Below are 72089 nucleotides of genomic sequence, written 5' to 3'. Positions count from 1 at the left end.
CATACCCGAAGAGCTTCACGACTTCTTTGCTGATTACCCCCTTGCCCCCTCTCGTGAAGTAGTGGACATCGGTGCAATGAGCAACGAGCAAGTCGACATGTTGGGAAAATTGGGAATCACCACACTGCCAAAAGTGCCAAAGCTTCTACAGACCTTGCATCCTAAAGAAGGTTATGTTTTGCACTACCTTACCCTAAAATTGTACCATGAGCTGGGAATGAAAATAACTCACCTCGGAAAAGTTCTTCAGTTCCGCCAAAGTCACTGGATGGCACCCTTTGTCGACTCCAACACCCGCCTACGAAAAGCCGCGATAAATAAATTCCAGGAGAACTTCTACAAGCTAATTGTTAATTCAGCTTTCGGTAAGACAATGGAGTCTAATTTAGGAAGAAAGAAGCTGGAGATTGTAAGGAATGAGAGAGAACTTTTACAAAAAACAGCTCTGAGCACAATGAAAAGCTTTCAAATCATTGACGATCAATTAGCCACAATTAGCTTTTCAGTAACATGATAGTTGGTGCGACCATCCTAGACCTCGCCAAGCGTTTCATTTTTCAGTTTCATTATCAAAAAATGAAACCAAATCTAAACTTGGAACTCCTTTACTCCGACACGGATAGTTTTATTTACGCTATAAAAACTGATGACGTTTACCGAGACTTGGAGAAAATAAAAGCTGATTCCGACTTTTCAAATTACGATAAGGACCATTTCTTGTACGAGGATACCAACAAGAAAGTTGTGCTGAAGTTCAAAGACGAGACTGGTGGGAAGCCGATCAGAGAATTCATCGCCCTAAAACCGAAACTATATTCAGTCGTCCTTAATGGTAAATAAAATTTAAGCCACCCTTCCACCCCCCATTCCTACCTTTTACAGAACAAAAATACCACCACCAACCTACCTACACCCCTTAATTTGTTGCATTAAACTATGGGCATTTAGCTGATTTAGGCAACATTATACAATGTTGCCTAAACGTTGATTTATCTGACAACATATTCTCTCTTTTTTCCTCTTTTTTAATGATAATTTAGAGTCTTCTGCTCTTTTTTGGTAAAATGAATCAAATTTTGTTCGGTATAAATTGAGTTGCTGAAGTGAAATGAAGCTATCCCCTACGTTGTAGAAAAGAATCATAATTTTGCTTCTGTTTAGAAGGCACTCAAAAATTGAGTGCCAAAGGAATTAAACGGAGTGCACAGAGAGAACTGGTCCACCAAACCTTCAGGGACACATTATTCACTGGAAAAACAATGAGAGTGTACAACTACAATATAGTTTCGAAAGGTCACACCAATATGACAGTGAAACAAAACAAACTTGCATTATCACCATTCGACTCAAAACGTTTTCTACTTTTCGACGGAATTTCGACAGTGCCCTTTGGCCATAAAGCCGCTGAAGAAAATGCTTTTCTAGAAGACATTTACATGGACACCGAGTGGGCCAACTCATACAATGAAACTGATAACAGTTCTCCCGATTTTACACTTCCAGATTGGGGATTTTTACAGCGGCCCTACTCAGAAGCAGAGCTGCAAGAAGAAGAAGAAACTTCTAGTAGCCGAGTCCGTGAACGTCCCCCTATAAAAAACCCATTTATTTTATCTGAAGCTTCAGAAGAACGACCATCTAAAAAACAACGCAAAGAAAACCAAAACAATAAACATTAAAGTCTGAAACATATATTTTCAGATGATTTTTACTGTTCGTCCTTTTTATACTTCGACTTGTATATGTTTTGGTTTTTACCAATTTACAACTAATAAAATACTCGTATTGAGCTCAATCACTGTTTTAACATAAATAGCTTCAGGCAAATAAACTAGTAGACGCAAACCAAGTGTTAATTCAAGCAAATGTGTGAAATCCTTAGGCTTGTTAACAAACTTTAATAGCAAGACAAATCTTTGACGAAAAGAAAGAAAACCAGGAAATGATATCCACATGAAACTAGGACGAAAAAGAAAAGTTCAGGAATTAGGACGATTAATTTTAATTATCGCGGGAAAAGGGACCGCTTTAAAAGGAATTAGAAGGAATTATTGTATCGCGTCCCGGTTGTTGAGCTCAGCTTAACAAGATCCTAAGGAGGGGGTCTTTTACTTTAGGAGTGGGAACTTGCGATCATTTACAAAATCCTAGGATAGGGGTCCTCCAAAAAATTAAGGACCCCTTTCCTAGGATTTTGCTTTACGTGAGGACCCCCCCCCCCTTAGGAAGGACCCCCCCCCCCCCTTAGGATCCGGGACACGATACAATACTACTAACCGCAAATCGAATTTCGTACGCAAACAAACCTTTTTCGAAATTTTTTTTTTGCATGCAAAAATTAATATTTTGTGTGCATAACGTAGTCCTGGATACGATAAAATTGGCTTTTATTTTTTTTTCACTTGAATTTTTTTTTCAAAAACGCTGAAAATTTTATTTCTTTTGTATGGGGTGTTAATGTAAGCCTTGATCAATGTCTGATAACTTGAAAATTCAAAAATTTAAAATAATCACCATTAAAAAATTTTGCCAAAAATTAAAAGTTCGTTACTTTTGCTATATCAATTGTGGAAAACATCCAAATTCAGGTCTTTTGCTATGCATTGTATATGCAAGACCGTCCAACCTTTGGTGTTTTGAGTAACCAAAGTCTGTGTCACTTGTGTTCGGTTGCGAACACAACCAAAAACTTTTCAGAAACTAAATTTTGAAAGAAAAAATTAAAACTTTTTGGTTTATGGAAAAACACCTATCATACAATATTCATTTATGGAAAAATCTTTATCATAGAGATTTCATACTATGTTCTGTACGTATGGCATTGTATGGAATTGTATGATAAGAAGTTTTTCATAAACGGAAATTGTATGATTAGAAGTTTTGGTCAACCCGGGTACACACTAATACCCTTATTAGCAAGCTGTTTGTGAGTTGATATCTTTTCAAACAATAGTTCAACTGAAAGCACCCTTTTTAGTCGTGGAAATGAAATAAAGATTGTTGACGAACATCAATTTGCATGCGAAGTGATGATAAGACTGTGCTCGTCTTTTGTTGCAAAAAATGGCTCTTTATTTCATGATGTTATTTCAGTTGCAATACAGATATGACTTTTTATTGCGTATTGCCAAACCAAATGTGCATTTTTTAGCCTCAAAAGGTTATCTAAATGCAGTAATTTCACAGGTGAAGACTTCGGTGCTGATGAGAATGTTAAAAAAATTGTGGCAATGAGCGTAAGGTAAGCGTAAAACTACGCCTATGATAACTAACTTACTTAATGGCGTCTGATATTGATTCCTGGAATTCAATTAATAACGCGTGCCATTTGATGAGTTCCTAAAGTTTGGCCAAGTACCAGTCAACATCAATTAGCACAATGACCTTGCATGTTAAGGACTTGAAAACGATGTAATTCTCTACTGCCTTATTCGCGTCTAAAGTGTAGATTGGGTACAATTTTGGTGAAAAAAACTTGATGTTGAACAATTCAATTCTATCCGATTTATCGGGAAAAAGGATCCAGAAAAACGATCGATTTTTTCCGGAACGAAATTGTTACATTGCAACGTTTACATCAATATCAAGACGACACTTTAATCATACGTATTTTAAACAGCATTGGTTGACGGCAAACACGAAAGTTAGCAGCCAAAAAAGGGTCTTTTCGAGGTCAGACAAGATCGAAAACGATTGGTTTTACGTTTTACGTTTATACAAGCTCGGTATACGAGCTTCCGTAGTTTTTACACGTAATTATTGCATAACTATTACATAACTATTAGGTAATAGTAGTAAAATAAGGTAACCGAACCCTTTCCCTGTTTAAAACTAAATAACCATATGCCCTTGGGGGCTCGAACCTATGCCATGGGGGCGCGAACTAGATTTGGACTTTAGCGTAGACCACTCGGCCATTTGTTCTTATTTAGTTTTGGCTATACTGCATTCTTAGTTCCAGTTTACATTGGCTTTTCATGTATACTTCTAGTTTACATTTCAAGTGGACACATGTCCTTATTCTTTCCCGTCCACCAAATTTTTTCTGCTAGGTCCGTCATTCCTTCTTGGCCCAGGTCAGTGAAATAGGAGATCTATCTTAACGCATAACGATAGCACCACCAGTTAGCCACTTGGTGAAAATAATTTTTATATAGTTTTCTTAAAAGCTCAAAAATCAAGTTTTCGTTGAAAGACAGTTTTTTGGGTTCCGCTGATATGTTCATATATGTGACACAACTTCTTTTACTTTCACTCAGGTATTCGCCATCCGTCAGTCCTTCCGCCCTCTTCTCAACCGTTTTGTCGTAGAACCGAACCGCATCACTCTATTTTGCTGGCCCACCGCAAATTGGGACACTCCTTGATTATTCTCGCCTTCCTCACTCATTTACACGAAAGCAACAACAATTCGGACAATTGCGACAACACACTTCTGGCATCTTATTTAGTTGGTGTTAAACTTTGATTTTGCCGACTTGGTACCCATCTTGATAATTTTCCTGGCATCTAATCTAATCTTAAATTCCGGAGTATGCAATATCAGGAACTCCCAGTTATTGGATTTGTGGGCTGGTTCCGTCTCTGACTGATGATCCTCGCTTCTCTTGTTCAAACTACTCTGGTGTTGGTGTATTTTGATCGTCTTGGGATCGGTCATAATTGCCGCAAAATTTTACAATGGGATACTCTTGAAAACTGGGAGACCTGCCCTCGCCAAATCCGTGTTTCGGGTCATTGTTTTCTTTTTTTTTCAACTCGTTCATCGTTGTTGTCGAAACTGATGTTCCCACTATCTTTGCTCATTTTGCACTTCCTCGAACAATCCTTCAAGCTTTTTTTCGATCGTACCTTACCACCCGTTTTCTTACAACATTTGCAATTGGCCTGCTAATCCTGTCCTCAGCTGTGTTCAACCTGAGTTTCTCCTACAAGAACTTCACTATCATTGGCCTTGTCGTCCGTGATTGCCTCTAGGTCCAGAGTTTGGATTCGTTGCTTTCAGATTGCCACAACGTGACGTTCGAGGTCCGTGTCCTTAAAATCCGCTTCGTCCATTTGAGGCGTGTCCAAAGTCATCTCATCTAAACTAGTAGCAATGAAGACATCATTTTAATCATTTCTAGATTCAGTTGTTAGATTTGATATTAGAGTGTTAGGGTATCCGCTTAAATGCGCCTGAACCCTTGACGTTTTTATTATTTAGTGAATTGAGGTTGATGTATTTGAAAAGTCCGTTTTCACGCAATATTTTAAAAAAAAATTTATACATCCTAATATCTCTTCCAGTATACGAATTAACCATTCTGTTGCTCTCGCCACGCAATTTTCATCCACCGGCGATACCAATCTTTCTATAACACTATCTTCAGAAAATGTTTTCACCACCGTTCCTGTGAGGCACGTCGCCTGATAAACTCTCATCGCCCTATTAATTCCATCTAGTCTACTGGAAAACTCGAGTAATCATTGCAGGTTTCCATCCTTTGCGTTTTTGAAGTTTTGCAGGTGGGAATTATGAAAAAAGAATCGCCTGCGCATAGAATATCAACTTCACGATCCTTTTCTTTAGGTATTGGTCACATGCAAATTAGAGCTCGTTTTTTGGCTTTCTCAATTTAAGTACTGGTTTAGCGGTGTTTTTTTTCTTTTGTAAAATTGTTTTAAAATTCTTATCAATTATGCGCACGGTTTTAACGTTGAAGACTTTAGAATGATGTCCTTCTTCTTTTCTGTCCGCCTGTTTTCTCTGCTACGTCCGTCTTTTCTGCTTGGCCCGGATGAATGCGCTCACTGCGGGCCTGTACAGCGGGTCTGTTTTTGTCAGCTTTTCTCACCATTTATGCTACCGTTGCTCCCCTGGTTGACCACATCCACCACTGACTTTTGATTGTTCTTCTCTAGTTTATGGGCTTTTCGTTCTCACCCAACCGCGATTTTTTTTCTGAAACACACTTTATCTGACTTGATTGTTCCTTCCACTCGTTTCACTGGAATGGCCATCTTTCCCCTCGAAAATCATGCCGCCTCCATCAGCTTTCCTGATTTCTATCGTATGATCTTTGCTGGCATACTTTCTCATACTCAGTGATGTTGATATAGTCAAAAAATTGCTCATGGCATTAAGGATCCGTTTCAATTTTTTACGTTTGCAGTTTTCACTCGCTTTTTTTGAAAAGGAGAATATTTTTACTCAATTGACCAATCACAATTGAGCAATTAGTGGCCTGAAGTATATCCCTACTAGTTTTCAAACCGCAAATGAGCCTGGAATTCAGAAGTTGGGCAGCCGAACTAACAAAAAGTGAGGCTAATGCCACACTTTTCCAAACTTCTGGAATTTTTTTGTTAATGGGTTATCCCAATACTTCTTAGACGCATCACATTTCACTCTAGTTTTCAATTTGACGTTAAAATGAGTTTTTTCCATTATTTCAGTGTTTTAAACTTTGAGCAACTGGAAGTTTTTCAAGTCTTTTTCACTATTGACAAAGTTTTCTAATTTTCCGAGTTTGTATGTACAAATCATACAAAATCAATGTATGTAATCTGCTAATTTTGTATTGCTGATTTCCAATAACGAATTTTGTTAATCGTGGTGATTCTTCATCTAGTGGCATTTGGTTATATGCACTATTCATGTGTGCGTTCGTGAGGCATTTACCGTTTATTTTTGTTAAAATAATTTGAATTGGTTCTATTGGCCAATTACATTTAGATTCATCAATAAGTGAATTGAGGTATCTAGCGTCTAGAACTACTTGTAGTGATTCTCCTTTAGCGAGAAATTATAACAGAGTTAATAAAGGTGTTTCCTTTTGGTTGTACTTTTTTATTTACTGGGATTATGATTTCGTATTGTTCCAGAGTGTCAAGTAATCTATTGACTTTGTCATGTAAGTGTATTGGTTCTTTATTTGCTCTTTGTTTTTTGAAAGCTGCGTCAGTTTTCAAGGGTAAATGTAGTGGTGAATTTTTTTTCCAACGTCAAATATAGATGTTGCATAGACTGGTGGGTATCTTAACAGTAAATCGGCTAGTTTTTCATATTCTTGTTGTGTTATTTAAGAGTGTTGAAACGTGAACATTGTCAAGAATTTTTGTTGTTGCTCTGTATAGTGTGATATTTTGAATGTTGGTTTAAAATAAGCTGTTTTTTTGAAATAGTCCATGTTCCTTTTTTCATTGCTTATTATGTTATTTATTGATAATTCTTCATCGAGAATAGTTGATTGACATATGTCTAGTAGTTGTAATATACTATTTACTCTGTTTGCTACTTCTTTTGTGGGGGAAGCTGTTGCATTGGTTTTACAATATCCTAGTAGTCCTAAAGGTCGGGTAATTTTGTATGGTGAATGAATTATAATATACATGTAGAGAGATAATATCGGAGTTTGAGTTTTTCATGTAATTTATGGTTGAAATTGTTTCTCTAAAAAATTGTGAACTGGTCTAAATTCAAAGTCAGACATATAGAGATTGTCTGTTTTGACTTTTGTCGTATTGGTGAACTTGTTTAATCGGGAAATCGTAAATGTATCCTTAGAGTGGTTTAAGATGTTTTCTTTCTTTAATATACGTTTTTAGGTAATTTTTTGAAAAGAATGGTGGTTGTTTGCTCATTCTTTAGAAGAATGTTAAAGCATTGTTTTGCATTCTTGTATATTTATCTTTGAAAATAATTTTATGTCTAGTATATTAATAGTTGGTATGTATTTTGTGATTAATGGGGTTCCAATAAAATTGTGCTTTATATCTGTGATATGGAATGTTTGTTTAAATGGGTTATTTAGGAGCTTGTTTTGTTCCATTGTTTTACTGGGGACGAGGCAAAGTTGGATTTTTCCATAATTTGTTAAGGTTGAGCCTTGTGCTGTTGCTAGTCTACTGGCTGTTTTCATAGGTGTTAATTTTGGGTGTAGAGTTTTGATTTCATTCCACGTTGGAATGTTAATGATATTCGATTCTTCTCCAGAATCTATTAAAAAATCGATTTCAAGGTCTGGTGATTGAAATTCTTTACTTTTTGGGCTTTCTAAAAGAAAGGGTATTGTCCAAACTTTTCCCTTTGGTGGTTCCTTTGGTATATTTTGGTGAATGTGATTTGTACTGGAACATGGTACTTGTTCTTTTTCAGGTTCGTGTGATGTCGTTACATCATTTGCTATTTGTTTGATTGGTATTTGACTACTTCTAGGTCTAGCGTGATAGACTAAAAATAATCTCAATTGAATTTCATAGATATGCGAATGAAAAGGTTGTTCGTAGGTAACGGTTCCATAATCATTTTCAATTTCTATCATGTTGACTAAAATTGTGTTTTTTGTGTCACTTTCACTGTCTGTGGATTCACAGTTATTGTGATTTAAATGTAATTCAGTAGTTTTTGTGTTGTCAAAACCAGAAGGGTCTGCATTTGTTTTTTCAGCTGTTTGTCCTTGATCTGATTGTCTCTGATGTTTTGGTGTATTACTTCTATACTTGTTTTGAGAATCTGGATAACGTGTGTTATTTTGATTAGTTGATTGAGAGTAGTTCCTTTTTCTATTGATATAGTTTGAATTCCTATTTTGTGAACTTTCTCGTGATCTATTTGAAAAAAAATTATTATAATTAGATCTTTGTTGATTTGATCTGTTGTTTGAATAATCTCGTGATCGATTATTATATCGCTGATTTCGATTATTCGAATAGCTTCTGTTTTATTTTAGAAAAATTTCTATTTCTATTGTACGATGAGTTTCGTGATCTGTCAGATGATTAGTGTCTATTTCTAGAGAGTGAATGGGAATTGGTATCAAAAGAATAGTTTGGTCTATTTGAGTTTGGTCGCCAATAAATATTTCGATATTGAGTGTTTCGAGTGTGTGATCAACTATATCTGTTCTGTGATGAATTTCTTGAATTTCTTTTGTCTGGTGATCTACCTCTGTTGTTAGAATTATAAAGTGATTGGTTTCTTGAATAATTTGACCTATTTGGGAGTGGTTTTCTAGAGCTGTTTTTACTGTGAAAATTTTCATTTGGTAGGTTTTGATCTTTTTTCATGTATTGATAAAATGATTTATTTGGTTCTTTATACTTTTGTGGTTTATTCTGATTATCTTGCTGTTTTGTCTGCATTCAGCAATGCTATGTTCGTATCTCGGACAATAATTACACCATTTTTTGAATGATGGTTTATCTTTAAAGTTTGGATTTTTCTCTATTCAGAATTTCAGTGATTTTTTCGGATAAATCTGTTTCTGAATTTTTTACATTATTAATTTGTGTTGTTGTTTGGATATTATTAACATATTGTAATATGAGATTTTCTAGTTCTTCTAGTTTAATAGTGATTTCTGCCTGTTCTAGTTTATATACTAGTTTTCTAACATCTAAATCTGGCTCTCGAATTGAGGAGGGATGTGATGCTCTCTTTTTGATTGCTATTTTTCTTAATTGCGGTGCTAGAGTCATCATTAAAATTTCTGTCATTTGTGTGTTTTTATAATCTTGAGTGTGTTGTGAATATGATTTTCGGACTAGTGTTTCGATCCTTACTGCTAGTTGTTTGATCGTTTTGTTTGGTAGTCCACGAATTTCATTGCATAAAACTCTCTGACGTTGTTTGTTTCTTTCTGAATCAAACATTTTTGAAAATTCTTGTGTGAATCTTTTCCAGTCTGATTTTATTTCTATAGGTAAAAATAAAAACAATTTTTAAGATGCGCCATCAAGTCTGGTTTGTTTTAATGCTGTGCGTCTATGTATCCAATTTTGGTGAAGTGGTGTATTTAAGGGTTCAGGTTCCATATTCAAAAATAAATTTGCTGTAACAACCTTCTACAGAATATTCAGGGTCTGTGCCGGTGATTACCATCAAAAGTTTATTTGATGTTATTGAAGATCCACCCATTAGGTATGGATTCATAGTCATTTGAAGTGATTCTGCGGCATTTGGCGTTTGTGAAAAGTTTGTAAATTGACTTTTGGTGATTTCATGTTGTTGTAAATAATCAGGTAGTGGGATTTCCTTTTGCATTTGTGTTGATAATAATCTGTGTTAACTTGGTTTTGTATTTGTATTGGGTGATAGGGTTGTGTACTATTTGGGTTCTGCGTTTGTGATGGTTGGTGAGTTTGTGTAGTAGCTACGTTTTGTGGGTAAAAATTTGTAATTTGGGATGCTAATTTGGTCCAAGTTTTTCTACACGGTATTCCTGTGTATATGGTGCAAAAATATCTAGTTGATAGTAGTCATCATCATTTGATGATAAATAGTTAGGTGTATGATAAGGTGTATTGTGTTTACCTTGGACTTGTTCATTATTTTTATTCTGTTGAAAAAATGGATAATCTTCTTTTTGTTCTTATACAATGCGGGGGTAGTCATGAGAATTTACTGAAGTTGTCGTTGATGTGGAAAACTTTGTCATCGTGAAAATAAATGATTTTGTGTATTTGGGCTGAAGGTTTAGAAGTTTGTGGTCTATTTATATAGTTATAATTGTGTTCTGCAAAGTTATTTCTATTGAATTTTCTTTGTTTTTATATCGGTTTCATCATATCTAAATGGTTGATAGCTCACATGTTGGTATCTTGGTTCAATGGTGGGTTTAATTGTAGATTGTAGTGTTAACTAAGGTAGGATTGGATTTTTTGGTCTTGGAGTTGTAAGGTTTGGGTGTATTGGTGAGAAATTTTGTTGTGCTGTTGTTACTACTGTTGTAACTACTTCTTCATTTGTGAAATGTGATGATGTTTGAATATCTTGTTGAGTGAGGTTCCTAGTTCCATCTAGATTTTCTTGTTGAATGACAGTCGAATTTAAACTATTATTTCCTGTTCTACTGAGTAGAAACGAATTATAGTTAAAAGGTGTTGCATCAGTTGTGAGTGGGTATAACTTAACATAATCTTTGTTTATGGAAAATGTGCCAATTGCTTGACTTGAAATATCTGTTGGTATGTTAATGAATAATGTATGAGACCAGTCGGAGTCCCAAACGTAATCTGATTCTTCTGCTAATACCGAATCATCTGTTGAATTTTGGAGTCTGAAATTCTTTCTTGCTTGTGAGATTAAATCAAGATTATGTGTGTAATAGTCTATGATAAACCATGCTAAGATTTTTTGTAAATCGTGTTTAACGTTTTGTGAAACGTCGTTACTAGTTAAATTTTCACGGATTGTCAGTAAATTTTCAGAAAATATTGTAATTTCGTGTCTTACAATTGTATGTTTTGATGTTTGAACTGGTGAAGTTCCTTGGGATTCTGGTTTTTTAAATATAAATAGATAGCTATAAATTATTCGAAAAACTTCATTAGTAAATATTGAATTTGCTCTTTGCGAATTTTGGTGTTGTATATTTTTTATGTTTTCTGTGAATACCTTTGAGAATTCTATATCTACGTCGTCTGTTTGAAGTAGATATCTAACATGAAATTTACTTGGGGTCTGTAATTCTATGGTAGAGATTCCGAATTGTTGTGTTAGGTTACATGTTTCTTTGAGGTAGTGGTCGACAGTTTGTCATTTGATTTTTACTTCAGGAAATTCTGCTGTGCATGGACTAACTCCTCTTTTAAGTAAATTTGCTATTAAATTTTGACAAAGATTTGTTTGTCCTCTGTCATCTGCGAGGAAAGTAATTATAAATGGGAGGATGGAGTTTTCAATTTCACTTTCTTCATTTTGACTCATTTTTGTGCTTTATAACTGTTAATTTGTAACTTTCAATGTGTTTTATTGGTTGATTCCAATTGTACAGACGTACCGGTTTTTTTATATGTGTTTTTTATTCTACGTTTTTTGTACTGCTGATTGAGATGGGGTTCCTGAGTTTTAGGATGATGGATGCAATATTTGGATTAGTGATTTTCATGCTTAAATTGTTAGTTCTTACGATTTTTTGGTTAGCCTAACTTGGGTCATATATTTCAGGGTTGGAGAGAAAAGTGTATATCGATTCCTGAGAATGATTTTTACTTTCTCGTGACTAGTCTAAATTAAGGTGTTAACTTACTTAATCTTACTTAGGGGTAGTGATTGTGTTCATGGGTTGGAGAATAGTAAAATCGATCCACAAGGTTCAGCTATAACTAGAACGCAAGAAGTTCATTAGATACTATTATATTTTTACTAAGTTTAAGTATTATCCTTGGTCAGGTAAGGGGGGAATCAAGTGAAGGATGAGTAACCGAAGTTCGTCACTGTTGATCTCAATTGGAATGGTTAATATGATTTAAAAAAACTTCTATTAGTCCTGGGTCTTGAGAAAAGGTTGGGTAGTGAATCGACGTTTTAGGTCGTTAGACACTTTGCTAAATGTGTGGGGGAGAACAAAATTGTTCTATTTGATCCAAGGATAAGCCTTGATAATTAAAATACAAAATTGAAGAATTTAATTTAGTTTAAAAAGAATGAAATGAAGATCCAAGGAAAGCCTCGATGATCTGTGAAATTTAAAAGGTTTAATTTAAATTGACAACAAAAAAATTGGAAAGTTTTTTATAAACTAAGTTAAGCTTTATTTAATTAAAAAATTTGTGTTTTAGTCTTTGATGATGTTAGTGGGTTTATGATTTGCTTTTATGTTTTAGGTGATGAAGCTGAGATGAAGAGATGATTTATATACTGCTAACAATTTGTGTATTTACTAACTAATTTTTGTTTTTTATATTCAATAAACATTTTTTCTATATATCTTGTCAGATTTACTGCAGATTTAAGCAACGATTAGAGGTGTTTTTATCAATCGTTATTGTACAATAATAGGTTTAGCGCCTGTAATTTTTGGTCAAGATTTTTCTTTAAGATGCTATGTTTGCAAATGAAAATCTAAATTCATTGCTAATTAAACTCTAATTATAAAAGTTTGCGTTGATTTTTGCCCTACGACCTTGAAACTTATGGGTAAGTTCCGTTGTAGTCGTATATCGTATCTTGTCCGAGGTCTTTTTCCAATACCGGGTAGTTCTCGTATTGTTCGGAATAATGGCTCTGATCTATTGAGTCGTAGAGACATTTCAATTAAACTGTTGTCGTGTAACATTTTTGGGAATGTTTTTGTCTAAGTTCTAATCCATTTTTGGTTAGTTCTAAGATATTCTGTTCCTTAAGGTCTTATTCGAGACTTATGGTCGCACCAGATGAGTTTAGACGTGGAGGTCAACTCATAGAGTAATTTTGGATAGGGTACACCGTCTGCTCGTCACGCTATCTTATTTTCGGCCGGATAGATTCGTGCAACTTCTTAATCTAATACCGTGGGTAATAAGTGGGTTGTTAGTTTGATGGAGTGTGATTGGTTAGTTTTTAATATTTTACTGGGATAAAATATCTAATTTATAACCAATAATAATATATAGTTTGGATCAGGTTACAGTTTGTGATCGGCAAATCTCAACCTGGCATTCAATTCACAATTGTATACTACTTCTGTGTTCTGTTTTTCGTCGTCAGAGCTCTGCTAGTGTTTTCTTAAGTTTGAGTTATATCAGTTGTTGTTATTTTTATCCATTTTTTGTATATCATTTTTGTTCACTTGTGTGTTTATGCCTGAGCAGAAGTAAAGAGAATAATTTTCATGTGCGTGTATATATGTGATAATTTATTCATGATCTGTTCCTGATGTCCTTGTTGGTTCAGAGTCAGAAATATTCGAGCGGAGAGAGCGTGAAATTATTCAGAAAGAGAAATGAGCAGAGCAAGCCAATCAGGTGCAGTGCACATAAAATATAGCAATAAAGTGAAAGGGACCCCCTCTCTCAATGATTCGACCCCCTGCTTACCCAAATGGTCCCCCCTTTGTACTATTTTGAAATATCCGTTTTCAAAAATGGACCCTTAAAACTTCCCAATGGAGCTTTTGGGGTCAATAGATACTAATTTTGAACGCTATTTTTTGGTCATCATTTTCCAGTAACTGCCTAAAAACGCCTTTTTTGGCCTGTTTTTTTCAGATTTAGCTCACATACTTATTGAGACTGGAAAGAGGAGAAACAGAGATTGGCTTGCACGGAGGATAAAATGCAAATCCAAAGAGAACAACAAAGGAGCACATAAAAGTGAATCAGTTTAGAGTTTAGATTTACTTTGGGGGGGGGGGGGGGTCGAATAACAAACCAACTACTTCCACTCCACTCTCCAATACACTCCAAGTAGGAGACCAATATTATATGATGTTGGATGTAGATATGAAATAATAAGACACATTCGAATATGATTAAGATAAGCACCTCAATCAATTCCCGTGGCCGTAATTTCTCCTCAATAGAATAAGTAGCGGAGCCGCCGCTGTCTCCAAAATATGTTTTCCCTTTCGCTCTTTTTCTCTGTCTTCAACTTTATCAGCCTAAATGTGACATTTAGTTAGCCGCAGCCAACTTACCACGCCACCAAAAAAAAACAAACCGTGATTCAATATTCCCCTACAAACTACCATAATTGGTACATTTAAAGGTCAATTCAGCCTAAAAACTACATCAGAACATAGCTGCTTGCTTTCTATTAGGTGAGTAACAGTTTCCCGGTTTGATGATTTTGCTTCAACAGATCTACCGAAATTTGATAGTACCATCTGTATATAACAATTGAAAATTTTGAGGTTATGTGTCTAATTATCATTAATTCATTAATACGGTTCTGTACGAAATATAATGTGAAACAAAAATTGTTTCCGGTTGAACTGCAAACACTAAATGGCCAAATTGGCAACCTTTACACCCCAATTAATCTTTGAAAAATTCTAGCAGAAGAAACATTTTTTGAAAATTGCACTCAGGACAACAATAACTGACCACAGTGACAAAAATGGATGTAAATAGATAATTTACAGGAAATATACAATCTGTTGTAAATTTATATACTACAATTTCGATGATATGGTTTAATTTATCTAATATGATGCATTTTGTTTTGCAAATCTTTTTTGCTGTATGTCTTCTTTAAAAAACAACGACAGCTGGTTGATGTGCAAGTAGCAAAAAGCGTTCCTATCATTTTCATAAAAACTCTAAGTAATTGTTTTTCAAAGTATTATGCTTTTCGGATAATTGATGTTTTTAGTACATGGTGTGATGATAAAAACTAAACCTTAGTGTATCACACATAATCGACAACGGGTGTCTTCAAAAAAAACTAACAAAATAAAAAAAATCTAAAAAAAAACTTATAAAACTCGAAATGTTTCCTTTTTGATCAATATTTTGAAATGTTTGTCGAACATTTGAGTGGCAGGGAAGTGCCAAATAAAGCTTTCAAAACCAGTCTCCGTAGGGAAATTAAAATTTTATAGCCTAAATGACCAACTTTTTAAGTTATCATCACTTTGCTTGTTCGATAATAGAAGAAAAACCAAAAAATTCAAACCAGTTTTTCTCGCCAATGGGAGTTTTATAAGAAAAGTTTTAAATGCCGTTCAAATCATGACTAAAAGTTTTCAATATGAAATAACACTCAACGCAGTCCGGTAATTTCTTTGGTAGCAGGACTTCTATACACCTAAATCTGGCCATAGTTCACTCTCATCCCTTCATCCCTTCCGATATTCAATCAAGCCCCATTAATTGAGTAAGTAATTTACAGCTTTAAAAAGATTAGAATTATCGATTAGAATTCTGAAAAATTGGTAAAATTTCAGTTTGTTTTGAATGTTTTAGAACAATTTTGTTTGAAGTTTCGAGCCGTGCCACTATTTTTTGTCTGTGATCAAAGTATAATTAAAAATTTGCGGTTTCTTACAATATATTAATTTCAATTTTCGAAAAATGTGTTTCCCATTTCATATTTCAATTTCAATTTTTGGCAATTATATTTGTTGGAAAACTTGGAAAAATTTGAGATTAAGATTAGCTCAACTCAAAACAAAACCTAATTTTATTTTTTTGTTCATTGAACAAAGTTTTTTCTGGATTGAGTTGTCGAAACTCAAACGCTGACAATTGTATGGATACTAATACCCGAAGTTTTGCAGAAATTTTATTATATTCAGATACTTCTCAAATGTTAGTCGAAGCATTCCACGGATCAAGCTACTGCCCGGGTCGAGATTCCGCCCAAAAACTGCTCAAGATATGAGCGGTTTGAGCGGTTTTTCAGCAAGATTTGAGCGGTTTGAGCGGTTTGGTCAGTTTGGGCGGTTTGGGCGGTTTTTTTTGGAAAACCTCTCAAACCGCTCAAATCTTGCTTAAAAAACTGTTCAAAAACCGCTCATTTCTTGCGGTGATTTTTGAACGGTTTTTCAAGCAAGATTTGAGCGGTTTTAGAGCGGTTTTTGAACGGTTTATCTAAAAAAACCGCTCAAAAACCGCGCAAGATTTGAGCGGTTTGAGCGGTTTTTTTAGACAATTACGCTCAAAATCTTGCTTCAAAATGAGTGGTTTGAGCGGTTTTTGAATGGTTTATCTAAAAAAACCGCTCAAAAACCGCGCAAAAATTGAACGGTTTTGAGCGGTTTATCTAAAAAAATCGCGATAAACCGCTCAAAACCGTTCAAATATTGCGCGGTTTTTGAGCGGTTTTTTTAGATAAAATTGTTCAAAAACCGCTCAAACCGCTCATTTTGAAGCAAGATTTTGAGCGTAATTGTCTAAAAAAAACCGCTCAAACCGCTCAAATCTTGCTTCAAATTAGGTGAAAAATCTCGACTCGGGTGGTCAGACTATCAGAAAATGAGAAGCTTGATGAAAAACAAGAACAAGCTTGGAACTCAGTTTGCATTGTTAGTTTTCGTGAAAAATTAAATTTTTTTCTGACTGGTAGATAAATAAATATTTATTAGTGTTTCTCAATTTCCTTAAAAAAACCATAACCCTGAAAAAGTTTCTGTGTTTCAACGAAAAGCGTTGAAAGAGATGAATGAAAACTGTATGCCGAGCCTGTTTTACCGGACATTCAATGTAACTAAAAACAAACAACAAAAGTAGGACTAAATCAAGTTCGTCACAGAGAAATGCAAACAATTCAAAATTTTGTTATTGTCTCAAAAATTGCTCGGAAAACGTACTAACAATGAAGTAATTTCAATTTGGAGCAGATGTTTTTGTCTAAATGCTTTTGGAAATTACCAATTCTTTGTGTAAACGTTTTACTAAATCAGCATATTATTCAAGATTGCACTTTAGCAGTGAAAAAAGTTATATAAAAAACCTGCTCATACATAATAATAACCAGATTTCATACAAGAGAACTAAAAAAACACATCATTTTCTGAGAGTAAAACGCGTAAAAAACGTATCTGATGTCTTAATAAAAAAGAATCTTCAAATTGGTTACTGTTTTTTACAAATATGAAAGTTTTGTAAAAAGAAGATCGTTTACGACATATTCCTGCAATAGAATTGCGTAATATAATATGGTATTTGGTCTCATGTTTTATCTGGCTTTCAAAAGTCGAAATACACAGTTTCTAACCTCATGTGGTTTTATCGTTTGTTCTACACTCCAGCGTGTTCCTGAAGTTACTAAAGGTCTATTTGAAAGTTTCAATGCTGCCATTTTGATTGAATCTGTGTTTTTGATGTAGACGTTAGAAATTTTTTAACTCAACTAAACCATTACTGTTCCAAATCAATCCACTTCGCAGAAACCAGGTGTTCTGCAATCAAACAGTTCTGATATCCAGCACCAAACACGATTTCAGTATACACATTATTCGGCAAACAGTTTTTTAAATCGCAAAATTTTCTAAGCACCTATTCACGAAAAAAATTGTTCGCTTCAGTGGTCTTTCTTTCATTGATAATTGAAACTGCAAAACACATTGAATTCAAAAACTCGTCTTGAGATGATGTTTACTTTGGACTCTTTTTCTTATTCAGTTCATTGAATAGTGAATTGTTGATATAAATCGTGTTGTCAAAATTTGTTTTTTTTAATCAATTTTATCAAATAGACAAGCTTTTCCAATGAAATTTGATGCCTCTGCAATAAAGGTTTTCCCCACATCAGAATCTCCAAGTCTTCGATTGCAGCTTACGAACTCAATAAAACTCTGAAATGATTTTGCACGGTTGTTGCTCACCAACACATGAACTACAATTTCACATAAACACATTCAATTTGAACAGTTGAGAGTAGAATTTTTTCACCAAAATAAATAGCTAAAAGACAGTGCGAGGCAGTAGGCATGATTGCTTTTTTTTCTGCAGAATGCTTCGCTTCGCTAATCGACAGTAATGACAACACACATCGCTAGTAAGTTTCCTATCTTATCTTGTGAATATGAAAGACTTGACGAAATATCACACAAAGGATTGTTCGTTTAATGTTGTTTAGAACCGAATTATACCTAATCTTTTCCGGCAATTTGCAGACATGTCTTTCTCTTTGAAATATGTTACTGGATCTCTTCTATAAGTTTTAAATAGTCCTGTAGTTATAATACCTCCAATTATATAAAAGTATAATGACTTCGCATCCTGAAAAAGTATAGATTTCACAAATGGAAGTATAATGCATTCGCATCCTGATCACCCGGGTTGACCAAAACTTCTAATCATACAATTTCCATTTATGAAAAACTTCTTGTCATACAATTCCATACAATGCCATACGTACAGAACATTGTATGAAATCTCTATGATAAAGATTTTTCCATAAATGAATATTGTATGATAGGTGTTTTTCCATAAACCAAAATTTTTGATTTTTTTTTTTCAAAATTTAGTTTCTGAAAAGTTTTTGGTTGTGTTCGCAACCGAACACAAGTGACAAAGACCTTGGTTACTCAAAACACCAAAGGTTGGACGGTCTTGCATTTACAATGCATAGCAAACGACCTGAATTTGGATGTTTTTCACAATTGATATAACAAAAGTAACGAACTTTTATTTTTTGGCAAAATTTTTTAATGATGATTATTTCAAATTTTTGAATTTTCAAGTTATCAGACATTGATCAAGGCTTGAATTAACACCCCATACAAAAGAAATAGGAATTTTCAGCGTTTTTGAAAAAAAAATTCAAGTGAAAAGAAAATAAAAGCCAATTTTATCGTATCCAGGACTACGTTATGCACACAAAATATTAAATTTTGCACGCAAAAAAAAATTTCGAAAAATGTTTGTTTGCGTACGAAATTCGATTTGCGGTGGAAAAAAAAATTTTTTGGGCCAAGTTTTCAAAATTACTTGAAAAATTTTTTGTGTCGCCATCAAAAAAATGCCAGTCATACAATTCCCATATATGGGAATTGTATGATAAGCATTTTTTTCAAAAAAACGAGAACCTCAGTTTTTATCACCAGACTGTTTTATAAGAATCAAACATCCACAGAAATAAGTTTATACCAGTTTTCAACCATTTTTAGAAATTGTATGAAAATTGTATGACAAGCATTTTTCCATACACTTGATGTACGGAATTGTATGATAACGATTTTCGGTGTATGGAGGTCAACCCGGGCAAGTATAGGTTTCACAAAATTGTTTTCATTTGCCAATGATTGTTTCCTTAACTTGCATCTAACGACTGAAGCACAAACTGGGGCCGCCAGCAGTTTGCATGCGAATAAGCTTTCAAAAATTTTTTGGTTTCCTTAAATAAAAAATAGCTTCACCGCGATGGAATCTATGATGAAAAGAGTTTTGAACAGAGCAGACTTTTTTGAATCTTTGTAAACTGGATCTTTTCTAGATCGCCTGGTGTTGAGGCTAAACGTGTACACTTATTTAATATTTCAGAATCGCTTTCAAAATTTTTCGCGTTTCTTACTCCGATTATAGTAAACTGACATCAGGGGATCCCGGGTGACCTTCAAATGACCGTTAGACCTTTAGGGTAAAAAATCAAAACTATAAGCATTTCATGGCAAGCTTTTACAAGGCAAGGTTGCAGTAGTTTACTCAGTTAAAGTAAAACAAGGCAAACATTGGGTTGAACCTACTTATGATATTTCGGATAAAGATATAAATTTGAAAATTTATTTCCAAGAAAGGTTCACAATGAATATTCCACTTTTGAATCCAACAACCGGTAAATGCTTGAAAAGGATGTTAGTTTTTAATTAAATCATTCAACTTTTTAAGGCTGGAGTTTTTTTGAGTTTTTGAAACAGTTTTTTTTTAGTTAACTCTAGCTAGCAAAGAACCACAAAAAAAACCAATGAACAAGTGAGGATTTTCATTTAACAAATAACTGAGTAGATTCGCTAGTTGAAAAAAGACCTTGTGGTAATTGGCAACGGACATTGGTATATAATGGTCCGAGAAGCGTAAGAGTTTATTAGGTATAAGCAAATCATCGGAAATATCTCATTAACCGCCGTTTGCCCTAACAACGTCTACAAGGATAGACTCAAAACATTTATTCCGATAAATCAAACATTGAAGGACTTGGGCTGTACATACCCTACTGATTTGCTTGCTTATAATATCGCATTTTTTGAAGTTTTTCTCGAGATTTGGATCAAAATTGTTTCAAATTGTTGTAATTGTTGTAACAATTGTTGTAATTAGAACAACGAAACTTTTTGAACAGAACGTTGGACTCCTCATCAGACAAACACTGCAACTGCAATCATTTTGATACGGTTTCTTGTTCAATAGTTGCAATAATTAAAACTTTTGCAAAGATTGCCTACCTCAGTACTCTCATGTGCAATTGCGTAGAGCAAATGGAGCAGTCAAAAATGTCCTCAATTTGTTCAAACTCATGACAAGCGATACCTTCAAGCTCACTTGCTTCCACTAAAATTATCAAATAAAACGCTGCAAAAAACTCGTAGTTTCACTCTGCATGATTTTTTCCTCGAGTTAACTGAAAAGCAACCAATGCTCTGAAAACTCAAGGACTTTTCCTGTACAAAATTGTTTCGTGATTATTCTCCAGTGTCCAGAACTCTAGATTATATCGGATAAAAAAATTTTTTTTTCTCCGATCGGCCAAAAATTTTGTTTTAAACGTGATCAGTATATCACCTTTCAGATGATTAAACTCGTTTTGATTTTCGATCAATTCAGACTTTGGTAGATTTGCGGTTTTCAACAGAATAATAATAGCCTTAGTCAATAGTTTGTGTATTTTGAAAAATATAACCGAAACACATAAACAATTTTGGCACTTGACTGATAGTTTAAAACTATCTATACATTAGCTTCTTTTTAATCATTTCCACTCTGTTTCAACACAGAACCGAAAAATAAGTGATGTGGTTTTTGAATAACATGATCTCCAACGAACAATATTTTGATCTAATATTTTTAAAATCGGCTCAAAATATGATAATGCTGAAAAGATATCAATCCTCGTCGAATAATCGTTTTAGGATGATCCTTTGGAAAAAATTTTTAACATAAAGTGATTTACACCGAAACAAAGCTTGAATTTGAAGATGACTGAAATGGAGCATATACCAATGGATGATTTAGTAATTTGAAATAGCAATTAAAAAAATAGTAATAGGGAAAAGAGAAAAGCAATTGTTGAACGTAATTGCTTTTCCTTTGAAACATAAATAATCCAACATTGAGCGAGACGTGACTTTTTTCTTTGTGTTGCTGATCTGTAAAACTAGAGCACCGAAGCTAAACGTATGAGGAGATTTGGGTTGGAAACGTTTGAAAACAGTCGCAGCATATTTGTCTTTATCAAGTTATCCCTACTGCTCAATGGGGCATGGCTTAATTCTCAGCAGATGAATTTGACCATGAGTGAACTGAGGGAGCTCTCTGAGAGATTCACTCAACACCATGTGCAGTGTCATCAAAACGAGCCACCACCAACTATATTATGGCACTTTGGTTGATCCGCTTGATTTGAATGCACCGCCAAGAAAAAAATCTATGAGATAGTAAAAAAAAATGAGATTATAACAATGAATTTGTGTGTGCATGAATAAAGGTTGATTCACTAACCAATTATTTTTTCCTCGATGAAATCTATTTAGCTCTGGGTACGGACGGAATGTAACAAAGCTGTCGGTCGGGCGGGCGCTTTAAAAAAAAAATCAGCCTCAAAATGTAGTATTACTCGAAATTTCATGGAAAACATATTAAAACAATTACTTGATACACACTCTTCAATATCGTGAGTTATTTTCTACAGCCCCCACTCTAAGTTGATCAATGCAAAAGACAAAACATGTGGTCAAATGAAAAATGGCACAAAATTAGGTGAACCGAAGAAGTTCTCTGTAGAATTGGTAATTTTTATACACACTTGGCACACTAAACATTTAACTGAGAGGACATCAACTTGGAAAAATCTGGTAATATAGTAAGGCCAATGATTAGTATAAAGCTTGATATTCTTTAACAAATAATTTAAACAGTAATCATAATAAGTAGTAAAGCAAACATATAATCGACCTCAAAATGTTTGAATCTTTAGATGATTAGTCCCATCTCTGATGGAAGTTATTAGGGTGACCGATTGGGCAACCCTGCCTCAAATAGAAAACAATTGAGCTTACTTTATGAAACCCAGTGGTTGGAATGGGACCAAAATTTAGTAGTATTTTGTAAACATTGTTCAAGTAGGCTTAGAGTTAGAACCCCACAAGCACTGGTTCCCCATTTCATTGTTATGCCCAAAGTAAATAGCCCGGAACCCGACTTTCGAAAGTCGTTTTTGGGCCAATTGAACACAATGAGCCAAAACTTTGGGATACGTTAAGTATTACAAGAGACATCCTGTGTATCAAAACAAAGCAAAACATTCGGTTGGACTGGAGTTTATTAGCACCAGCAAAAATCAACCCATAGACTGAAAATAGGCATATTGAGCAAAATAAAGAGCGAGGGTATAATGAATTCATGGCGGCAAAAAACCACTAAAAACCAACCCCGAAAAATGAGTCTAGAAGAAAGAAACCCCTCAAGCGACACCAATCTGCACTAACCACTATTTTACTTGGAAAACGAGCGCATAATGATTTGAGGTTGACAATAGTTACTAGACACTTACGAAAAAAACACTCCTGATGAAAGACACCTCCCTAGCTACTCCTCCCGGTCCCATCAATCCTTTCCCCAAAAAAGTGATGATTGACTTTAGAAAGAGGATAATTTGGAAAATACTAAAGGGATATGAATGAAATTTGATATAAATAACGTCAAAAAGTTATCCAATCCCAGCCCGAAACTTTTGGGTGAAATGTCGGCTACCTATGTGTATTAGCAGACAAAAGTGTTTATTGGGTTAAAAATCAGAAGTAAAAGGATTGCATGGCAAACTTTTACATAGCAAGGTTGTAGTAGTTTACTCAGTTAAAGTAAAACAGGGCAAAGATTGAGTTGAACTTAATTATGATAATTCTTAAAAAGGGATATAAATTTTGGTTAAATCATTTACTTATTTAAGGCTGGAGCCTTTTTGTCCACATGAGCTTCTTGATAATCCAACAGAGGTTTTAATTGATCTCAAAAAAACTTCAAGTGTTTCGATGATTGCAAAAAAAGCGACTTTTTTCAGTTAACTCGAGCAAGGAACCAAAAAAAAACCAACGAGCAAGTGAGGATCTTCATTTTACAAAAAACCGAGTAGATTCGCTAAATGAAAAGAGAACTTGAGGTAAATTCCAAGTAACACTGGTATATAATGGTCCAAAAAGCGTAATATTTTAGTAGGTATAAATAAATTATCGGAAAAACCTTATTAACTGCCGTTTGGCCGAACAATGGTTTCAATCATAGACTCAAAATAAAAAAAAAAGACTGATAAAGTTCCAGTTCAAGTGTTATGTTTACCCTGGTTAATCTAAGCTCGTCCAAATTGAAGGGCTTGAGCTGTGCTTGTCAAATGGGTAAAAATTTTGCGCTTGATTTTTTTTGGAAAATGATTTATCAAAACAGGAGCTATGGTTTTTTTACTAAACAAGAAATTTTTTATTACACTATCTTCCCAATTTTCCCAATTAGTTTGTTGCCTCCTAGTTTTTGTTATCATGTCATGTATTGAGTAATAATTTCTTCACCAAATTATTTTGTTTCTTTTGTTTGATCTTATGTGAAAACAGCTTATTGAATAAATTGGAAAATAAATGTTCAATTTCAAAGAAATAGACTGTGTTTACTATTACATTTAATTTAAGTTGCATCACGGCGGGAGATTCATAAATATCAAAAAAAAATTCAAATTTTTACGTCGAATCAGTCTAAAAAGATATATCCTCAGAGCGAGAAACTCTGCAGCAACATAAAAATAGACAGATTTTAAACGTACACGAAGACGTTCTGAGAGACGATTTGAAGCTGAGGAAACAAAAGAAGTAGAGAGAATCTACTAACGGAATGTTGAAATTGTATTGGTTGTCTGGCCCAACGATTGGGCTATCCGAAAGAGCAAGAGTATTGAAGCTAAAGATTACTATTATCCAGAAATCTCAAAAATTATCATCTCTGTTGAAACTCGCGATTTCGTCTTTGAATTGCACCTTTTTTGGAATTATGAATAATTTTGTTAACTCATGAGCTTTATCGGAATTTAAAATAATGGAGGCCATGGTTGCTCACTGTTTTCTCTTCTCCTCAATTGCTTCTTCACCTTTATTATAAATAACCAATCACTGTGCAGTTACGAATGCAAAGTTGTTAAAATATGGATCTTCAGAGTTCTCTATTTTCAAATTGATGCTTAACGGGAAAATCGATCAGTCGTTTTTAAGTTATGTGGTAAAAGAACTTTTCAACATAATGAACTATACCCAAACAACGCATGTCTTTTAGGGTGACTGAAAGGGAGCAAATACCATTTAATGAAATAATACAGGTCAGTTTGAACCAAATTGCTTTTTCCCATGAACTATAAAAAATCAAGCACTGACCCAGATATGAGTTTTTTTCTTCCTTATCTTTCGGGACTTTTGTATTTATCAAATGATCTCTAATGCACAACGGGCCTAACTCTCAGAAAATCAACTTGAGCATGAGTAAACCACAAAAAGTCTCTGAGGTTTTTTCTCAACTCTTGTTTTGTTTTTCAACGAAATTAACGCAACCCGAAAATTATGGTTATAAACAATGAGGTAAGTTTTCATTTAAAATTTATCAAAAAATCTGCAAAATGTACAGTATTTTCTATACAGAATTTTTTCCTTGAGCGCCCACTCTAATTTAATCAGTGCACAGTGCACAGTTCGGAGAAAAAGATAAAACATGTGGTGAACTAATGAAAGGCGCAAAATTAGATGGAAAGACGGTATTTTTCTGTGAAGATTGGTGATCGTAATAATTTTTTGATTCACTTAAAGTTTAAGCCTATAGTAAGAAACAAACCAAACAAACACCCGACTCTGAAACGGTTTGAGTCTTTGGATATTCAGTCTCAGTTCTGTAAAGTTCATGAGGGCTGACAGATAGAGCAACAGCCGCCCACAAATAAGAGAAAATGGAGCTAACTGTACCCAATCATAGGACGGATACTAAAGATGATTTGACCCGAGCACTAAAAAACTGAGACCTACACGACCCCTTGGCACCAGTTTCTCGGAAGTTAAAAAACCTTATTAGAACTCATTTCCTAACAGTTGAAAAAGAACCAAAGTTATATTTTAGAAATAGTTTTTAAAAGCTTAAGTTTAGAACCCTGGACGCATTGGGTTCCTAATTGGGTTTTTAGTTCCCAAGTAAATAGTCTCCAAGCCGACTTCCGGAAATCGTTTTTCGGCCCAATGACCGCAGGAAGCCAAAACTGCGGTCATATAACAAACTTGGGATATGTCAGGCAGTGACAAAGGAAGTCAAGAACTTAAATTAAAACAAATTCGGCAAATGGTCCGGAAACTACTAGCGGTTGGAAAAACATTATCCCATAGACTGGAAAAATAGCAATTTAAGCAACAAAAAAACGAGGGAATAATGATTTTGGGGCGAAAAAAAGACACTAGACACCAACCACAAAAAAGACCTCTGATTTAAGAAATCTCTCTGGCGACTTCTTCAGGCGCTAAAAATCCCTTCCTCGAAACACTGATGATGGACCATGAAATTGGTGTAACTTGGGAAGTAATGATGGGATAAAGATGAAACTTGATATGAAGGACCCTAATGGGTTTCTTACTCCGATTATAGTAAACTGACATCAGGGGATCCCGGGTGATCTTCAAATGACCTTTAGGCCTCTAGGTTAAAAAAAAGAAGTATAAAGATTTCATGGCAATATTTTACATGGCAAGGTTGCAGTAGTTTACTCAGTTAAAGTAAAACAAGGCAAACATTGGGTTGAACCTACATATGATATTTTGGATAAAGAAATAAATTTGAAAATTTATTTCCAAGAAAGGTTCACAATGAATATTCCACTTTTGAATCCAACAACCGGTAAATGCTTAAAAAGGATGTTAATTTTTAATTAAATCATTCAACTTTTTAAGGCTGCAGTTTTTTTGAGTTTTGAAACGGCTTTTATGAGTTAACTCTAGCTAGCAAGGATCCACAAAATAACCAATGAACAGGTGAGGATCTTCATTTAACAAAGAACCGAGTAGATTCGCTAGTTGGAAACAGACCTTGAGGTAATTGGCAACTGACACTGTTATATAATGGTTTGAGACGCCTAACAATTTAGTAGGTATAAAGAAATCATCGGAAATATTTTATTAACCGCCGTTTGTCCGAACAATGTCTTCCGAACATTTCAAAATCAAAAGTAAAGAGAGATTGATAAAATTCGAGTTCTAGTGTTAAATTTATTCTGGTTGAATTGAGCTCGTCAAAACTGAAGGGCTTGAGCTGTGTTTAATACACTATTAAAATGATGTGCTTGATTTTCGTATGATTCAAAAATGATTTTCAAATAAATCAACATTAAAAAAAGGAGCCATAGTTTTTTACTAAACAAGAACTTTTTTATTACACTACCTCATCATAAAACTTCTTAATTCGTTGATGCCCCCTTGTTTCTGTTTTCATGACAAGCATCGAATAACATGTTCTCAACCAAATAAAATTGTTTCTTTTGTTTGATTTTATTTGGAAATAGTCGACCAAAAGAACTTGAAAACACAAGTTCGATTTCGAAGAAATAGACTGTGTTTATTATTACAAATAACTTAAATTGCTTCACACTGTGAGATCGATAAAATATCAAGGTTTATACTTCAAAGCTTCACGTCAAGTTAATTTAAAAAGGTATATACTCAAAGCGAGACACTCTGGCGGCAACAAAAAAACAGGCAGATTGTAAAGTAACACGAAGACATTCTGAGAGACGATTTGAAGCCGAGGAAAAAAGACCTAAGGAGAAATTACAAATGGAATGATGAATTTGCAATGGAGTGTCTGGTCCAACGATTGAGCTATCCTAAAGAGCAAGAGTATTGAAGCTAAAGATTACTATTACCCATTTTTCGATAAATCACAAAAATTATCATCTATGGTCAAACTAGCGAACTTTTATTTGAAATGCACCTTTTTTTGGAGTTATGAACAATTTTTTTTAACTCATGCGCCTTATCGGAATATAAGAAAACGGAGGCCATCGTTGCTCACCGTTTTCTCCCCTCCTTAATTGCTTCTTTACCTATTTTAAGAATAAACAGTAACTAGTTACGAATCAAAATTTGTTAGAATGTAGATCTTTCAGTCTTCACCCATTTTCAAATTGATGCTTAACTGGAAAATTTATCAATCATATTCAAGTCATGTGGTAAACAAACTTTACAACAAAATGAATTTTAAGCGTGACTGAAATGGAGAAAATACCATTTAAGGATTTAGTACAGAACAAATTGAACAAAACTCTTTTTCCAATGAACTATAATATATCCAACAGTGAGCCAGACATGAGTTTTTTCTTTTTTATCTTTCTGATCTGCAAAATTACAGCACGGAGACAAAACTCTTAGTGAGTCTGGGGTTGAAAACGTCTGAAAACGGTGGCGGCACGTTTGTCTTTATCAAATGATATCTACTGCACAACGGGCCTCATTCTCAGCAAATCAACTTAAGCATGAGTAAACCACAAGAATTTTCTGAGATTTTCACTCAATTCTTGTTTCGTTTTTCAACGAAATTAACGCAACCCGACAATTGTGTTTATAAACGATGTGGTAAATTTTCATTTAAAAAATATCAAAAAATCTGCAAAATTTACACTATTTTCTATACAGAATTTTATCCTTGAGTCGCACACTAACTTCATCAGTGCACAGTGCACAGCTTGGAGAAAAAGATAAAACATGTGGTTTTTTGCAACAGCTTTTTAATCAAAGATAACTAAGTAGCGTTCGTGGAAGAAGTTGTGTCTTAGCTACGCAAACATACACAAATCCCAGTAGTTCGGTTTTGTTCCAGAATCATTTTGCATTAATCATGCTCCTAATTTCTGTCTTTTTTTTTGTCTGAATACAGTATTTTTGGGATGGTTATCTTCAAGATCTTGCAAAATAAACTCCTTTGATCGACATCCAAGACATCCAGGGCAGTCCAAATTGGTTGAAGCAGGCTAGTTGTCATAATTTCTAAGTAACTCGAAGCAAAATCTACCTAATTACGGCGTGTGGGGCGGTGGATGATTTTCAAAAAATCTGAAGTTCGTTTTTTGAAAAATTGATCAGTTTTTAGAAAACAAACTGCTCCATAGACCTTAAAAATCACTCTGAACATTCAGGGCTTTGCCCTGATACGAGCAGTCTTTTCAGTCGTTTCCGAGTTAAAATGAGCTTTTATATAAATTTGTTGCACTTTGATGTGGTTGCACTTTATAATGTCTCCTTTAGATCATGATGCGGTGATTTATTTCCACCTCTATCCACTTATTCCTCAGCCTGCTCTTCTTTTTTCATCTTATTTTTTATTTTTCCATATGTTTGTTGGTGCCATCCAAACAGTTTGAATTCGATTGCATATGCGTGCATGAATTCTATTGATATGTGTGCCAGCCTCTCACTATAAAGCGCAACCCTTAAAGTATATCAAAAAGAACAACAATTGTGGTCGGATGAATGCCCAAAATAAACCCTCTATTAGCATTATAGAAGCAGCAGTGAGCACAAGTCACACTCTAACGTCCAGAGTGTATTTCACCGTATTTGCTATTTGTGGAATAGTATAATCTACAAGTGCACAGCATCTCACAACACATTTACTTTAAGAATAATTGCCCAGATGCCCAAGTGCTCAAGGGGGAATAAAATGAAATGAAATGACGATGGGAAGGAGAGCAGGCGACTAAACACAGGGGGAGAGGATAAGGGCATTAGGAAAAGTGAGGAAAGAGAGAGGGAGTGAGGGGGATAGGGGTGAGGGGAAATGATAGAAAGGAAAAGGGGGCTGTTGCTAGCGGGGCGAAATAGAAGTGAGGCTGCTGGTCGTGTTGTGTTGGTGCTGGTGGCCAAGTCATTCGCTCCTCGCCCCACGCACATTGGATGGGGTTTGTGGATAAGGGTAGATGGGCTAGGTGGGATCGATCCAGAGAGGAAAAGACGAGGAAATAATTTCCCCGTTTGGGAATGAGAAGAAGGTGGGTGGGAAAGGAAGTGGCCACTGGCAGAGAGAGCCGAATTAAAACTTAGCCGAAGTTTGTGTTGCAACAAAAAGGCGGCGTGTGCTGCATAGAAATCAGCCAGAATATGTCGTTATCAATTTAATGAGAACGGATTATTCCGACTAATTTCTTTGCAGCACACACCGCCTTTTTGTTTAAATTGAAAAGCTCTCCTAATTCCTATAATGAGGAGCCTCATGAATCAAAAGTGAGTTCGACCAAACTCTGTGTTCCCCCAAAGTGAAAACTTTGTTGAGAAAGAAGCTGGGTTCAAGTGTCGCTTTGTCTTCAATCTGTGATTTCGGTGTTATTAGGGTCCACGCTAATCAAAGTGATGAAAGTGAACAGTTGAATTAGCCGCCATTGTTTGTACAAATAGATGGTAAGCGGGCTTATTACCAATCTGAAGAGAAAGAAAAGCGGCGAGAGGGGAAATGGCAACACGGGGTGGGGGTGAGAAATGGAAGGGAAAGATACACAAGTGCACGCTGGTAGGGGGGGTGACCATTTGAATTGTTCCTTTAGTCTTTTTCTCGCTCTCCGCGCTTTCTTCTTTCTTTTCATTTCTATTCCATCATTCATCATCTCAGCCGGATAATAATTTATTCATCCCAAACACACACAACACACGCCGCCACTCTAGCAGTGGAGTTGGATGAAAAAGTATTCTCTGGCTAAAAATACCAGCAGAGTGGGATATAAAAGTATCCATATCCAACCAACCAGCCAACCAGCTTGTGATAGGACAGAAGGAACACAACACAACACAACAGCAGACATTAAAAGAAACACAGGAGATAAACATTCAAATTACAATTAATTAGCATAAATTGCCCAATTGGCCGAACGCCCAGGTAGGACTCGCCTACTTTTCACTTGAGTTTACAGCCACACTCAGATCGACTAGTGTAGCCGCAATCAGTTGCTCTTTGTTTATTTGTTGTTCTTTCTTACTTCGGCAACTTCCTCTGGGTCACTGATGCGTGTGATAGTGTAAAGTTTTTCAAGACGAGGCGGGTTGGGGGGTAAGACAAGTTTTGTCTGGCTTTGTTCCGGTGCTGCAATTGGACCATGTTTTTGTGATGCACTCAGTGGCTGTAATGTTGCCCTTCTTTTGCCTTCTCAGTTTCAAATTCAACCCACTCCATACTTATAATCCGGCGATGCTCTTTTGCCTGCTGCTGGTGTTTTAATCTCAGCTATTAAAGAGAAACGCCACGGCCCAAATTACAATTTCGCCAACTTTTTTCCACTCTTCTAATCCATATTTTCCATATTTTTCACACATTTTCCATACTTTTCCTACTCGTTCATACCATTTAATTTTCTTTTCTCTGAAGAAATAACTGTTCACACGCTTTGTTGCACAAGTGGGATCCTAGCTGAACAGTTTTGCAGCCACTAACAAGCGAAAATCAGTTAAACGGCTTCCTGTTTGTAAATAAAATCACCCCTTTAGCCCTGCACTAGTTTCATTTATTTTATTTACTTTTATTTTTTGTGTCCTTCTATTTTTTCTTTCGCTCCTATAGTAGTGTAAGAAGAAGCACCTCTTGTTTTTTTGTTTCTTGCTGTGATTTGCAGTTGAGAATAAACTCGGATGATTCTTTCATTTGTTCTTTTTCAGCCCTCTTTTTGTACTTGTTTGTTTTTCGCCTGTGGCAAATAAGGAAGCAGACCAGTTTCAGGGTCAGGTAGTCACACTCAGTTATATCTTCTTCTTTTTCCACTAACTAGTGTCTATACAGAAAAGGTAAGTTAAACAATAATTTCAATCAATACCAAATTCTATTCCAGATTGCTGCTTATTTAAAAACAGAACTATGTTATATATTTTCTCAAGAGTTGACGATGAGTCGTCAATCCATTTTTGGAAAGAAATCAGTTCAATATATTTTTTAGAAGTTTCTGATTAAGGAAAAATTAAGACTATAGTTGCCTGATCTAAGTTTTTCCGTTTCATATAAGACCCAAAAATAATCTGATTTCGAAAATACTATCAAAATAAACTAACGAGATTACTCTACAGCACCGCACAAACATATATTTAATCGTTTAATTTCTTATATGGAGTTTATGAAAAAATGCTTATTAAACATTTGTATCATATATGAATCTTGTGAAACTTGCATTTTTACAAAAACCCTAAATGTATTTTATAGCAAAATTATACTAAGAATTTACAAAAATTTTCCAGAAATAGTTGTTTTCATTCTAAGTATTTATAACATGACTACAAAACATTTTTACAAAAACAAACTCAAAAGTGTGGATGAAAATATTAGGGCTGGGAGGAACTAAAACGAAAAGCAAAATGGACGGCTCAAATAAAACAGAATTTCGAAGTTAACTTCTTTTGCAAGACTAACAATTTGGGCAAAAAGCGAAAAGATAACAAAACTTCCCGGGTTAACGTCCATTCAATAAAAATGCCAATCATGCAATTTTATATAAGGAATTTATGGAAAAATTGTTTGACATTTAGTTTTCACAGAAGAAAATTGTATAACAAACATTTTATCAATCGTTTTTTTTTCGAAAATTGTTTTCAATTGGTTTAAAACTCAAACAAATAAGGCAGTTTTGGTTTTATATGAGCACTTTAGGCATCAAAAATAAATTTTGAACAAAAAAATGCTTGTCATACATTTTCATATATAAAAACTGTATGATATGCATTTTTCCATAGAAAATGTACAAATTGAGGTATAAAACTTTTTTTATCCCTAATTGTTTGCAAACTTGATTCTGTACTCGAACATATATATTACGAAAAAAGTTTTGCATGCAACTTTTGACTTTTTTGCTATAACGTAGTCAACGTTGATTTTTTTCACCCAAAAGTTCCAAAAATTACAAGCAATGTAGTTTTATAAACATACATTTGTTTCATATGCTGCGATAAACATAAATCGTTCAAAAAAATTTGGCCTCTTTTCTCAACCACCAAAACTTTCTAAGTTAAATTTTTCAAGCCATATACAAAAAATATAAAAATTTTTGGCATTTAATTATGTGTGAAAATGTTAAATTTAATTTATATGGTTGATATCACCAAATGCAGTTTATCTGCGTGGTAACTGCCAGTTACACTTCGGGCTTCATTTAACTGAAAATCTTTCGTTAGTGTGATTCGGATAAAATACAAAACTAAAAAATATATTTTCTATTATGGAAAAATTGCGTGTCACTCAATTTCATAACACGGAAAAAATAGTTAGCATACAGTTTCATGGTACCAACAATAGCTTTTGCTATTTTCATAACATCTCTGTAGTAAAAAGTATGGCAAAAATCTTGAATTTATTTCCAAAAGGCGGCAAAAAATGCTTATTTTAAAATTTCTTAGTATGAAACAAGCACTTATTATGGTATTTTAATACTATTTTTTTTTGGTATATGAAATTTCATGAAGTATCATGATAAGCATTTTATTCATAGTATCAAATTTTAAAATAAGCATTTATCGCCGCCTTTTGGAATTAAATTCAAGCTGTTTGTCGACCCAGGTTATTGCGTAAAACATAACTTCACAAATACAAAAAAAGTATATCATCCCTTTGCATATCAAAGTTTTTAATTGTTTAATAAAACATTAATCCATAGATTATAAAACATTTTTGAAAAGCATAAATCATACAATTGTTGATTTGCTTGTAAAAATTGGAACGAAAAAGTTGATTTGCTCGTAAAAAAAATGGAACGAAAAAATTGTAGTCAGTAAGCAACTTTCAGGCACACTAACATTTTTGTGCGTCTACACTTCCATAATTGTAGTTTTAAGTTCACTTTTTTCTGGTCACATCGAATTTTCTTGTCGTCCAATTTTTTGGGCCCTAAAAATTAGTTATTCTTTAGTTACTCAAAAAATCTTTTTTCCAAATAATAACAATTTCTTGCTTGTAAACAGTCCATCCACAAAAAAAATGGCTATTAGCATTTTTTCTGAAGCCAATACTTTTTAAAACTCTTGTATAGCTAGGTCGCTTAATCTAAATAGGTCAAGAACAGGCGCTGATTTTGAAAAACTAACTTTAACAAGCTTTAAATTCTTGGTTTTTTATTTCAAAAGTAAAACGTAATTTTTGACGAATTTTATTTGCCAGATAGAAATTTGTTTGGGTCGGCTCTCACTGTTCTTGCTCTATATTTCACTTACCGTAAAAATCATTTCAAATCATTTTTTAACTATTGAGTCGGGTGTAGCTTTTTACTTTTTTTTACAAAACCAGATTGTTCCAGTTTTAATGCAACATTCCGTATTATCTGTGTTTCCAGTTTCAGATGACGCCAGCTTATCAAGTTTTCTCACTCCTTGTGGGTTTTATTGGAATAGCAAAATAAAACAGCAAGTCTCTAAATGCAATATATCGTTGAGATCGTTGCCACTTAACAACTGGGTCAACTCAAAATACGATTTTCGTACGATAATCATACGATTTTCGCAGTTTAGTCCGTCCATACACGTCATATTTCATTAAAGTTTTATGAAGACATGTCAAAGCCCTGTTTTCAGGCGCGGATCTAGGATTTTCTCGAGATGGGGAGTGGATTTTCAAAAAAAAATAGAAACTTTTGTCGACCTTTTTTATAGGTCAACAAATTGATTTTTTGAGCTCTCCTATAGAACTACAAAGATCCTGTTTTGGCCATTATTTCTGCGCCGCATAAATTTTGGAAAAAACAGGCCGAAAAGGGCGTGCGTTCCCCTCTCAAAACTAAAACATATTTTGAAAAAAAAAGCAGAAAAAGCGCGCGCTCCCCCTCAAAATTAGTATGTATTGGCGCCCAAGGCGCCTTTAGAAAAATTTTAGGGTCCGTCACCAAAAATGAATATCTCAAAAAAGTAGAAAGGGGGACCCTTTGGGTCGGCAGGGGGTCGAATCCCTGAAGAAAGACGTCCACCGCCCCCCGCCGCCTTCTAAATCCGCGCCTGCTTTCTGGTACCTGGGTCGAGGTCAGCTGATCTATTTGGATATCTTCATACTTGTCGCGCCCATTATTATTCATAGTGCGATGCAGCTGAAGAAATTATAGTGTAGAAAACTTTTTGATGATATTCTGGCACACTCCTTGAAAATACGAGCTGTTCAAAAGTAGACTTTTATCAGATAAATTTGAGATTGATAGTTATCACTATATACATAGTATTTATTTTGTCCAAGGTCCATCAAAACAGTACAAAGATTTTTTTTCAATAAATTTTGCCAAAAATTGATGCCTAGGGTGGTTTAATCACTTTTGGTGAAACAGGGGATAATACTGTTAATTTCTTTCAATTAAATCATAAATTGTTTAGAAAATGTTTTGTTCCGAATTCCCCTTAAAAATGGGGAGAAAAAATCCGAAGGGGGAGTTTTTTTCTGACTTTCGTAACGAAAGTAACGGAATATTTGTGCTCAACAAATTTCGACTTTTTAACTAGCCGTTTTTAATGGAATTTAAAAAACTAATTCAAAAGGTATTGTTGTCTTGAGCTTAAATTTGAAAAGTCATTTCATCTGTGATCATTTTTCGCGCGTCCAGACAATTCGGCCAAAGACAATTGGGCTGATTTGAAATTCAGACAATTCAGCCAAAAGTATGCAGACAATACAGCCAGAGACAATTCAGCCAGTAGAGTGACCGCCGCAGTCGAGTCAACGTGTTGCGAGCTTGCCAATAGAGGGTAGGACTCTATACGAATTTTAGAGCCGGTTATCGGTGACCTTAAACCGAGAAATAACTCCTACTCCGGAGTTTTTGGCTGAATTGTCTGAATTTCAAATTGGCTGAATTGTCTTTGACCGAAATGTCTGTTCGTAAAGTTTGTTTCGAGCTATTAACTCTTAAGCGGAGATTCAATGATTCGTCTTGGAATTTGTTCCAAATTGGTTGAAGGCAGCTTATTTTTCTTGATTGATTTGTTAATAGGAGCTTTGTAATTTATATGGCGTGTGGTGGGATGATTTTCACAAAAAATCTCAAAAAAAAATCGTTCTATATTATTACATTTCTTTTTTTTCGTTAATACTGCTCAAAAGGCAGTTGGGACATTCAGTGTTTTGATTTCCGTATGATTTTAGAAACTTCAAAAAAAGTCAGACCAACGACTATGCAATCATTTTATAGCTAGTATTATGGCTTGTACTCTAATTTTAAAAAATTAGAAAAAATTGCTGTCGAGAAAAACGGATAGAACGTTTTGAGTTAGGACCGAAGTGTATAACTCATAGAGTAATTTCGGATAGGGTACACCGTCTGCTCGTCACGCTATCTTATTTTCGGCCGGATAGATTCGTGCAACTTCTTAGTCTAATACCGATCCTAATCTTACTCTTATACTATCTAGTCTCAGGTTGTTTAACTAGTCTCTGCTAGGCTCAATAGATCTAGGGTATACTGGTTTATTGCGGCTGCTGAAGTACTCGGGAGAGTTCAACTAATTTCTAAGTTAAATTCAAATCTCTCTGGTGCTGAAATTACAAGTAATTTCAGCACTTACAAATAAGTGGATTGTTAGTTAGATGGATCATGATTGGTTAATATTAAATACTTTACATTGGTAAAATATCTAATTTATCCAATCATAAAATGTAGTTTAGATCAGGTTCCACCCATCCGGGTTTTACAGAGTTTTTTAGAATAGTTTTTCTGCAATTCGAAAGATGGATGATGGGCGTTGGTATTTGGCGAACATCTTATTTCTTCTGGGTTTTCTTATTAGAGAAGTCCCAGATTCAATCATTGTGTCTTCTCAAGACAACGACTGGGTTTTCGCAACAAACTCAAATCTGATTTCAGAATGGTTGGCTATGTCAGGTTTTTCTGTTTCATTGGTGAGAACTTCTTTGTGTTTGACCTTGTCTGGGAATGGCGTGGAGATTGTGCGTGGTGGGGATGCCTGGTTACTCGGATCTGTACGTATACTTGAACATCGAGGTGGTCATTGGTCTAGTTCAATGAAGTCCTTTTCTGCGAAGTCAAGTCGTACTCTAAATCCTTTGAGTTGTGATTGTGGGCGGCATATTGATTGTAGTTGGCCATTCTTTCTCGAGTGTAGTAGGGTCGTTTTGTCTTTGGATGTTCGTCCTTGGTGTTGTATTCTGATCTATGTATTGCATAATGTAATTTACATTTTATAAAACTTTTATTAGTTTAATATTTTTTAATTATGATTTTAGTTAGTTGTTTTCACAAAAGCTTTTTGTTTTAGTTCAGTTATTTTGAAGAGTTACTCACCCTTGAGTAGCTCTTATTAAAAATAGGAGTGTGGTCACAAAGCGTGGATGTAGCACGGTGGGTTAGGCCGGCTATAGAGCATGCTCAGGACGTCCTTCCTGGTGGGTTAGGCCAGGAGTGGGAGTATGATTGCATGCGGTTTTTGTGAGAGGTCCTGTTATGTGACAACGTTTTATGTTGGGTTTGTTGTGGTTTTTCTTATGTTTTGTTGGTTGTGTCCTTTTTTCAAAAATCAAATTGTTTGTGGTATGGGTTTGTCTTTCGACTTTTTTGTGTTTTATTATTTCTTTCTTAGACTTTATAATAGTCTTCAAAAGAATAATTTATCCAGTTTTAAACTGGGTTAATCCGGTTTGGGTACCGTTGGTTTCCTTTTCTTAGTCATGCTGTTATGCTTTGTGTTGTGGTGTTTAGTAAGCTGCATTGGTTAGTTTTGTTTAGTATATAATTCCTTTCCAACCGGGTTAAAGGAAAGTTTGAAACGTGTTATCTTGTGTTAGAGTTATCGAGTGTGAAAGCTTGAAACTGAAATTCATTATTTTAAACAATTCTTCGTGGGCGAGCTGTGCGAGTGTGGATAGAATTCTTATGCGAGTGAATGAAAATATCAAAAGGTTAGTACTGCTTTTGCTTCTTATGAATTTACTACATAGAATTTTAATTTTACTGCTAGTTGTTGGGGGAAATTAAGTTACAAATTTTTATCATTATTAGATTTACTGCTGGTGGGGGGAAAATTTATAAATTTATTTACTGCATTGGTATTATATTTATTTAATTGTTGGTGCAAAAAGTTAATAGGGTTTTAAACAGTTTTGAAGAAGTTTGCTATTTTTTATTTTTCTTTTGTGAATTTTTCAGATGATCGTTGGATGAAGGCTAAAATTCTAAAGAAAACATGGATAAAGAATGGTGAGTTTCTAATGTTTGAATTAATTAGTAATATGTATAATTCATACTTACCTGTTAGTCGTCGGGGAAGAAACCGTGGGGGAAAATGTCGTGAATGAGATCTGAAGTTGTTAGTAGTTTGGCTAATATGCGGATGATATTTTTAGTTTGAAGCAGTGGCCAAAGCAATTGAAGTGCCTTAATTGTGGTTAGTTCTTCAGTGCCAACTGCAAATTCATAAGGTGTGTTTTGGATTAGATTATATAATTTGTGGTTGAATTTAGTGTTATGGATGAATTCTAAAATGGGGATTTCTAATGGTTGTACAAACTCGTGTGGGATGAGGAAGGGTCGGGATTCTTCTGCGTTGAAGGTCTTGGTGATGGGACAAAAGATATACATTTGGGTTATGGGATCATAATTTCGAAGAATACCATGAAGGTTAGTATCTTTAATGCAATATGTGAAGTTAAGAAAGAATGGTGAGGTGTATTTGGAATTGATGAATTGAAAACGATGGTGTGGTTGTCTGGAGGGAGTGTGTAGGTCAAATTGATTTTGGATGAAAGGATAATAAGTATATGTGTGTGTTTGTTTAGTGCGCAACATAATATCGTGTGAGCAGTGCAAATCTCTTTCATGTGGTGCAAGGAAATGAAAGGTTAGTGAAAATATTTGGAAGCGTTCTTTAAAACTTTCGTAGGCTTGCGTGTCTGTTAGTGCTTCTGAGATAATGTGGTCAAACTTGCGATCGAAGATATTTAGTGTAAATACATATGGTGTTTTAATGAAAAATTTCTCGGTAATTTGTGGGTTAGCGAAGCGATCGTCGTCTAAGAATTGATCTTGGTTAGTTCTGATGATGTTATGGTCGTAATATTCTAGTGTATATTCATTAGCTCGGGGTGCAGTGTGTGTTTTTAGTGATTTTTTGTATCCAATGTAAGTAAATTGTCTAGGTGTTAGTGGTGTAGTGAGTCGATATAGCATGTCCATATTTCGTTCTATATCGATATGAGTGTTAGATAAAGGTAAGCAAAGGGGATTTGTAAAATGATAATATGAGGTCCAAGGAAGGGTAGGCATTAAAACGTATTCGTCTACAAAGTTACGTGTCTCGTTAGTGTCATGAGGGGTGTTTAAGGTGTATTGTGGAAATGAGGGTAAGGTGATAGCTAAAAATTCTTTTGTGTTAGTGTGTTGTGGATGGTTGATGTATTCACGGGCTGTTCCTGGTTTCGCTGGGAAAGGATGGTTGGGGAACTTCCTTTTAAAAGTGCGGTAAGCTCTATTAGTGCTGAGTGAAGATACAGTAGTTGTGGATGATGGTGCTAATGAATCAGTATAAATTGAAGAGGGTGTAGGGGTAGGAGGGTTGGATGAATCTATTGTGGATGAGATTTGGTTTATGGTTGGGGTGTCAAGGTGATAGGATTGTTGTTGTAAGGTAATGAAATTATCTAGTTCTGGGGAGATTCGGGGGGTGTCTGAAGAATGAGATGATTGGTTTGAGTGAAGTGAGGAGTAGGTTGGAGTGACTTGGGAAGCATAAGAGGGTGTAGAATTGGTTGGGTCAGGGTTATTTGGTAGTATGGGTTGAAAAGGGGGTTGGGAAAAAATTAAGGGATTGGTGTGAAAATTATTTGATGGAGATGGTTCGGAGTCGGCAAATTCATCGGGGGTTTCAATATTCGGGTTATTGAGTTGTGAGATGGAGTATAAAACTGAGATGTGTGAGTTAGTATCGGAATTCATGCCGGATGTTACATTACTGGATGGGAAATCGGGTGGCGGAAAAGCAAAAAGTGGTATTATTGGGATTGGAGTGGTGAGGTTGGTTGGGTGGGAATTTGATCGGTGTAGGGATCCAAGTTGTCGGCTCATCGTGGGCTAAAAAAATTATTATTTTGAGACTGAAAAGCGGTGGTATGGGGTTGTTCTATAATTTGTTCATAAGTATTTTCATCTTGTGAGTGGTGTGGCATTATATGTTGGATGGGACTTTGTGATATGGTTGGTCTAAAATTATTATGTGTTATGGCTAAATTTCGAAAATTACGTGGGACTAGGGATAATGGATGGTTATGTGGTAGGGGTGGTAACTGTGGTGCTGTTGGTGTTGTGTCTGCATTGTTATGTTCTTCGTCGTATGTGTTCTGTCTTGTTGCTATTTTTGTGTTATATTCTTTTATTTGTGCGTCTAAAAGAATTTTGTTTATAGATGTAGAAAATATTCCAAAAAATCCTGCAAATAGTATGCGTGCTACACTTGCTTGTCGATTGACTTGTGTGTGTATAGCACATGTGTTATAGATTCCTTTTAAGAGTGAAAAAAGAAATCCAATAAAGTTAAACATTGCGTATAAAATAGTTAGTTTTTCTAAGATGTAGTAGGGCCATCCTAGAAAATCAAGAATTTCATTCTTGAGTGTAACAAAGCTAAAAATATTGATAGGTGATATATCTTGGGGACGGTATTTTTCACCGTTTAGATATATATAATCTTTAATGTCTTTAAAATATCCGCTATAGTCTTGCGTATAGATGTCTGCAAATCCTGCGGTTTCGGCAAGTTTGCGTAAGTTTTGGTCAATTGATTGTCTTTGTATTGTGTCCATTTGTGTTAATAATTCCTGGAATTGTTGTGTTCTAATGTGATGTTGAATATCTGATTTTGAGTATATTCCTATTGATTGTAAGTCTATATTTGGGTTTCGAGCGATAGCGCGAATGCTTTCTGGTGAAAATTTTTTGAGTGATTGCATTAATGTGGGATATGGGGTGAGAAGGTAATATTTATCTTCATCAGGGTTTAGTTGTACTACGTTGTGGCTATTTTCTGATCCACATGGAACTGCGGTATCCCAGAAATAGGTTCTTCGTGAAAGTGTGTCAACGAAATGTACTTTATTCTTATAAAAGATAGGGATTCTTTTATAACATCGTTTATCTTCAAAAACGTACAGTGGTGATACTTTTTTAGTACAAGTATAAAACCATAAGATGTTTCCTTCATAGTCTAAAAAATTTGATCTATTTCCTGATAGTAAATATCCTGCGTAGGGTATTTTTAATACTGCTAGTGCAAGTGATTGTAATATTTGTGTTCTTTCTAATTCGCATAGTTGGTGTAATGTTTCTAATTCGGAGAGTGACATTTCTTGAAAAATTCGGCTAATCGTGTAGTCTAGTTTCATATCTAAGTGAATATCATAGTGGATATTACCAAAATATGTATTATTCATTAGTGATAGTTCTTGTAAACGTGTGCTTTGATCGTTTTGGGGTTTTAAATGTCCACCAGGTTGACCTGTATTCTTTTGAAAATTAACTGGTATATATGATGTTCCTTCGTTTAGGGGATGACTTGTGGCGTATGGGTCGACTTTTATTTTTCCAGTGGTCATGTCGAATCCATTTTCGTATTCAACTAATATTTCAGAGTATTGTGTTTTGTGAAGTGGGCTTCTGTATTTACATGCAAGTTCTGTTTCTTGATATATTTGAAAACGTGTTAATTTATTTTCTATATTATGAATGTTTCGAAAATTTGAACTTATTTTGCGTAATGGATTTACATGTTCATATGGTATTGATTGTATAAAATATTTTTCGTGAAATTTTATCATACGAGCGTGTATTTTTGCTACTTGAAATGTTGTACATGTGTCTTCGGGGAACCAAACAATTGTTGCTTGTGTTCTGGTTGTAGGGTCGCAATAACCTTGGTCGTTTTTACAAGGTAATCTAATTCCTTGGTAAATCATTGTGTTGTCTGATAAATCTCGTGTGAGTTGTATTTTTTCGAGTTGTATTTTCCAATCGAAAAACATTATTTCTTGGTATCCTTTATTTTTTGTGTCTGCTTTGCAGTTTGATGGGTCATTTATACCAATGTGTGGTATCCAGTGTTTATCGTGTATGTCATAGGTTAATCGTCCGTGTGCGCCGTTGTATGGGTATTTTTCATCTAATTTTATATGTCCTTGATATCTTTCAAGTTCTGCTTGATGTACAGAATCTGAAAAAACTTGGAAATATACTAAATTTCTATCTGTGTTTTTATTTTTTGTGATGTTTAGTCGGAGTAACTCGTTTTTACAATCTTCGGGATTGAGATGTAAAAGTCGTTCGATATTACTTTGGTAGAATGATTCGTGGTCAAGTCGGTTTTTATTTCCATTTGAGACTTGTGAACAATGTACTTTCTTTTCAGAAAATGTTGCTGTGAATTTATATCCTATAACTGTAGTTGCTCGGGCTTTTGAATAAAGTGTTGCTATGACATTTGTAGTTTCTATGGCTTGGGGTTCTGTTTCGCACTGTGATACTTGATTTATTGCATACTTGTGTAGTGTTTTTTGTTCGTTTTCTTCACAATCGTAATGTGTTACTAATAAATCTTGGGGTCCTGTGCGGGGAGAAGGGTTTATGTTTTGATTTGAGATTACTAGAAAAAGGAGTTGGAGAAAAATTAATAATTTTAGAATATACATGTGTATGATAATCCTGAGTATGGGTTATAAAATGTGATGTAACCAATTGTGTTTTTGGTATATCTGTCGTATTTATATATTACTTCAGTGGTTATAAATGGTGGTGGTAGTGATTGAGCTGTTATGTTTGGTGGGTTTAATGGGTAGGGATGTTGAGTAATGTTGTTTAATTTAACTGTAATTTCAAACTTTAATTGTAAACTGTTTTGTTGAAGTATTTGGATATTGTGATCACGGATATCGTCGTGAATGTCTTGTCGGTATTGTAATCTATTAAGTGCCCAGTTGTGGAGGCGATTACTTTCTAGATGTTGTCCAAATAATGGTGGAGGGGCTGTAAATGTATTCCAATCTAGTCTTAAAGGGATATTTGTTGATGATTGTTCTCGATATCTGGCGTCGAGATTATTTGGAAAATTTAAGTTAAAAGGTGGTGGTGAAATCTGGCTTATTGATGGTGTTGATGGTAGTGATAATGTTTCTGGTAGTGATGAGGATGTTGTTGTATCCGTAGAAATATCTATTGGATCATTGACTAAATTTAATTCACCTTGTGTAAATGAATGTGTTGTCCAATATGGTAGTCGTGATGCCTGGTTTGGGGGGTTAAAGGGATTTTCACGTATTTGTTCAGATGTTGGTGTTGAACCTAAGTAATCTGATGGTAGTCTTGAGGTGCTACGTTGTGAAAGAAGCGTAGGTGTTTCTGGTAATATACCAATGGGGTTTTCTGGAGTGTTTTGTGATGGGGATTGAGGTATATCAAAATGAACTCGGGGAGTTAGAAAATTCTTGTTCCGTCGAGGATGTATAATTTGTCTATTTATTTCGACTGTATTTTGGTTTTGACTAGGATTTCTTATTCTACTTAATTCTTGTGGTAGTGTTGGGTATAAGTTATATGTTGGTTCGCTTAGAGGTGCTTGTCGTTGAGCTGGTTCTAGTGGTTCTGATAAACGAGCGTGTCGTTCTTCAAAAGTGTATGGGTTATCTTGAAAGGAAATTCGTGTAGATGTTTGAGGATTATTGGTAGTTGAAGGTGTTGTTGGGTTATCTTGGGATGATGTCGGTGAAGACTGACTTGGTGACTTTTGGGTAGCAATTTTTGATAGCTTTTTGGTCTATTCTTTTATTGAAAAAGTTAATGTTTATTAAAGTATTCTTCTAAGAAAAGAATTAGGAGGATTGTTGCTAGAGCGAATGTGATGATTGCTTTCTTTATACATTTGCATATAGTCAAAATGAGGGATGATAGAAATGTTATGAAAATTACAAATAGTAGAAAAATATCAGTTCTACTGAAAATAGTTCGTATCATTTAGACAATTTTATAAATCGTACCTGTGGATATAATCAAGGGTTTTTGAAAGTTGGAGAAATAGTTCGAATATAGTGTAGAAAATTAAAAAAATATTACAAAAAATGATTTAGAGTATTAGAAAAGATTCAAGGATATCAAAAAGAAATATTATGAAAGTTTCAAGTATCGTAAAAAATTGTTTGAGGTTTGTGATAATTTTAGTGACTGTTTGATAGAAGAGCATTTAAGAAAAGGCTTCGTGATCGAATATTTTTTGTTGTTTGGGGCAATTTTCAAGTGTGGTCGGATTATTTATTAGTTTTTTGACAAGTGGGTTGAGTTTCGTAAAAAATTGTTGGGGGCAATTTTTATGGTGATCGGGAGGTCTTCTTTGTCTTTATTTTCATTTGTCAAATGATCTGGGGTATTTTTGAGATTTTTATACTTTAGGCTAAATAAAATGGTCGTTCTTTTACTTTAGGCTAATTTAACATATTTGTTTGGGGGGTATTTGAGGGCTGAGTTGGGGAAATATTGTTGATCTTTGGTTTATTAGATAAGGGAGGGTTATGATATTATGGTGATATTTATTTTAGTTGTCAAGTTGGAGTGGTTTGCTTATTTTTGACCTGGAGGTCGTAGAGTTATAGTTATAGATATGCCTGGAGTTTAATATTTTTCGTCTAGTTGGTTTGTGTTAAAGTTATAGAAGGTGACGGATTGGATGAATCCTATTGGCTAATTTTGAACTAGAATCGCTGCGTGTTTATCAGCATGTTATCTTGAAAAATGAAAGTGTGAAATGTTTCAGAGGTGCAAAGATTTTTAAATGTAGAATTTAAGGTTGTTTTTGAAATTCAACTTTCTTTAATATTTTGGATTGTGGGATGAATACTTTATAATTTTTACGTGGTTGATTTCTAAGTCGTGAAGACTCTCTATGTTCTGATTTGTCGATTTGTTTTTGGGGTATTATTTGTTCTGTCATTTTTCTATTTTTTCTTTCTTTTTGAGATGTATTTTGATCGAGATTTTTTGTATTGTTTTTTGTGGTGTTTGATTTTGTATTTTGATTTCTGAGGTGAATATCATTTTGTTCCTTTGTTATGGTGTCCGTATGTGGGTTATTTTGAATAACTTTTAAACCTGTAAAAGAATATAATTGAGTTAGTTCGCGGAGTGCGTATTCTTTTGGATAATAAGGTAATAGGTTATTTCGGTGTTGAACGATTTCTTTTTTATCTGAGTCGGTGATTTTATATGTGACATCAGTGGGTTTTGCAATTATTTGGTATGGTCCTTTACGAAGGGGTTGTAACTTTTTTGAAATTCCTTTTTGAGTATTAAAATTGGGTATTAAAACAAATGTTCCAATTTTTAAATCGGAGGCTGGTGTAAAGCGTGAATTTATTTGTTCATTAATATTTTGCCTTTGTAACAACTTTTTTGTTACCTTTTGGTAAATTTCATTGTGTTTTTTATCTCTGTTTAAAATCCATTCGGTGTGTGTACCGGAGGCTAATTTAAGAATTTGTGGGTGATGAAAATGATCTTCATCGTGTGTATGTAATGGTAGGTTATAACAAATTGAGTCTTCATTTGGTTGACAATAACCTTGTGCGTTTTTATGAGAGTTTGCTGTAAACATTATTGGTTTGCGTGGCTTTTGGTTAAAAACCATTTCATATGGTGACATTCCTAAAGTTGTCGTGATTTGTGAATTATATGCTAAGGGAAATAGTTTTACATCTGCTGACCATTCGGTATATCTTGTATCATTTCCATTGATGATACATCTGAGATATTCTTGTAATGAACGGTTCATACCTTCGACTAAGCCGTTTGTCCAAGGTGCGTGAGATGTACGTGGTTTGTGTTTAATGTTATATAAATGACATAGTGTGATGATTTCATTATTTATGAATTCTGTACCGTTGTCTGTAACTAAAATTTCTGGTAGTCCGAATTTTGCTGTCCAGTGTTCATAGAGTGTTGTGTAAGCGTAATAAGCGTTACAATGTGGTACTGGGTTAAGTGCTACATAATGTGTAAATGCGTCAACAATTACCATAATGTAGGAGTTTCCTTCGGATGAGGGTGAAATTGGTCCTTTGGTATCAAATGAGATACGATGATTAAAGTACAAGCTTTGTCCTTTAAAATCTTGTTTTTGTGCTATTTGTTTTTGATTTGGGTAAGGTTTATTTAGTTGACATACTATACAGTCATTGCATAGTACTTTTATCCAAATTGGTGCATTTGGGAAATAAAAGTTTTGTATAAAATTTGAATATGTTTTTTCTGATCCAGAGTGTCCTTTAATATTTTGTGTATGTGAAATATTAAAAGCTATAAGAATCATACTTAAAGGGAGACAGGGAACTGTAGATTCATTTAGTTTGTATTCTAGAAGGTCTGTGTTTTCGTTAATTGTTGTATTGTTGAATTTTCGAAAATATCTGAGGAGTGTTTTGTTTCCTAGAATAGTTGAATCTGCTTTGATAGGTTTAGTTTTATATTTGTGCCATGATTTCAGTTGTCGAATTACTGGGTCAAGGTTTTGATATTGTTTCAGTGTTGAAATTGTAATTGTTTCTGTTGGGGGGAGAAAAATGTTTTCGATTTCTAATTTAGATAAGGGTATTGTGTCAAGTGGGTCATGGAGGTCAAAAACTTGATTTATTGTGTATTTTGAATCGTTTGTTTGTGGTCCTGATAAGTTTATTTTATCGGTCAGATTTTCTTTTTCAATTAGTGGAAAATGGTCTTTTTTAGGCGGGTGTTGTTTTATTCTTTTTTTGTTGGGTGTTGTTTTTTATCCATTGTGAATATGGGATTGGTTTAAAAGTTGATGTTCCAAGTAGATCAACTTCATAGTGATTATTTTGACAATCTAGATAAAGTGGGAAATGTTGTAAATTATTTATTTGTGATTGTTCAACGTCAGTTTTTACTGCATATTTGCATTCCAATCGGGGTGATGTTTCATTTTCTGCAAGGTAGAATTTTATGTTTTTGGGTATTTCAACTGTGGTTTTTCGTGTAAGTAATTCAGGTGGCGTATTTCGACTTAAAGTGTCTGGTAATGCAAGATTTTTTCCTGCGGTCCAAACTATATGTAAGTTTGGGAATTTCATTAAAATGAGTTGAAATCTATAAACTCGGTGGTTTGGATTAGACTTTTGTGTAAAAAGAAAGATGATTGGTTTATGGTCTGTGAATAGAACTGTGGGATGTTTTGATCCAAGTATCAGAAATTCATATTCTGTTAGTGTATATATTATGGCTGTACATTCTCTCATTAGAGTTGAGAGTCTTAGTTCTGCTTGAGTGAATAATCGGGAATTTGCTGATATGAGGTTCATTTTATTTGTACTATTATGTGATTGTAATAATGCTGCGCCGATGCCAAAGTTCGAAGCATCGCACATTGCATAAAATGGTTGATTTGAATCTGGAATTGTGTTTGAAATTTGTTCAGTTAGAAGTTTTTTAATTTCTTCAAATCGTGCTTGATGTTCTATATTCCATTCAAAATTATTTTGTTGTCTAAGTGTGTTATAGAATGGTCGTAGATATAATTGCATTTTATAAACATATTTGCTTAAAAAGTTTAACATTCCAAGGAATTCTTGGATTTTCTTTTTATTTGTTGGTGGTTGGAGTTTTTGAATAGCGTCTATACGTGATTTCAATGGAGTGATTGTTTTTCTTTCTATATTATGCCCTAAGAATTTAACTTTTGTCAAAAAGAAGTGTGATTTATCGGGGGCGGCCTTCAGATTTTCGTTCTGAAGTATTTGGTGATGTTGTTCTAAAACATTGAACATTTCCTCTTTTGTTTGTGATTGCATAAAAACATCGTCTAAACAGGTGATTGCGTTTTTCTTGAGTATTAGTGGTCGAAAAATTTTGCTCATAAAAGCTGAAAATGCTGCTGGTCCTATGGATATTCCATAGAATAAGCGGTTGAATTCGTATTGTTGATTTCCAATAACAAATTGTGTTAAGCGTCGTGATTGTTCATCTAATGGCATTTGATTATATGCACTATTCATATCGGCGGTGGTAAAGTATTTTCCGTTTATTTTTGTTAAAATAACTTGTATTGGTTCAATGGGCCAATTACACTTTGATTCATCTATGAGTGAATTGAGGTATCTAGCATCGAGAACAGTTTTTAATGATTCTCCTTTGGCTAGAATGATAACAGGGTTGATAAATGTGTTGCCTTTTGGTTGTTCCTCTTTGTTTACTGGTGATATAATATTGTATTGTTCTAAAATGTCGAGTAATCTGTTCACTTTATCGTGTAAGTGAATTGGTACTTTACTTGCTCTTTGTTTTTTGAAAACTGCGTCTGGTTTTAATGGGAGATGTAGTGATGAGCTGATTTTGCCAACATCAAATTTGGATGTTGCATAGACTGATGAATATTTAATTAGCTGTTTTGCTAGTTTTTCAAATTCGTCTTGTGTTATTTGTGAATGTTGGAAATTAAACATTGTTAAAAATTTCTGTTGATTCTCTGTGTAGTTACTTATGTTGAATGTAGGTTTGAAATATGGGGTTTTTGTGAAATAATCCGTATTTCTGTTTTCGTTACTTATTATATTATTTATAGATAATTCTTCATTAAGGATTGTGGATTGGCAAATATCTAGTAATTGGAGTATATTTTTTACACGATATGCTTTTTCGTGTATTGGTAATATTGTAGCGTTGGTTTCGCAATAGCCTAAAAGTCCTAAAGGTAATGTTACTTGGTAAGGTGTATTGTTGTATACATGTAAGGAAATAATATCTGAATTCGAGTTTTTCAAATATTTTATTGATGAGATTGTGATTTTGAAAAACTTATGAATAGGTTTGAATTCAAAATCTGACATATAAAATTTTTGTTTGTTTTGTTTTTTATCATATTGGTGAACTTGTTTGATTGAAAAATTATAGATGTTTCCTGATAGTGGTTTCAAGTGTTTTCTTTGCTGGTTATATATTGGGTAAAATTTTGAAAAAAATGGTGGTTGTTTATTTAATCTTTGAAAAAATGTTAGGGATGTGTCTTTTGTTTTTGTATATTTATCTTTGATTAATATTTTACTATTCAAGATGTTGATTGTTGGTATATATTTAGAGATAAATGGTATTCCAATGATATTATGTTTAATATCAGTGATATGGAATATTTGTTTAAATGGTTTGGTTAAAATTTTGTTTTGCTCCATTGTTCTTGTGGGGAGAAGAAATAATTGAATTTTTCCGTAATTTATTAATGTTGATCCTTGTGCTGTTGCTAGTTTGCTGGAGGTTTCAAGAGGTGTTAGCTTTGGGTGTAAGGTTTTTATTTCATTCCATGTGGGAATGTTTATTATATTTGATTCTGCTCCTGAATCAATTAAAAAATCAATTTCAAGATCTGGTGGTTGAAATTCTTTGCTTTTTGGGCTTTCCAAAAGAAATGGTATTGTCCAAATTTTTTCTTTGGGTTGTTCTTTTTGTATGTTTTGATAGATGTGATTTGTATTCAAACATTTTGTTTTTTCTTTCTCATTGGGTTGGTTTGTAGTGTTAATTTCATTAGTTTTTTGTGTCGTCGGTTTGGAATGGACGGGTTCAATATAATAATTGTGAAGGAGTTCTGATTGATTCTCATATATGTGTGATGAAAAAGGTTCTTCATATATAACAGGTTCATAGTCGTTTTCGACTTTTATCATGTTGATGGAGAGAGTGTTTTCTGCATCGCTTTCTGAATCTGATGATTCACAGTTTATTTGGTTGAGTTGTAACGTATCAGTTACTGTGTCATCAATACCTGGAGGGTCTGATGTTGTTTCTGGATTAGATTGTACTTGATTAATATGTCTTTGATGTTTAGGTGTACTACTTCTGTGGCGATTATTAGAATTATTATAGTTATTATTATTCCGGTGTGGTGATTGGGAATAATTTCTATAACGATTATTATAACTTGAGTGTCGATTTTGTGAATTATTTCGCGATCTGTTTTGGTAATTATTGTTTGGTCTGTTATAGTTCGATCTATTATATGAGTTATTCCTTGATTGATTGTTCGGGTAATTCTGGTTTCGGTTGTTTGAATAACTTCTATTCCGATTATTTGAGTAGTTTCTATTCCTATTGTATGATGAATTTCGTGATTGATTGTTTGGATAATAACTATTTCTTGATTGGGAATTAGATCTAGAAACAAATCGTTGTGTATTTGAATGTGATCTGGAGTAGTTATTTCGACTATTTGGTCTATTGTAGTGATGTTGTGATGAATTATGCGTGTTTCTTCGTTCTGGTGATCTTCCTCTATAACTTGAGTTATATGGTGATTGATTTCTTGTATAATTTGTATTGTTCGGGAGTGGTTTTCCTGAACTGTTGTTGCTGTAGACTGTTTTGTTCGGTAGATTTTGATCTTTTTTCATGTATTGATAGAATGATTTATTTGGTTCTTTATATTTTTGAGGTTTATTTTGATTGTCTTGCTGTTTTTGTCTACATTCAGAAATACTATGTCCGTATCGTCGGCAATAATTACACCATTTTTTGAAAGATGGTTTGCCTTTAAAGTTTGGGTGTTTTTCGTAAATATTGAGTATTTCAGTGATTTTTTCAACGAGATCTGTATCTGATTCTTGTATATTATTTATATTTGTGGAAGCTGTTTCAATTCTGTTAACGTATTGTAATTTCAGATTTTCCGTTTCTTCGAGTTTCATTGTGATTTCTGCTTGTTCTAGTTTGTCTACTAGTTTTCGAAAATCTAAATCGGGTTCTCGAATTGACGAAGGATGGGATGCTCTCTTTTTTATTGCTATTTTCCTTAATTGTGGTGTTAAGGTCATCATTAAGATTTCTGTCATCTTTGTGTTTTTATAATCATGTGTATTTAATGAATATGCTTTTCGAACTAGTGTTTCGATTCGTACTGCTAATTGCTTGTTGGTTTCGTTTGGTAATCTGCGAATTTCATTACATAAAACTCTTTGTTGTTGTTTGTTTCTTTCGGAGTCAAACATTTTTGAAAATTCTTGTGTAAATCTTTTCCAATTTGATTTTATTTCTATAGGCAATACTGAAAACCATTTTTGGGCTGCGCCATCTAGAGTTGTTTGTATTAACGCTGTGCGTCGATGTATCCAGTTTTGATGTAGTGGCGTATTAATTGGTTCAGGTCCTATATTTAAAATCAAATTTGCTGTGACTGCATTTAAATAGTCTTCTACAGAATATTCAGGGTCTGTTCCTGTGAATACCATTAAAGGTTTATTTGATGTTATTGATGATCCACCCATAAGGTATGGATTCATCGTCATTTGTAATGATTCTGCTGCATTTGGCATTTGAGAAAAATTTGAAAGTTGATTTCTTGTTATTTCGTGTTGTTGAAGATAATATGGGAGTGGTATTTCATTTTGCATTTGTGCTGGTTGGTAAGAGTTTGCAATCATTGGGTTTTGTTGCTGAATTGGTTGAAAAGATTTATTAATTGGGTTTTGTTGTTGAATTGGTTGTTGAATTTGTGTATCTATTGGTTGTGGAGAAAAAATTCTATGATATGTATGTGGTTTCTGTATTCCTTGTCCACGATATTCTTGATTATTGGGTGTAAATATATCTGGTTGTAAGAAATCATCATCTGAGGATAAGTAATCCATTTGATAAGATGTTTGTTTTTTATTTTTATTTTGTTGAAAAAATGGATAGTTTTCACTACGATCCTGTGGAGGATGTAAATTTGTGTGGAAATTTACTGAATTAGGTGGTGCCATTGGGTTATCCCAGTTTTGAGATCTTGTATAATTACTAAAATTTTTTCGTGGTTGATAATTTGTTTTTGATGGATGTGTGTAATTATAATTATGGTCTGCAAAGTTGTTTCTAGTGAACGTTTTGCGTGTTTTTGGCGGTATTGTCATGGGTCTGTATGTTTGGTAATCCATGTGTGAATATTTTGGGGCAACCGAAGGTTTAACGGTTGATTGTAATGTTACCTGTGTTTGTGAAGAATTTGTATTTCTTGGTGTTGTTAAGTTTGGACGTATTGGTGAAATACTTTGTTGTGTAGTTGTTGTGTGTACGATTTCTTCATTTATGAAGTGTGATGGTGTCTGGATATCTTGTTGAGTAAGATTCCTAGTTCCATTGAGGTTTTCATTGTGTATGACTGTAGAGTTTAAACTATTATTTTGCATATCGGGTAAAAATGTATTATAGTTTAATGGTGTTGCATCAATGGTTAATGGTATTACTCGTACATAATCTCTTACATAAGATATCGTACTTATTGCTTGACTTGAGATTGATTGTGGGAAGTTTATGAATGCGGGATGAGACCATTCGGGGTCCCAAACATAGTCTGATTGTTCTGTGATGGCAGTATCATCGTTAGAGTTTTGGGGTCTAAAGTTTTTTCTTGCTTGTGAAATTAAATCAATATTATGTGTGAAATAATCTATTATGAACCATGCCAAGATTTTTTGTAAGTCGTGTTTTGTATGTTGTGAAACTTCATCTTTCGTGAAATTTTCTTTAATTATATTTAGAAAACTAGAGAGTAGTGTGATTTCATGTCGTACTCTTATATGTTTAGATGTTTCTGTTGGTGAGACATTTGGTATCTGGATTTCGTTTTCTAATATTGAGATGTAACTATATATTATCGCAAAAACTTCATTGGTGAATATGGAGTTTGCTCTTTGTGAGTTATTATATTGGATGCTTTTTATATATTCTGAGAATATTTTTGAGAATTCTAAATCAAGGTCGTCTGTTTGAATTATATATTTACTGTGATTCTGGTTTGGTGAGCTGAATTCTATGGAGTAGATTCCGTATTGTTGTGTTAGGTTACATATATCTTTTAGATAGTGATCGATAATTTGTCTTTTGATTTTTACATCTGGGAACTCTGTTTTACATGGACTGATTCCGGGTTCAAACAAATTTAAGAGTAAATTTTTGCAGAATATATGCTGTCCTCTATCAGTGGTTGCGTCTACGATAAAGGGGAAAATATCATCATCATCTGGACTTTCTTCACCTGGGGTGTGCGTTGAGCTCATTTTTTCGTTCGATGACTGTTAATATGTAATTATCAATGTGTCTAATTGGTTGATTCCAATTGTATAAATGTACTGGTTTGTGTTTATACTGCTTTATTATTCTTCTTTTTCCTCTTTTTGATGAATTTGAAGTTGTTTCTGAGTCAGAGAAATATAATTGATCGTGAATTGGGCAATTTTTATCTATTGATTCTTTTAGTTTATAAAGTTCGTCTAAACTGTTGGTTTCTGATTCTGAAAATGCGTTTCAATTTTTTGAAAATCTTTTTCGTGTTATTTGTCTTTGTTTAGTTAGTATTTTTCTCTTTAATGTTTGTCGTTTTGTTCTAATGTATCCAACTGTTTGTGTATGAGGTGTGATTACAAGGTCGTATTTTTTGTTATTTATTTCACAATTGTGTAAAACGATTGTTTGTTTATTTCCTAGGTTTTTAAATGACATAAGGTTTAGGATGACGGATGCAAAAGGTTGTTAAATGATTTCTATTTGCTTAAACTGTTAGTCCTTACGATTTTTTTGTTAGCCTAACCTGGGTCTATTTGTTCAGGGTTGGGGAGAAAAGTATATCGATTCCGAAGAATGATTTTATACTTTCTCGTGGCTAGTATAAGCTAAGGTGTTAACTTACTTAATCTTACTTAAGGGTAGTGATTGTGTTCAGGGTTGGAGAATAGTAAATCGATCCACAAGGTTCAGGTATAATTAGAACGCGAGTAGTTCGTTACATACTATTTTAAACTTACTAAGTTTAAGATTTATCCTGGGTCTGGTAAGAGGGGGGATCAAGTGAAGGATGAATAACCGAAGTTCTTCACTGTTTATCCTAATTTGAATGATTAGTTTTGTTCAAAAATTTCTATTAGTCCTGGGTTTTTAGAAAGGGTTGGATAGTGAATCGACGTTTGAGGTCGTTAGACACTCGTTTAAGTGGGTGGGGGAGAACAAAGTTGTTCTTTTTGATCAAAGGATAGGCCTTGATGATCAAGTTTTAAATTTAATTAAATAGAAAATGATTTAAGATCCAAGGATAAGCCTTGATGATCTGATTTTAAAATTAAGTGAATTTAAGTTTAAAATGTTTTAAATTTGTGTAAAGAATAGATTTAGTATTTTTATGATGTTAGTGAGCTTATGATTGCTGTTATGTTTAGGCGATGAAGCTGGAACAACAGGATGATTTATAATTACTAATCATTTATTGTCATGCTACTAATTTTTATTTTTATTTTTCAATAAATATTTTTCAAACATGTTTTGTATATTACTGCAGAATTTTGGAAAACGATCTGAGATCTTTTTATCAATCGTTATTGTATATTAATAATTTTGTTTAGCACCTGAAATGATTTTGAAGATTGACTTCAAAATTTTATGTTTGCAAATGAAAATCTAAATTCATTGCTAGTAGTATTCTAAATACAAAAGTTTGTTCTGGCTTTTGCCGAACTATCATATAACTATATGGTAAGTTTCTGCTTTGTCGTATGTCGTCTCTGGTTCGAGGTCTTCTTCCAATTCCGGGTAGTTCTGTTATCGTTCGGAATATTGGCTTTGATCTATTGAGTCGTAGAGACATTTCGATTAAATTATTGTCGTATAACATTTTGTAAATGTTTTGTCTAATTTCTAATCTATTATTGGTTAATGCTAAGCTATTAAGGTCTTGTTCGAGACTTATGGTCGCACCAGATGAGTTAGGACCGAAGTGTATAACTCATAGAGTAATTTCGGATAGGGTACACCGTCTGCTCGTCACGCTATCTTATTTTCGGCCGGATAGATTCGTGCAACTTCTTAGTCTAATACCGATCCTAATCTTACTCTTATACTATCTAGTCTCAGGTTGTTTAACTAGTCTCTGCTAGGCTCAATAGATCTAGGGTATACTGGTTTATTGCGGCTGCTGAAGTACTCGGGAGAGTTCAACTAATTTCTAAGTTAAATTCAAATCTCTCTGGTGCTGAAATTACAAGTAATTTCAGCACTTACAAATAAGTGGATTGTTAGTTAGATGGATCATGATTGGTTAATATTAAATACTTTACATTGGTAAAATATCTAATTTATCCAATCATAAAATGTAGTTTAGATCAGGTTCCAGTTTTATTTCTTTTGCTGACGTTATTTGTTGGAAGAGGGCACGTTTGCCCACAAAAAGAGGCACTTCCAAATGATTTATTTTGTTTCACCATATATAATTAAACTTTTGCTGAAAATGGAAGCTCAAATTATAATTTCGATTGTTACACTAAGAATGCTTGAACAATTTTGAAAAACGTTTTCAAAAATTTTCCCGCTTTTAATAGTTTTTCTTAAAGATTCTTTTTCCAGGTCATTACGTGGTCAAAAAATTGTGTACCACTGGCACAGACACCTGCTATCCTTGATCAAAACATTTTTTCTCATTCTTAAGAGAAAATTTTTCTTTACAACCAGGGCCGGATGTAGGATTTTTTCGAGGGGGCCGGATATGGGTTTCTTAAAAGGTACCAAAGGGGCGACCCTTTGGGTCGGCAGGGGGTCGAATCCCTGAAGAAAAGGAACGTCCGCCAACCCCCCCCCCCCCCCCCCCCCCTAAATCCGCCCCTGTTTACAACACTCAATATATTCTAGTTGCACTCATTAAATGCGCTGATATAGAAACTGGTACAACTACATGGCGGCTCTTCGTGGTTTTTATCTGTTTGTTTCATTGTGCTTGTTCTTTGTTTTCGTCCAACTGAGCTGTCTGCTTTGTAGACATGGCGGCCTCTGTGTTGAGTGGGGACAACATGCGCATGATGAGACAGAGACTGCTGCGCAAGAAGCCGATGAACGACGTAGCCGAAGAGGCACCCCTCACCTCATCCTCCAAATTCAACAAGTCAGTTCTCAGTTGCCATCAACACCCCTCCCTCGCACGCGTTACTTATTCAAAACAAGCAGAGGTTAACTATGGAATAGATCCTGATTTCGGATAAATCAAACTAGATTCAGTCAGAAAAATTATGAGTAGGCCACACAAACGAAATATGGTGAGAGGACTAGGAATACTATTTGTGTGGACCTTCTTCGTTGATGTTCTTCGGGTGGACAGATTGAATTCCCTCCCAGCTCACTTGAAACAGTCTATAGACCATTATTCGTTTTCATTTTCTGCGCAGCAACCAGATTTTTATCTACAACAGTTCGAAATTTTGTTGGGAATTTTTTGAAAAAATTTGACAAAAGTAGCGTTTTTGGGCGAACGACTCGCCCTGAAATTATCGGTATTTTGAGCCGGATTTTGAAGTGCATTAGATGTTGTAGGATAGTAGCAAAGGGAGAACTATTTTGGTGGCGAGGGGGTCAAATGAAATCCTTGAGGGTCTAAATCCACATCTATCTTCCTATCTTATCATCACCTTATGTGCTTTTGTCAGTTGTTTTGATGTTAAGAATATATGAAAAACATCCATATTTGTCTTGTGGACTGGTATAGATACCAGAACAATCCTTCCACTTATCAACAACTGACCACTTTCAGAGGAGTCAGTGCTTCCTTATGAAACAGGCCAGTGAATACTTTCAGAGCAAACACTTGTTTACCATCTCTGTGAGCCACTTAACCTAATCCGAGTGAGAGAAAGAACCCATGCGGACAACAACAGGGCAGGGCAATCACTCTGCCAACAACAGACTCTGTGTTCACTCCACAAAACAACCTATTTTACTTCAGGCTAATTATAAAACACTGTCTTTTCTCAGAGGGATTTGCTAAAAGTATGATTTAAAAAATGACACAGTGCCAATAAATATGAATATAACAGTAACTGACTACAAGTATAAATACATATCATGATTTCTCTTTTATGGGTTAATGTTATAAAAAGTATTTCACTTTTAATGTGTAACTTCTGTACAACTTGGAGTTTTTTTTCGATTAAGTACCGCAGTTCCTGCTCCTTCTGGGCACCAAAATAAATCATTTCTTTTTCCCAGTGAAGCTGTACTTTTAAGCCACAGCTGCGCCAGACATTTGCCGGAATCCCAGGGGGGAATAAATGGAAATGTGAAGAGAGGAAACATTAATGGATTCCGAAGAGAAACAGAAACAAATTTGTGATGGCCTAATCTGCATTTTATGCCTCTTGCGCGCTTCTTTTCTAAATTGAAATGCCCATTTGTTATACATGGTCTAGCGAGCAATCAGAAAAGAGGCAACGCTAGAACAGTCCTTAAGGCTTTTTTCATTCAACTGAAAGAAAAACAAGAACTCGCATTCTAGCGCGAAACCCAAAATCCACATGCTGATACAGATCGAGTTTGTTTAAGTATCCCGGCAGAAACAAGAAGTTAAGTGGCGAAAAGTAGTTTGAGTGTAAGAAACTCATCACTTTTCCTAAGCGATAGCACAAAACAAGGCTGACTGAATTAGGAGGGGAACGAACAGGATGAAATATTTACTTCTGGATACATGATGATAACATAGGTTTAGAATGAGTGTTTATTGTGTGTGTTAGATGTCTGACTACTGTGGACTTGGTGTCTCTGGGAGTGGGCAGTTGTGTGGGCACTGGGATGTATGTGGTGGCTGGAATGGTGGCCAGACAGATGGCAGGTCCAGGAGTCATTTTCTCATTCCTCATTGCAGCCATAGCCTCACTCCTCTCAGGTACACACACAGAAACACACACACACACACACACACACACACACACACACACACACACACACACACATACACACACACACACGCACAATCGAACATAAAACAACAAAGATAAACTAATTATACAAATAATGAATTGTTTTGACGTAGATGAAACACACAAGTTTCAATAAAAAGGAATCTTTATTTAAAATATAGAATGATTGTTTGATATATCAGGAATCATTTTTCAATCTTTGACATTTTTGTCTTCCTCTCCCTGGTCGAGGTGCTCGCTTTAAGTTTCGACTTTCAAAGTCGCGCACATGTCTGTGCTCGACCGAAAAAGAATAGAGGTTAGGGTGCAGCACGGTCGAAACATATCTTCCTCGGGTCGAACACATTTTTTCGGTAGAAAACGATCGAAACACAAAAGGAGCACCTTGACCCCGGTCAGAATATGGTGACAACAGTGTAATATCAAAGGTTGCATTTGTTCTTTGTTAGGCATCTGCTATGCTGAGTTCGGAGTGCGTGCTCCCAAGACGACTGGCAGTGCCTACATGTACAGCTACATCACAGTCGGCGAGTTCTTCGCCTTCGTCATTGGCTGGAACCTCATCTTAGAGTACATGATAGGCACTGCAGCTGGGGCCAGTGCTCTGAGCAGCTGCTTCGACTCTCTCTCTCACCACGCAATCAGTAGCTTCATGCAGAGTCTGGGTGCAGGCACGCAGCAGGGTAAGAATTGTTCCATTTCATCTTCCAGTCGCTTAGTTTCACTTTTAATTCAAAACTCGAGGAGCTCAACTCCAATGCCCAAAACATAGCAAAACTTGGGAAAAACCAAAAAGGAAAAGAAAAACATAAAAGGACGATAAAAAATGTTTCTTCGTGTTTCTTTTGCAATGACTACTGTGCAACCAAGCGTTATCCCGTTATAAGTAATCTTAACTTCAACTAGCTTCACCATTAAACCAACACAAATACTTTTGACAAATCTTTTCCAAAAACTGGAAAAGACATAAATCCCCAACATCAGGGACTTCCCATTAACATCTACTACATCTAGAAAATCTCTCTCTCTCTCTCCCTCTCTCTCTTTCTCTCTGTGTATGTGTATGTGTAGTGCATTTTATGTGGTGTGTGTGTTGCTAGGCCGTGGCTTCCCGGACCTGGTGGCGTTTGTGATTGTGATTGCGATGACCATCCTCCTCGCAGCAGGTGTGAAGTCCTCCATCTGGTTCAACAACGCCCTCAATCTAGTCAACTTGGCCGCCTGGGTGTTCGTCGTCATCTGTGGTCTGTTCTATGTCGAGCCAGAGATCTGGAAGGAGGAGGGGGTGCTGCCTTATGGCGCATCTGGGGTAGGCATTATCCTCACTGTCTGTTTATGATGGGGAAAAACAAAATGCAATAGAACCAACACATTTCTCAACAAATTTGAGGCAGTTTTTTTCAAAGATAAACAAAAAGCGAAGTTTTCCGAATATTTGAACTAGCTCAACTTATTCTGTAGCTGAAATTTTATTTTTTTTCTTCTCATTTTCAGAACCTTCTTATACTTCAAATTGTTTTCTGGCCAGGTGAAGAGTTTTGGGTGCCTGTTTGTTGTGTGTAGGTGTTTGCTGGTGCGGCCACCTGTTTCTATGCGTTCATTGGGTTCGACATCATAGCCACTACGGGGGAGGAGAGCCGGAACCCCTCCCGGAGTATCCCCCTGGCCATAGTCCTCACCCTCGTCATCTGCTTCGTCGCCTATGAGAGCTGCTCACTCATTATCACTCTCATGGTAAGAAAAGTGGATTTAAAAAAGAATGAAACAACAAATCAGATAAATATTATCAGTCAGAACAAGCTAATTACTTTTTTCCGGAATAAATTTTTACTCACAAGCTACTTTGCAGCAACATGTTTACCTCTATTTCAGCTGAATTAACCTTAAACAGCTACTAACTGTTGAAATTGTAAATACAGTGCAAAAGCACAGGAAAAATGGGAGAATTCGCAATTAATTTTTCAAGGACTACTGCCGCTCCCAAAACGTGTGATATATTACAAAAGGTGGCTGCACAACTGATATAACTCAGCTGAGAGAAAAGAAAATCGTAGCCTGCCCGCACTGACAGAAATGGTTTCCTGTCGATTTAAATTGATTTTAAATCGGTTTTAAATCGATCCAAATCGTTTAACCATGTACATTTTACGAACTTAAATGGATTTTAAATCGATTTAAATCAATCTTTTTGAAAACTTTAAATCAATTTAAGTCTTTAAAAAATTGATTTAAATCGATTTCGATGGATTTTCCGACACACTAAAATCGTTTTTTTTTGCTAACACGGCGAAAAAACATACCCTTTAAAAAACTTATATGTTAAAGAATTCAAAAAACTGATCCACATAAATCAGGTTTTAAAATCGATCTAAATTTAATCAACGTACTTTTTTCATACTAAAATCGTTTTAAATTTATTCAACGTACTTTTTTCATACTAAAATCGATCCTAATCCATTTTTGTCGGTGCGGGTGATTTTCGGGCGTTCAAGTATAAACCAGAAATGCTAATCAATAGCAACTTTTGAAGAAGTTATATCTTCCGATTTTATAAACCAAGATAACGTTACATAAACGCTATTCTACTTGAGTTTGGCTTGAAAATACTTAAAAATCCCATTTTTTCCGATTTTTTAAATTTAGATTGCATTGTAAAAGCAAAAAAAATAATAGATGAATTGCTTTGCGTTGCCTAAAAAGTCGTTTCCGAAAACTTAAATCCTTGCGAAGAAGCAATTCATTTTTTGAAGACTTGAGATGATCTGTTACAGTTTTCGTAATTTTGCTACTTTGGTCTTTAAATAGCAGTTTATCAAATCTCAGCTTTTTTTCGATTCAAACTCTAACAGGGCTGTGAACCTTTTGGCTCTATGTCGGAAAAATTCTTTGGCGGTCATTCCTTGCATGGACGATTGATCATAGGACCATGTACTTTTGACACTTGACACATAAGCTATAAAGGAATTGAAAAAACTATATGGTAATCAGCTCAGAAATAAGTTGAAAATCGGGTAAATAGGATAACGGGTATAGCTAGGGTACAACAATGGGTTCAAACTTAGAGGGTTGGGCGGAGGGAAAAGAAAAAGCAACACCTTGAATGTATTCATTATTTTTGCCGGGTTCAAATCGACTCTAGCTCAATTTTGAAAAATCAAGAAAACTAATTAACTTGGAAAAATTTTATTGCTTAGATATGAATAAATATGAAAATTAAAAAGAAAAGAAAACTCTGGTTATAATTTATTATTATAACTACATCCTTTCAAAAACCCAATAATATCGTTGGGTTGATATGACTTAATCATAGTGATCAAGTGTTTAATATAAGCATACCCTTCAAAAATCAGTAACTCAGAATTTTTGTTTGTAAGTATGATTTCCATCGATAGATAGTGAATTTCGTTTCTTTTGAGTGTTGTCAAGTGTTTGGAAGTGAAACAGATTAAACAACCTGTCTCTTTTTTTGCGTGGATTAAAAAAAGAGTCCATTTTCTAAAATTGCGTTATTTTTAATGTTTCAAATATTATTGCTTTTATTGAGTGGCCGCTGCTGTTATCTAGGTTGTTCTAATTTCTCTACTATACTACCTATTGTTATCCGGATTAGTTGGAATCAAAATGTGTTTAATACGAGATAAATTTACTTACCAGTTTCTGCAACAATTATCACTTCGATCAATGGGACTGTTTTTTGGACAATTTTTTGGACTATTTTTGGGACTGTTTTGTATGGGACTGTTTTTTTGTACTTTGCTATGTTTTTTCGGACTGTTTTGTATTGGACTGTTTTGCATGGGACTGTTTTGTACAGACACGATTGTAATACATCACCCAACAATTGCGTTCAATTTAGTTGCAAGCAGGATGTAGAAATCAAACTTCTATCAGACTTTGATTGAACTCTAACTCTTGAATAATTCCCTGAATCTAGTTCTCTTATGCAGTATGCAGATCAACAATCTTCAGTTTAAACAATCAAATTAATAAAATCTTGAAAACGAAAATTCATTAGACAAACGCGAAGACAATTAGTCGGTTACAGATAGTCGAAAGCGGTTGTGTTTGAAAAAAACTCACTTACAAAACCGGAATTTTTTTAAAACTCTACTATGTTTTTCTATTGTTCTTTGCAGAGTAAATTTTTTTAAAAAAATTTGAATGCCAAAGAAGCGCTAAATGAAGCGGTAAAATTCTTTTTTTTATTAAAGCGAAGTTCTCACTACTTAGAGGATAAGTTTTTTCCTTTAATAAGACCATGCCTTGCGAGCACGAAATCAGATTAAAACTCAAAAATCTGATTTTTTTCAACAAAGGAATTTTTTTTTAATTTTCATTCAAATTACAACTAAAAGGGCTTTAATGTGATATATGACTCGACCCATTCCGATGATTATTTGTGGTAAATTATTCTGATTGAAAACAAAATAAGTATGCTCGCTCACCTTATTCGCTCAAAGTTAGACCAAAAATCAAAAACTGCAAACCGGTTATTCTCCTCAAAGCGAGAACATGTTTTGGAAAATCATAGTTTCGCTCAAATGTCGACTGATATTTTTTCGACCCATTCCGAATTATATTTTGCGTACCTAATTTTGCATGAAAAAAAACTAAAACACTTCCGAAGACAAAGGTTCTCACCATTTCCAATAATCAGGAGCTTGCCCACATCTAAGAAAAAGAAAATAAATCAGTTAAAATGGATTTTTATGGTTTAAAATATTTAAAATATAATAGATTCCCATCAGACAATAAAATGTCAAAAAAATGAGAGCAATCCTTTGTTTTTGTTAAATTTAAAAATGGATTTTAAAATGGATTTTCAGGTTTACTTTTGTCTCGCGTCGTCCAAATGTTGCAAAAAGTTCTGAATTTATCAACTGATTAATGCAGATATTCTGCGAAACGATCATACGGCTTACTCGATTCCTAAACCTAAGCTTTTTCAAATTTCAAAATGTTTACCCTTTGCCACCATATCCCTCCAAGGCTTGCCCTTTTGTATTTTACCTTGCCCCTCCCCACAAGAACCAACAACCCCCTCCCCTACTCCTTCCTTATAGTTCATGCCCCTCCCCCAACGTTTTGGCAGATTTTTTGGCCAATTTTTTTGAAAATACTGGTCAAAAATGATCAAAATATTGATTCAAACTTTTTTAAAAAATTTTGGCTAGAAAAAATGCAATTTTCGGCGCTAGATCCCTTTCAAAGTTAGTGTATTCACGCATATTTACATAAATGCATACACAATTACAAACTGATCCAACTGCACAAACAAACATGATTTTTTAATTACTAAAAAAGTCAAAAATGCCAATTAATAAAAAGATCGAAAGTTTGGCAAAGAAACTGCAGTTTTTCAGCGAACTTCCTTTCGAAATTAGTATCTACTATATTTACAAATATACATGCATACAAACAAACGTTGTCCACACTCCTTTTTCCCAGACTTTTTCCTAAAAAGGTTAAAAAAGTTGAAGTTGTGCATTGCGTGTTGTGTGTGTGTGGGTTGCAGGTGCCCTACCAGGACATAGACCCGGAGAGTGCCCTCACCACCAGCTTCGTCATGAGGGGGGCCAATGCGGCCAAGTACTTCGTGGCATTCGGGGCCATCTCCTCCCTCACAGCCTCCCTCCTGGGCAGTCAGTTCCCCATGGCCAGAATCATCTATGCCATGTCCCACGACGGTCTCCTATTCAGGCATGTTCACAGCAGACTCTTTAGTTATAGTATAGTTATTCACTTGTCAGAGATCGATACGCATTGTGGCTGTTTTTTGGATGGCTTATCTAGCCCCAAACTTCAGTTAATTGAAATATTTGAGAATTCAGATGCAAATTCAGATGCATGTATTTACTTATTTTTTTAAATCAATATCCCCGTTACCCACAAAATAAGTTTTTCTTTTTTCAGTTCAATAATACTGTACATTAGTTTCATCTAAAATCAGTTGTGAAACTTGTGAGATTAAAATGCTAAAATGCTTCAGAGATTTTCAGACATTGATGGGCTTTCCCGTATTATTTGATCCGTGTAGTGGAATATAAAGAAAAAAATGTTGTTCCCCGTGGTGGATCGTTTGTGGAACCTGATCTAAACTACATTTTATGATTGGATAAATTAGATATTTTACCACTGTAAAGTATTTAATATTAACCAATCATGATCCATCTAACTAACAACCCACTTATTTGTAAGTGCTGGAATTACTTGTAATTTCAGCACCAGAGAGATTTGAATTTAACTTAGAAATTAGTTGACTCTCCAAGAAGACTTCAGCAACCGCAATAAACCAGTATACCCTAGATCTATTGAGCCTAGCAGAGACTAGTTAAACAACCTGAGACTAGATAGTATAAGAGTAAAATTAGGATTGGTATTAGACTAAGAAGTTGCACGAATCTATCCGGCCGAAAATAAGATAGCGTGACGAGCAGACGGTGTACCCTATCCGAAATTACTCTATGAGTTATACACTTCGGTCCTAACTCATCTGGTGCGACCATAAGTCTCGAACAAGACCTTAATAGCTTAGAATTAACCAAAAATAGATTAGAATTTAGACAAAACATTTTAAAAATGTTACACGACGATAATTTAATCGAAATGTCTCTACGACTCAATAGATCAAAGCCAATATTCCGAACGATAAGAGAACTACCCGGAATTGCAAGAAGACCTCGAACCAGAGACGACATACGACAAAGTAGAAACTTACCATATAGTTATATGATAGTTCGGCAAAAGCCAACACAAACTTTTGTATTTAGAGTACTACTAGCAATGAATTTAGATTTTCATTTGCAAACATAAAATCTTGAAGTCAATCTTCAAAATCATTTCAGGCGCTAAACCAAATTATTAAAATACAATAACGATTGATAAGGAGATCTCAGATCGTTTTCCTAAATTCTGCAGTAATATACAAAACATGTTTGAAAAATATTTATTGAAAAATCAAAGTAAAAATTAGTAGCATGACAATAAATGGTTAGTAATTATAAACCATCCTGTTGTTCCAGCTTCATCACCTAAACATAACAGCATTCATAAGCTCACTTATATCATAAAATCACTAAATCTTTTCTCTACACAAAATTAAATCATTTTAAACTTAAATTCACTTAAATTTAAAATCAGATCATCAAGGCTCATCCTTGGATCTTAAATCATTTTCTATTTAATTAAATTTAAAATTTGATCATCAAGGCCTCTCCTTGGATCAAAAAGAACAATTTTGTTCTCCCCCACCCACTTAGCTAGTGTCTAACGACCTCAAACGTCGATTCACTATCCAACCCTTTCTAAAAACCCAGGACTAACAGAAATTTTTGAACAAAACTAATCATTCAAATTAGGATAAACAGTGAAGAACTTCGGTTATTCATCCTTCACTTGATCCCCCCTCTTACCAGACCCAGGATAAATCTTAGACTTAGTAAGTTTAAAATAGTATCTAACGAACTACTCGCGTTCTAATTATACCTGAACCTTGTGGTTCGATTTACTATTCTCCAACCCTGAACACAATCACTACCCTTAAGTAAGATTAAGTAAGTTAACACCTTAGCTTATACTAGCCACGAGAAAGTATAAAATCATTCTTCGGAATCGATATACTTTTCTCCCCAACCCTGAACAAATAGACCCAGGTTAGGCTAACCAAAAAATCGTAAGGACTAACAGTCTAAGAAAATAGAAATCATTAACAACCTTTTGCATCCGTCATCCTAAACCTTATGTCATTTAAAAACCTAGGAAATAAACAAAGAATCGTTTTACACAATTGTGAAATAGATAACAAAAAATACGATCTTGTAATCACACCACACACACAAACAGTTGGATATATCAGAACAAAACGACAAACACTAAAAAGAAAAATAATAACCAAACAAAGACAAATTACACGAAAAAGATTTTCCAAAAACCGCAACGCATTTTCAGAATCAGAAACCAGCAGTTTAGACGAACTTTATAAATTAAAAGAATCTATAGATAAAAATTGCCCCATTCACGATCAATTATATTTTTCCGACTCAGAAACAACTTCAAATTCATCAAAAAGAGGAAAAAGAAGAATAAAAAAGCAATATAAACACAAACCAGTACATTTATACAATTGGAATCAACCAATTAGACACATTGATAATTACATATTAACAGTCATCAAACGAAAAAATGAGCTCAACACACACCCCAGGTGAAGAAAGTCCAGATGATGATGATATCTTCCCCTTTATCGTAGATGCAACCACTGATAGAGGACAGCATATATTTTGCAAAAATTTACTCTTAAATTTGTTTGAACCCGGAATCAGTCCATGTAAAACAGAGTTCCCAGATGTAAAAATCAAAAGACAAATTATCGATCACTATTTGAAAGATATATGCAACTTAACACAACAATACGGAATCTACTCCATAGAATTCAGCTCACCAAACCAGAATCACAGCAAATATGTAATTCAAACAGACGACCTTGATTTAGAATTTTCAAAAGTATTCTCAGAATATATAAAAAGCATACAATATCATAACTCACAAAGAGCAAACTCCATATTCACCAATGAAGTTTTTGCAATAATATATAGTTATATCTCGATATTAGAAAACGAAATCCCAATCCCAAATGTCTCACCGACAGAAACATCTAAACACATAAGAGTACGACATGAAATCACACCACTCTCTAGTTTTCTAAAAATAATTAAAGAAAATTTCACGAAAGATGAAGTTTCACAACATACAAAACACGACTTACAAAAAATTTTGGCATGGTTCATAATAGATTATTTCACACATAATATTGATTTAATTTCACAAGCAAGAAAAAATTTTAGACCCCAAAACTCAAACGATGATACTGCCATCACAGAACAATCAGACTATGTTTGGGACCCCGAATGGTCTCATCCCGCATTCATAAACTTGAAAGGATAATAAAACACAAAAAAGTCGAAAGACAAACCCATACCACAAACAATTTGATTTTTGAAAAAAGGACACAACCAACAAAACATAAGAAAAACCACAACAAACCCAACATAAAACGTTGTCACATAACAGGACCTCTCACAAAAACCGCATGCAATCATACTCCCACTCCTGGCCTAACCCACCAGAAGAGGACGTCCTGAGCATGCTCTATAGCCGGCCTAACCCACCGCGCTACATCCACGCTTTGTGACACACACTCCTATTTTTAATAAGAGCTACTCAAGGGTGAGTAACTCTTCAAAATAACTGAACTAAAACAAAAAGCTTTTGTGAAAACAACTAACCAAAATCATAATTAAAAAACATTAAACTAATAAAAGTTTTATAAAATGTAAATTATATTATGCAATATATAGATCAGCATACAACACCAAAGACGAACATCCAAAGACAAAATGAACCCACTACACTCGAAAAAGAATGGCCAACCTCAATCAATATGCCGCCCACAATCACAACTCAAAGGATTTAGAGTACGACTTGACTTCGCAGAAAAGGACTTCATTGAACTAGACCAATGACCACCTCGATGTTCAAGTATACGTACAGATCCGAGTAACCAGGCATCCCCTCCACGCACAATCTCCACGCCATTCCCAGACAAGATCAAACACAAAGAAGTTCTCATCAATGAAACAGAAAAACCTGACATAGCCAACCATTCTGAAATCAGATTTGAGCTTGTTGCGAAAACCCAGTCGTTGTCATGAGAAGACACAACGATCGAACCTGGAACTTCTCTAACAAGAGAACCCAGAAGAAATATGATGTTCGCCAAACACCAACGTCCATCATCCATCCTTTGAATTACAGAAAGACTATTCTAAAAAACTCTGCAAAACCCGGATGGGTGGAACCTGATCTAAACTACATTTTATGATTGGATAAATTAGATATTTTACCACTGTAAAGTATTTAATATTAACCAATCATGATCCATCTAACTAACAACCCACTTATTTGTAAGTGCTGGAATTACTTGTAATTTCAGCACCAGAGAGATTTGAATTTAACTTAGAAACTAGTTGAACTCTCCCGAGTACTTCAGCAGCCGCAATAAACCAGTATACCCTAGATCTATTGAGCCTAGCAGAGACTAGTTAAACAACCTGAGACTAGATAGTATAAGAGTAAGATTAGGATTGGTATTAGACTAAGAAGTTGCACGAATCTATCCGGCCGAAAATAAGATAGCGTGACGAGCAGACGGTGTACCCTATCCGAAATTACTCTATGAGTTATACACTTCGGTCCTAACTCATTTGTATCGCCTTGTAACGAATGTCCCCTTGAGTTAGTTAAGCAATAGGCTATGAAAGGAGATGGACTAGCATATGGTTAAGTATAATATGTAGTGTTGTGTGTTGTTTAGTTACTTTGACAGTGTGAGTGGCTTCACTAACACGCCCATAGTGGCCACTCTGGTAAGTGGACTGTGTGCTGCCCTTCTGGCCCTGCTGCTCCCCCTGCAGGCACTGGTGGAGATGATGAGCATAGGCACCCTCCTCGCATACACTCTCGTCTCCATCTCTGTACTCTTGCTCAGGTCAGCATGCACAACATAGACACCACACACTATGCTGATGTGATATGTAATAACACGCCTGGGATAACACGCCCTCTCCCGACTAGCTAACATGCCCACCCGAAAAGTTCACATCTTATTTTCATCACGGTATTTTATCACTTTCTCCGGCTCTTTTTCCGTCGCCCCCCCCCCAATATATTAGTGTAACGAGTAGTTTTACGAGGTTGAGTATGAAGACCAAATATGTTTGCCGTGGCCTTATTAGTCTGTATGTAAATTTTCATAAGAATCGGACAATGTGGTCAACAAATTTACATGTACAAATTTGCAGGTGGGGGGGGGAGGAAAAAAAGCCCTTTCTCCAGTATCATAATACGGTTTCAGGTTGATGTGATGTAACACAATTGATCATTTAAGAATCTTTATTTCTCAAGCGCAGGTGAACTCAAGCTTGAACTCGCGTTTTATGTTTTCAACTGTAAATTTCAGATATGAGCCGAAGAACATGTTCCAAGAAGACACATCCCAGTTAGAACAGCAGAATGGCAAACTACCCTGTTCCCAGGGCTACGGAGCCCTAACAGGCCAAAAAACCCCACTTGGACAAGAGCAGAACAACTTCGGGGCAGCTGCAGGATACCACAACAGCGATTTTCGGGGATCCCAGGAGCACCTTGTGGATCCCGGGGGAGACTACGAGAAACAAGGACTGGTGGGTGACTTTGCAGACGATGGGGGACTCCTGCCGAGGCCTGTGGCCATGTGTTACGACTCGTTAGCCGCTATGATTGAGCCGAAGTGGATGGTGGCTCGGGTATATCTCGGGTTTCCCGACAACACTGCTGTGCCGACAGCCGAGAGCAGTTCCCGGGTGGCTAATCTGACCATGTTGATATCCGTGGACTTCCTGTTGCTCCATCTGGTCACTGTCTTTTCCCCCAGCTGGACTTGGTACTTCTCCATTCTCGCTCTCCTCTTCCTGGCCATCGGGTGAACATCTTTATCACTGCAATTGACACACGCTACAGCACTGCACTCTTAATGCTTATTAATAATAGCCATGTTTTTAAAAGTTCATTATTCGCTTTTTTGATTGGCAACTGAAAATGATTTTGAAACTGGCATCTTTAATTTAACTACTTATTGTTGGCAATATTATTTCGCCCAACGAACATGGACCAATTTAATTAACCAACGCATGCTCTTTTTGGCGTAAGAAATCATTTTTCCACTCAAAAGTTGTGTCAAAAAATCTAATTATCCTTAAAGCGCCGTTTTTAATCGAATAAATAAATCAATGCTGCCGAGATTGCCAATAATTTGGCATTAACGGTATAAAGTCTGGGAGTAATATAACAACTGCAACTATTCGTTGACTGTAAGTTATGTCACATTTGCCGGTTGCCATGAACTATGAAGCCATACATTTGTACAAAATGATCAGAGCTATCTATGGTCTAATATTTCCCTGTAATGTTTGTAGATTTGGTCTGCTGTTTCTAATCATGCGTGAGCCACAGAACAGCACCCGGCTGAGGTTCATGACCCCCTGGGTGCCCCTGCTTCCAGTCTGTGCAGTGTTCGCTAACATCTACCTCATGCTCAAACTATCCCCCCTCACCTGGGTCAGATTCGTCGTCTGGATGGCCATAGGTAACAAGTTACAACAAGCCCCCCCCCCCCACCCAAATAAGCAAAAAGGATTTGATCTAGAATGTTTTGAAAAAAAATACTGTTTCCCAGCGTTATTCGTATGATTTTTTTATCATTTGACTTATACTCAAATTAGTGAAGCGATTGTTATTGCGATATTCAGCGAAGCTTAATCAGATTCTGATGATATAATATAGTTCATTAAGTTGAGTTGTTTTTTGTTCACGCGTTTAGAGCAATTGCCGAATTTTGACTTCATTTCGCGTTGAGCATTGTCATACAGTGCTGATTTGGAATAATCACTCAATGTAAAATTTCAAATTTCTATCTCCTTAATCTTCATCGCGTAATAATTTTGATATCGTGAGTTAGGACCGAAGTGTATAACTCATAGAGTAATTTCGGATAGGGTACACCGTCTGCTCGTCACGCTATCTTATTTTCGGCCGGATAGATTCGTGCAACTTCTTAGTCTAATACCGATCCTAATCTTACTCTTATACTATCTAGTCTCAGGTTGTTTAACTAGTCTCTGCTAGGCTCAATAGATCTAGGGTATACTGGTTTATTGCGGCTGCTGAAGTACTCGGGAGAGTTCAACTAGTTTCTAAGTTAAATTCAAATCTCTCTGGTGCTGAAATTACAAGTAATTTCAGCACTTACAAATAAGTGGATTGTTAGTTAGATGGATCATGATTGGTTAATATTAAATACTTTACATTGGTAAAATATCTAATTTATCCAATCATAAAATGTAGTTTAGATCAGGTTCCACCCATCCGGGTTTTACAGAGTTTTTTAGAATAGTTTTTCTGCAATTCGAAAGATGGATGATGGACGTTGGTATTTGACGAACATCTTATTTCTTCTGGGTTTTCTTATTAGAGAAGTCCCAGATTCAATCATTGTGTCTTCTCAAGACAACGACTGGGTTTTCGCAACAAACTCAAATCTGATTTCAGAATGGTTGGCTATGTCAGGTTTTTCTGTTTCATTGGTGAGAACTTCTTTGTGTTTGACCTTGTCTGGGAATGGCGTGGAGGTTGTGCGTGGGGGGGATGCCTGGTTACTCGGATCTGTACGTATACTTGAACATCGAGGTGGTCATTGGTCTAGTTCAATGAAGTCCTTTTCTGCGAAGTCAAGTCGTACTCTAAATCCTTTGAGTTGTGATTGTGGGCGGCATATTGATTGTAGTTGGCCATTCTTTCTCGAGTGTAGTAGGGTCATTTTGTCTTTGGATGTTCGTCCTTGGTGTTGTATTCTGATCTATGTATTGCATAATGTAATTTACATTTTATAAAACTTTTATTAGTTTTATATTTTTTAATTATGATTTTAGTTAGTTGTTTTCACAAAAGCTTTTTGTTTTAGTTCAGTTATTTTGAAGAGTTACTCACCCTTGAGTAGCTCTTATTAAAAATAGGAGTGTGGTCACAAAGCGTGGATGTAGCACGGTGGGTTAGGCCGGCTATAGAGCATGCTCAGGACGTCCTTCCTGGTGGGTTAGGACAGGAGTGGGAGTATGATTGCATGCGGTTTTTGTGAGAGGTCCTGTTATGTGACAACGTTTTATGTTGGGTTTGTTGTGGTTTTTCTTATGTTTTGTTGGTTGTGTCCTTTTTTCAAAAATCAAATTGTTTGTGGTATGGGTTTGTCTTTCGACTTTTTTGTGTTTTATTATTTCTTTCTTAGACTTTATAATAGTCTTCAAAAGAATAAATTATCCAGTTTTAAACTGGGTTAATCCGGTTTGGGTACCGTTGGTTTCCTTTTCTTAGTCATGCTGTTATGCTATGTGTTGTGGTGTTTAGTAAGCTGCATTGGTTAGTTTTGTTTAGTATATAATTCCTTTCCAACCGGGTTAAAGGAAAGTTTGAAACGTGTTATCTGTGTTAGAGTTATCGAGTGTGAAAGCTTGAAACTGAAATTCATTATTTTAAACAATTCTTCGTGGGCGAGCTGTGCAAGTTTGGATAGAATTCTTGTGCGAGTGAATGAAAATATCAAAAGGTTAGTACTGCTTTTGCTTCTTATGAATTTACTACATAGAATTTTAATTTTACTGCTAGTTGTTGGGGGAAATTAAGTTACAAATTTTCATCGTTATTAGATTTACTGCTGGTGGGGGAAAAATTTATAAATTAATTTACTGCATTGGTATTATATTTATTTAATTGTTGGTGCAAAAATTTAATAGGGTCTTAAACAGTTTTGAAGAAGTTTGCTATTTTTTATTTTTCTTTTGTGAATTTTTCAGATGATCTAGGATGAAGGCTAAAATTCTAAAGAAAACATGGATAAAGAATGGTGAGTTTCTAATATTTGAATTAATTAGTAATATGTATAATTCATACTTACCTGTTAGTCGTCGGGGAAGAAACCGTGGGGGAAAATGTCGTGGATGAGATCTGAAGTTGTTAGTAGTTTGGCTAATATGCGGATGATATTTTTAGTTTGAAGCAGTGGCCAAAGCAATTGAAGTGCCTTAATGGTGGTTAGTTCTTCAGTGCCAACTGCAAATTCATAAGGTGTGTTTTGGATTAGATTATATAATTTGTGGTTGAATTTAGTGTTATGGATGAATTCTAAAATGGGGATTTCTATAGGTTGTACAAACTCGTGTGGGATGAGGAAGGGTCGGGATTCTTCTGCGTTGAAGGTCTTGGTGATGGGACAAAAGATATACATTTGGGTTATCGGATCATAATTTCGAAGAATACCATGAAGGTTAGTATCTTTAATGCAATATGTGAAGTTAAGAAAGAATGGTGAGGTGTATTTGGAATTGATGAATTGAAAACGATGGTGTGGTTGTCTGGAGGGAGTGTGT

The 72089-nt window shown here is 34.9% G+C and overlaps 1 protein-coding gene across 1 annotated transcript; it reads left to right on the top strand.

The window, feature by feature from the left end:
* Positions 1-14103: 14103 nt before the first annotated feature.
* LOC134856180 (solute carrier family 7 member 14-like) lies at positions 14104-69256 on the top strand (the record flags this gene model as incomplete). Its single annotated transcript, XM_063872547.1, has 10 exons — positions 14104-14504; positions 55148-55271; positions 56890-57041; positions 57525-57758; positions 58176-58384; positions 58639-58809; positions 62591-62775; positions 67448-67621; positions 68093-68593; positions 69087-69256. Coding segments are annotated over exons 2-10 (1918 nt in total), but the record flags the coding sequence as incomplete, so codon positions are not given.
* Between the last annotated feature and the right edge of the window lie 2833 nt (positions 69257-72089).

Source organism: Symsagittifera roscoffensis, unplaced genomic scaffold, assembly GCF_963678635.1.
Source record: "Symsagittifera roscoffensis unplaced genomic scaffold, txSymRosc1.1 SCAFFOLD_25, whole genome shotgun sequence".
In the NCBI taxonomy this organism is placed as follows: Eukaryota; Metazoa; Xenacoelomorpha; order Acoela; family Convolutidae; genus Symsagittifera; species Symsagittifera roscoffensis.
The sequence above is the reverse complement of the archived record's forward strand: the minus strand, read 5'-3'. Positions and strand labels throughout refer to the sequence as shown.